Source organism: Micromys minutus (assembly GCF_963924665.1).
Source record: "Micromys minutus genome assembly, chromosome: 16".
Lineage (NCBI taxonomy): Eukaryota > Metazoa > Chordata > Mammalia > Rodentia > Muridae > Micromys > Micromys minutus.
In genome coordinates, this window is record NC_137985.1 from 42,556,282 (window position 1) to 42,628,370 (window position 72,089).

Consider the following 72,089-nt stretch of genomic DNA (forward strand, 5'->3'; position numbering starts at 1 on the left):
AGAGAGTAGAAAAGAAATTACAAATTGAAACCTTAAGGTTATACAGCCTTGCCTTTGCTGTGTGGCTTCACACCAGGGCTGAGAACCTAGTGACCATTCTCTAGAATCCATAGGAGGCAATGAAGTACCATCTTGATGCTTGGTTACAGCCAAGCAAACTGAGGCTTTGGAAAGGCTAGTTTACTCAAGCATATATCTTTAGGGGATTCAAACCTGGGAGTAACTTGTATATTTTTGTTTTCTGTCCCTTAAATTTTTTTTCTACCTCCAAAAGGAAACTAGAGTTCTGAAGTTTTAGAATGCTTTCAGGAATCAGAGACTGGATAGAGGCAATCCAACTCCAAGCGAATGTAATGATGAAAAACAATGTTTGGTTCATATTTTTTTTTTTTTGCATGAGAGCTGTGTTAAATTAGATTAGACATACAGAAGCATTATTTCATTTTCCTCTAGGCACTGTGACTACAGTGTGAGTCTCTGTAGCCACATGAATGAGCATGTTTGCTGAGAAACAGCATCAGAACCAATCAGGAGCTTGTGGGATCAAGGGCTTCTAAGTTAGAATCTCTACCTGAACAAGATCCCCAGTGGAGCCCTGTGCGCATGGAGACATGAGAGGACTCCATGTCTCAGGATGGGAACTACACATTTGTTTTTTGTTTTTTCAAAGAAGAAATAGCTGAAAGAACAGAGAACTCATTCACAGTTAAATACTTCTTCCCTACAGGAGTATAACTTGTCATTATTAATGACATGACTGACAACAAACACTAACTCCCACGAATATTTTTTGACTTATTTAATGTTCAGAGCAAACCTAGGTGGTAAATACTATTCTTTATTCTCATCTCTTACAATGGAGAGAATGGCATAGACATTAAATAAATTCTTCAAGGTTGACACTACAAGAAAAAAAAAAAAAAAACATTCTTTCGAACAGTAAAGTTTCCTTGGGCACACTTAAGTACTGCACCTGTGGAACACCACTCGATTTTAAGCCAATACTTAGCAACTTTCCAAATACTCCACAAGATAAGAGCTGGGCCACGGCTCAGAAAAGTATGTCAATATCTGTTTGGACACTAGAGAGGACATCAAGATAATGACTTCTTATTAAATACTTAGACTTGAGAGCTTTCTACTTATGTTCTATTTTTTCCCATATTTTAGTTTTTATATCTTTTCTAATTTGGTAGAAAGAATTTCACACAGAAATGTGAGCACAAACCTTAAGAGGGATAAAATGAGTCCTGACCACCTTTCCACCTGTAGAGAAGCCAACACAGAAGTTTGTCTGTAGTAGCAACACAATAAATATCCTTAGAATATAGAACAGCCTGGAAGCTTCAAGCCCTTTCCAGGAATGCTCCTTTCAATTTTTCTTCAGAATTTCCAGACTGATAGTTCAGGGGCTGGGGAGATGACTTGTTTGCCAAAGATTTGCTTTGTTAGCACAGGGCCGAAGTTTAATCCTTAGAACTCAGATTACAAACAAACAAACAAACACAACAACAAAAACTAGGCATATAGAGTGTTCTTGTAATATCAATAATGAGGCAGAGACAGGTAGATTATCAGCTTTTAGCAAGTTCTAGGCCAATGAGAGACCTTGTCTTAAAAATCAAATAAGCACAAAGGAGAACAGAACATGAGGAATGGCACCTGAATTAGTGCTCTGTCTGTCTGTCTCTGTCTCTCCCTCTTTTTCACACATACATACACAAACACATACACACAACCCCTCACCCCCCACATATAAATACCACACCATACATATATACACACACCACACATGCATATATGCACACATATACACACAGACTATACATGCACCACATGCCCGTGCTCATGTGTGTGCGTGCATGTGTATACACACACATATATACATAGTGATCAAAGGCTACATTTGAATCAGGACTGTACAGGTCCCTCACAAAGACCACGATAATACCAGATTTCTTGGACTCTTTGTATTTGCACCATATTTTACTACAGAGATTCCCACTTCAGCATCTGATGGTCAGATTGAATGATCTTTATTATAATGCAGTCCTGAGCAGAATAAAGAATAGGCCAGTTGTTTGTATTACTGCTGTAGGAGAATTGCATTCCAGAAAAGTGACCTTTCTTAGAGGGGAAAAAGCTAGACTGTGGAGTCCTGCAGGTTTATGTTGGCATTATGTTCATGTAATTTATTGACCTGGGCCTTTGATTCTCTCTGAATTTGGTTTCCCATCTGGAAACAGAATAACAACACCTGCCTTATTTCTTATGTGCCTTATTACTTTCTGCTGCTGTGATAAAGACCATGACCAAAAGGGACTTTGGGAGGAAAGGGTTTTCACTTTCACTGCAAAGTCTTCACTTTGCAGACTGCAGTCTATCAAGTCAGGTCAGGAAAGCAAGGCAGGAACCTGGAGACAGGAACTGAAGCAGAGACCCCAAAGGAACACTTCTCCCTAGTTTTCTGCTCATGGCTTGCTCAGTTTGCTTTCTTATACAACCCAGGACCACCTGCTCAGGGAAGGCAGTGTACTGGGCCCTCCCACATCTATCACTTGCCTATCTGATAAGGGCATTTTCCTCAGTTGAAGTCTCCTCTTCTCAGATGACCAGAGCTTGTGTCAAGTTGATGAAAAACTAACCAGCACAGATAGATATAGAGAACACATGAAATGAAGGATGGTTGTGGTCTAACAGGATCTGATACAGCAGACAAAGCCAACGGGGGCATGGGGCACATTGGCAGAGGTGAATGGCGGAAGTAATGAAGACTTTTCTTAGATCTCATGCCATTGACAATACTCTTATCCTTCCAAATAAAGAAAGCTTTGTGTCTCAATATCTTGGACAATTTGGGGAAATTTTGGATGTTCTGGGATGTGGGAAGGAGTTTGGATTTCTGGAATAATACCAGATGTTCTCTCCTCATGATCAATGCAACAACCAACCAAGTAACCAGACAAACCAAACCAAAACACTTCCCCCACCAAGAATTACATAGGTGTTCCCAGGGCAAAACCCATATTCTAAATTTGAGCTTTTACTTTATTGGTCTGTGTGCTTTTGGTTTCTAAATTATGTCCCAGAAAGATTAGGGCACTTGCCCAATGTCACAGAGTAAGTGGTCAGAGTCAAACTCAAGTTGACCTGGCACTAGAGTCTAGGTCTGGACTATATTGCTTTATGTGGAAGCAGAGTGAGGTTTTGGGAAGGTGAAGCCCTCCCACCTTCCCCCACTCTTTTACTTGGACCAAGAAGGGCCAAAATGAATCCTTCATGGTTTCAGAGAGAGAGAGAGAAGAGACTGTAGTGCAGACATTCATGGCTGCTACTTTACCAGGCTCACTTAGTCTTCCACACATGGCTTCCTCCAGTTAATCATTGAGCTCCCATTTCCTCAGCCAAGACCCTGGGGGCAGCAAAAATGGCTATCCATCAAGCAAGATGGTGGCCTTCCCTTGTTGTTCTATCTGGAAGGGCAGTGAAGATTTGGCGAGTAGCATCCAAATCCATAGACGCCTTGAGTCCTCTGTTTGCCTTCCTATGAACATAGGAACAGAAAGAACACTTTAGCCTTTGAGCTTGGCCGCCAGTGAATGCTTAAAATTCTTCCAAAAGAAGTTTAAAGGAACCGTCTTGAGATTCTATCTGTCTGTGCCTAGTTCTGCCTAGTAGATTCGGTGGCACAAGGGACAAGGTGCTCCTGGGAGTCTGGCTCCTCACACTGACATTGTAAACTGACTTGTGAACCAAAAGTGGCTTCTGAGAGCAAAATGAGAAGCTGATAGAGCTGGGAGCTCAGAGTTCCAATCTACCACAGCCATCTCCAGAGGGGACCCTTTCTTTGCCTCCCCATCCCCCATCTATTGCAGCTCCCCCCAAGTCCCAGGCTTCAGTGGAGTTCAGAGAAATGTCCTGGCTGCATTTTTAATTTTAGTCGAAGGCTGGTATGCAAAAGGATAGACCAAGACAGGTTTAGGAGGAAGCCATCCAGTGTGCTATCTCAGAGTGTGAGGAGCAGGCATCTAACGGAGAAGGAAGAAACTCATGTGGCTTACTTAGTGCAGGAGAATGCTGACAGTGAAGGTCCTGGGTGCCATGGTGAGTGAGCTCTCTCACTTGCTGTACGTGGGAACAGAAGGGGTGTTCTTGAGAAAGTAGGGTAGGAGGTCACACTGCCAAGTCTCACTGTGCTCCCGGTCTCTAGAAGTCTCTTTGGAATATAGAGCAAGCAGAAGAATGTCTATAGCATTCAGACCCCCCCAATCCCTTCAAGACAACGCTCTTTGATAACAACAACACAGGAAAAGTGTGCTTACTATTTGACACGGCCCACGGGTTATGTGACTCCTCTAGTCTGTCAGAGGGGTGGGGATGCAGCTCAGCTGGCACGGTGACTGCCCTGGGTGCACAGAGCTCTGGGTTCACTTGTCACAGCTTTCAGCACCTGGAAGATGGAGGCAAGAGGACACCAGAAGTTCAAAGTCATCTTTGGCTACAAAGAGAGACTGAAGTCAGCTTAAGACATATGACACACTGTGGTACCCCCAATAAAGTAAAACGAAAAATGAGGTTGAAATGACTGTTAAAAGTCTTGTTTGTTCCCAAGGATGACTTAAACTGGGCACATACTCCTTGAGTACACTTCATACCAAGGAATCAGCTTTTTATTGACCTATAACCCACAAAGGAGTAGAGGTGAGTTTGTGTACAGCAACTCAGGTGGTCATCTGCCTTCACTGGTGAAGAGTGGCCTCCCTCTTGGGAGTCATTCTGCCTATGTTGACTCAATTTCTTCATCTGTAAAATGAGGCTAGGCTTGACTGAACTCCAAGTCCTCTGCCCGGTGAATTAAAATCTTCAGATAACTTTAAAAGGAACCAACCAACCAACCACCACCACTACCGCCACAACTAACAACAAACAAACAACAACCACAACAATGGCATCTTATTCAGCCACAAAGAAAACTGAAAACTTCAGGAAAGTAAGTAGAACTGGCAAATATTTTATAATATTAATCCAGGCTCAGAAGGACAAACAATGTACATTCTCTCATGTGTAGGTCCTAAGTCTCTGTTAAATGTCAGTTCAATTTCCCGGTGGGACTAAACACAGAGAAAGCCCAGAAGGCTAGAAAGAGGTTCATATGATCAGGACTGGGTAAGGAAATAGAACAACATGTGTGTGTTTGGGGGGGGGGTTCCTGGAGGCTAAAGTGTACAACTGGGGACGTGGGGCAACTTGGGGACGTGGGGCAGGGGTCTGAGAGGGAGAAATCAGAGGCGCCATTACCAAAGAGGACATGTGACAATCTGCTACTTTGTAGTCTCATTTAAAAATTAGAATTTGAGTTGGGAATGAATAAAAATAGCAGTTCTGCCTGCACATAGACACTGGTGAGGGGGAAACAGTGTCTGCAGTGTATTACACAGCTCAGGACCAATGCCAGCTTCCTGAGTTGGCGCTTACAGTGACTTGAGGTGGTAATTGCCACCTGAGGAAGTTGGGCCTGGGTACACAAGGCATTTAAAATTCATAATTATAGACAAAGACTTAAAACAAATTCCTAGTCATCACAGGATCCTACTCCTGAGTTTACAATATATTATTTTGGGGCTCTGACTTAATTTTGAACTCTCTCTCTCTCTCTCTCTCTCTCTCTCTCTCTCTCTCTCTCTCTCTCTCTCTCTCTCTCTCAGTATTGTTCCTCGGGCACTTGCTTCAGACAGAACTCAACAAGCTGGCTAGTCTGGCTGGCCAACAAGCCCCGAACCTCCTCAGCTCGGATTACTAGGGCATACCAACAGACTCAGCTTAGATGTTAATGCTTTTAGAAATCTCCCCAGATCATCATGATGTGCTGCAGTAGTTGGGGTCCACTGAAGTAGATTATCTCTAAGTCCCTTCCTAGTCCTAAATATATCATCAATCAAATTGATCAAAACCCTTCTTGAATGTCTATGTTTGATAAACAAGGGTGGGATACTTTGGAGTTTATTTATTTTCCATAAAATCCTTGAGTAACCTCTTGCATGGTGACCACCTTCCTCTTATAAGAAGGCTTGGAGCTATTCTTAGGTGATACCCTTGACAATGACTTTAATCTTTGCCATTTCTCATTGGCCATGGGCCTCTTTTTATGAACTGTCTATCACAAGTCTCTGAAATTAGACAGTACTGATTCCACATGGGTTTCAATTGAGAGGGTGAGTGAGAGAGCGCTCTGTTCTCTAGTATTGATTTATTCTCTGTTTTATTTTCCTTCATCCCGCTGGTCCCGAAGGGAGAGAATCCTTGACTTGAAGGCTGTAGGCTGCAGGCTTAATCTTGGCTTGGTCATGGCTGGGAACGCAGAGAGGCTTCTAGGGGAGACTAGACAGCAGCTCTATAGGTGAAGGCTTCTCTATTGCTCCCCACAGTGGATCCCAATGAAAAGAGGTAGTCCATGGTGTTATTGTCATGGCAGAAAGTGGATGAGTAAAACCGTACCCCACTTCTCAGTGTGAACATGAGATTAAATACCTCATGCAGGGAGGAGTGTCTAGGAAGTAAAGCTTAGTGTCTAAGATCTCCAGGCCTTTAGATACCTCATTAAAATGGAGATCTGTCTTGAGCCAACATGGCCTATGGTCATTTCCTCTACCTGTGGAGGGGGTTGGGGTGTTGTCCTTATGTGACTGATGGCCACAGATCTATGGGGGGCTGTGGCTAGTGACAGAACCTGGTACCTGGGAACAGACAAAACTCGTACCATTCCTTCAGAGTCTCTGGGACTTCTAGCCTTCATGCAACCAGGAACCAGGCTGCCTTTTATGGTTGTGCTGTATGAGGAGCCAACTAAGATACAGCTATGACCTTTATGGTAGAAGGTGAAATTCTAAAACGATTGGTTTTCTATGTATGGAACATGTACTGAAGAGGCTTTGGAAGTTTGGACCATGTCCTCAGGTATCCTGTGTATAAGAACTCTTAGAAGTATTGTGACATGGGACAAACTTTTCATCTCCTTAATTCCAGTTTCATTGTTTATATAAATGAGACAATAGGAATCTGATGCTTGTGTGGCTGTGTGAGATCAATGAGATGATCCAGGAGGCAACGGGTCCACAGGAAGAAGACAGAATGAGTAAGTGATTAGCATCATGGTAATCGGCCATCCATTAAAAGGCCAGGCATTGACTGTGCGGTGTAGACAAAGGATCACTATATAAACTTGCAGGACATGCAGACACCTGGTCACAACCCACACTTACCCTGTCATGCTTTCTCACACGGAGGCATAGGTATGTTGTCATGTATCCAGTCACATGCTAATGATGGTCTCTTTCAGTGACTCTCAACCTTCCCAATGCTGTTCCTCATATGTTGGTGACCCACAACCATACAATCACTTCATCACTATTTCATAACAGTATTTTTTCTACCTTTATGAATTGTAATATGCATATCTGATGTAGAGGATATCTGATCTTTGACTTTTAAAAGGGGTCATGTCCCACAGGTTGAGAACCACCGGTCCAGGCTGTCCTGTGCTGCTGGCAATGGGCCATTCTAAGGCTTCCCTGTGAGCCAGGACAGATGTGTGGGCAGAGTCCATCCAACTTAGTAATGTGGTACTTGATCAATCGGTCTGGCTTCGAATCTAAAATTCTTAAATAGTATTTTAAAGTGAAGTAATTGTCTGCCTGTCTGTTGAAATCTATTAGAAGCCTACACACACACACACACACACACACATGAGCATGCATGCATGCCTCTTAGAGAGAGAGGGAGGGAGAGGGTGAGAGAGAGAGAGATCAAGAAATAATGGTGTCAGAAAAATCCCTTGTTAATACTGGAAGGGAACTGATTGAAGACATATCAAACTGATGGAGAAAAAGAGGAGAATAGAGGAGGAGAAGGAGGGGGTGGGGAGAGAAGAAGCAGGGATGGGAGAAGGAATGGAGTCTAGGGCAGGGATATATTAGCACCAATCACTGGACAATGTTTGCTCCTCTGCTCTCTCTTGGGGACAGTTGGAGCCACACTCCTTGGAGGGTATGTGTGGCTTTGGACCGCATGAAGAGGTATGTGTTGACTTCAGGCCAGCATCAATTTAATTTCAAGCCATTAAAAGTCTAATTTTATTGGCACCTCAGAAAGGCAGCAATTGTTCCATGGCACAGCTACCCTTTAAGGCAGGCTAGAACTTGTCCTGTTTGCCCAAGCTTTAGTTAAGTCCTCAGGGGGAGGAGAGATGGTGTCATTCTGAAAGCACTCCTGTCTTCTCATAAGGAGAGAGCCACCGAGGACCAGTGAGTCAGCTTCTCCCTTTAGGCGCTCATGCTACCCTGGGGCTTTAACAGGTTTTATGCTTTACACCCTGGTGTCCTTTGGACAGTTCGATTCTTCCAGAGCGGCCCAGATACAGCTGTCAACAGACCTTTGTGTGGGGTTAATGACTCCATAGTCTACTGAACAGGGTTTCACAAAAGGTGGCTCAAACTTCCTGCCACGTGAGAGCGAGGAGTGGAGTTTGGGGCTCCTTTAGACTCAGGTTTGGGGGTGCTTACTGTCTGGGAGAATCTAGGCCATTGAATTAAGTTTTCTGAGCCCTAGATTCCTCATGTATTCTCCAATGTTGTTACAAAGAGTCAACGGGACAGTGGCTGAGAAATCTGCACACAGTATACCACACAGGAAGGGCTCAGAGAACTGTAGCTGTTGGATCAACATGGCACCAGGAATTGAAAGAGGGGACATGGGAAATGCACCTCAGATTTCACCTCTATGTACTCAAGATGCCCCGAGAAAACAAGATTGAATGCTATTGCTTGACTGGTGCAGTTTGACTCCACAGAAGTTACTTCTCTTGACTTTGAAAGACAGCTGGGCTTCTTGCTAGACTGACTGGAGGACCGAAAGTCAGTTGTAACCAACACAGACGGCCCTGTAAACACCTCTGCATAAGCACGTGTAGGACATATTTCAGGATCTAAAGCAGAAGGTCAAGAAGAGGAGATAAACACACGACATCTAAACTCAGCACCGGGTCTGCTCTATGGCAGACATCAAGTTTAGTGTTTGCAGAGAAAGTTTATAGAACAGTACACAGGACGTGCAAAAGAGCTGTCTCAGGGTTGACACTGCTGTAGGTAACGTGTGTGCTTTTGGTCACATTAGCATTCCATTGACTGATGCTGGATGTGAGAGGTGAGTCACTGCATTTTTGTCTGATGCTGCTCCAAACTACACAGCCTTGGTTAGCCAAAGCAGGCTTTTCTGTTCTCTGCATCTCGGCAATACCTGCCCCTCCATTCTGCGTTGTCCTCGGGACTTTTCATCAGGTTAGAAGGATTCTTTAAGTGCACAAAGTTACAATGAAACCATTTGAGTATAGCTAGTTATTTTCTGGTTAGCTGATAATTTGGAAACCAAATGATACTACGATTGGAAATTGAAGAGAAAAAAAAAAACCCAACGTGTATTATATACAAAGTTATTTATTAGTTTACAAAAGAGTTTGTTCGTTATACTGAGAAGGAAGGCACTGGAAAAAATCCATACCAAAAAAAAAAAAAATTGACAGTGGGTACATAACGTAAGACTGTGGAAGCCCAGGTTTGAAGGCATCGATTCCTACACTAGCTATCGGGTGGTTGAAAATGGAGAAATGTAAACCGCACGTGGGGTAGTTTGTGAATGGGTTGGACGTTTTGAAGTGCCATCTAGGATGCAGTAGAGAAACAGACACATACACCCAGCGTGGTTTCTCCTAACTATAGCAGGCGTCACAGCTTGTTCCCCTCTTATAGAATTCCCCAGTGGTGGCCGCCGAAGGGGCAAAGTCCATACAGTCTATGCTGGGGTAGGAGAAGAACTCTGTGGTTCTGAGGGCATCCAAATGCTCTGCCTCACAGGATGTGTAGTAGCAGACAGAGGAGGGGGTGGCTGGGGAGGAGTGGTTGTACTGAGGGGGAGAAGGCCAATGCTGGCAGAAGTAGCCTTCTTCTGGGAGGCTGGAGTATAGAGAATCCAGAGAAGGAGGAGAGGTGTAGTTTTCTGGCGTGTAGGAAGGCAGCTGAGCTGGCGAGTAACTGCAGTCAAAGGAGCCAGAGAGACTGGAGGAATCCGAAGGCGATCCCGGAATCTAGGGAAATGAAAACCAGGGAACAAAAAAAAAAAAAAAAAAAAAAAATGGTAGCTTAGACAGGATTAAAGGAACTGAGCAGTGTGGAGTTACTCGTGTAAAGTGAGAAAATTAGGGCTAAGAATGAACCTCAAACCCTTAACCCAAGTCCTTGGATGTAATCTTATTGGCTGACTGTGATTTCATGGCACAGCATCCCAGATTTTTCTTTCTCCTTCCCAACAATCAATTGCTTTGCTTCACCGCCTTCCTTTGTTAAAACCTTACAGGATGCTTTGTTCTTAAGCCAGGAAATCTCAGGTCACCTGCACATCAGATCCTGCTACATGTCACAGTATATAAGCTGCAGGTGGCACCTTGGGTGTTTCTTTATACCCTTGACCATGAGGTGCCAGGTAAACAGAGGTAGAATCCAAGTCCTCATAGGCCCAACATCTAGAACACCTGAGGATGAGGAACCACCCCCTCCCATCACCAACGTAGCCCCGCCCCCAGCTGCCAGAGATCTACCACATCTTACACAATTTTACAGTGGCCAATCTTGGAAGCTGAGCAGAAACTGCGTGTTTTGTCCCCATGAAAATACACATGCACATTCTGTAGTTACTTTCTCTTCATCTCTAAATTCAGTTTTCCCTTATACAGACTTTCGACAAGTGAAAATAAAAAAGTATTCACATTTCTTTTTAAAAGAGGTGGGGGGGGGGAGCCTTACAAAGTTGAAAAAGTATAAATCGCTAAGATATAAAATTCTTACTCATTTTAAAGGGAACACATTTCTGAACATTTGAGATCCATCAAGAATAGGAAATCCAAGTTCTTTCAAAGATTAGGACTGTTTTGTCTTGTTTTGAGAGAAGGTCTCATGTAGCCTAGGATGTACCTCAACTCCATATCTAGCTGAGACTGACATTGAATTCCTAGGCCTCTTGTCCAAGCCTCCCAAGTGCTGGGATTAAAGCATATACCAAAGGGCTTCTGTTTTAGTAACCATCTCAGGCTTAAATATGTTCTTTGGCCAATGGCAGCCCAAATCAGACAGTAGAGACAGTTCAGCAGTTAAGCCAGGCCCCATCAGAATGTTGGTGTCACATACAGTTAGCCTCAACCCACTTCAAGGACTTAAAAATCTAAGTTGTTGAAACTATTGATTTCCAAGTAAATAGATGTCTTAACAGATGTTTAAAAAAAAAAAAAAAAAGTAGCACCTGGGACCTCTTTATTTCCAGACATCCATTTACATGGGAAATCATAATAGGTATGTGTATTCAAAGGTTTATGCCCTTCACGGTGCCCACACATTGAACTTTAAAATGCTTCCCTGACTATTTCCTGGTTGATAACGTTTGTATGCTTTCTCACGAGATGATGCAAACACTTCTCTACAAAGCATCTCTACCCCTCAGTTAGCAAGAATCAGGCTCCAGGAAGGATGTGGATGAATTACCAGGCTCTGGTTATGGCAGAAAGGGGCCACTTGACAGCTCTCTGGGAAATAGTGGGGAGCAATTTGTGCAGAGTTGAGCAAAGGCTCCTGGAATGTGTCTGTCTGAAGGTAGGACTCAAAGATCTGGTCGAGGCAGCTAGGACTTTCTTCACAAGAGACACAGGTGGAAAATTCTCGGGCTTGAAAATAACCGGGTGCAGAAGACGTTGGTTCAGGCTCAAAATACAGTCCTAGAAGAGAAATGGAAATTATTATTATTATTATTATTATTATTATTATTATTGCTTAAAAGTTGCAAAATAGGCTTGAATAGAGTTTTCTTGTATTTAGTGTATCTGGGGGAGGGGAATGGAGGTTGGGAAATTCTTTGTAAGTAAATACTTTTTGGAATCTGGTGGACCGTGTTTGCTGTCTTAGGTTAATACAGATCCCAGAGAAGAGAATCTGATCTGTAATGTGATAGAGAGCTCTCAGTATGGTTAGGGTGAAATCAAAGAATGAATGTGGCCCAGCCAGCATCTAAATGTCACATTGGAGGAAGAGCACAAGCCTCCACCTTTGGGTCTATAAAAACATTAACGACTAAACTCCATCTGCGGATTGACACTTCTCTGGTGACCTTTGGGGGGCTGTGGGAAACTTTCTGGTACTACACCCTGGTTGCTTTCCTAAACTTTCCACCTAGGGACCTCAACTGTTGAGAAGAGGGTCTCAGGAAGTGACCTAAACAGGAATGCACATGCTAAAACTGGAGGCTTAGAATACAGAGTCCGAATTAATAGCACTTTGCTCAGAAGTACGGAGAGCAAAAAGTGTCTTCTTTGTGGACACACTAAGATGAGAGTACAATGGGGAAAAAAATAGGACAGAGAACCAATAAGGATAATTTGAAAAACAAAAGCATCGTTTTCACCCGTTTCCAGTGCCTATGAATATTCCCCAGTGTGTGAAAAATCGACCATAAAGGTTCAAAGGGGGGGAGGTTCAGAGGGAGGCCATTAAAGGTCTCAAGTTCCTTTCAGGTTACCTTAAAGTGACATCTTTGGTGGCAATTGCCATTAGCACAGACTTCCTTCTATGTGACCTGCTGAGTGGCACAGGGAGAGCTGTTTATGTAGTAGAGTTATTCCTTTGGGGCTGGGGAAACTTACACTTGCTTGAACAGCTTTCTGGGAAGAGAGTAGAGAGTGGGAAGGAAGCCCCTGTCGACTATAAGAGCAGTGAGCAAGAGCAAAGGCATTATCCTGGATGGTCTGATTACAGCTCATACTGCACCAAGGGAAGACGACGAGATCCTAAAGCAAACCGTGGTTTTATGGTGAGGCTGAGTTGCTTGGAGACCAGCAACTGGGATAAACGTGAAGGACAGAGTCTTGGTACAAAAATAGGCAGTTCAGAATGAAGACAAAACTGTTTCTTTTCCTTTCTGGGCTTGCATCTGGCCTCACCTTCTGATTGGTTGGATTCCAGTTAAATGGTGGTGCCTCTCTTAACCCCTGAATCAGGCTCTGGAGGGCTTCTGAGATGGACTTTTGAAAGGGTTTGAGGACACCGTGAAGCTGGCTGTACTGACCTGCAGGTGCCGGCATGGTGGTGTCTGGAAGGTGGAGATCGCTGCTTCCTGACAGCTGTCAAGGTAAGAAGAGGAACTTGAAGCAGAGAGAAAGAGGGAAGGGCTGCACTTGCCCACTGAGGAAGCTGGGCAGGGGATCCCATGGGGGCAGCTGCTTCTGCTCTGAGGTAAGCCTTATTCTAAGAACACTGGACTTTAAACACAGCCAGCATTATATTTGAGACTTGATTAGTTTGTTTGTTTGCTTACTTGGGCATTGTTTCCTTTCCTAATATCAGATTCCTGGATAGAATGTTAAGGTATTAATTTTGATAAAGGTTAATGTAAGTCACTTTTTTGTTATAGAAATAGGACATTTCAAGAAAAGCCAGAAAGCAGCCTTTCTAGTAAGCAGTTTATTTTATAATGAATAAGAGTTAATATTTATTTAACCCAACTATGACCATAATCAATATATTTTCTTCAAGTTTGTATCTACTTCTTATTTTCTTGTCCTGGGAATTAATTTCTCCTAAAGAAATAAGTAATAATGAGACATTGTTACTCGATTTCTTAATGAGAAGCTAAAATATTCACATTTATGACCTTTAAAACATAAAAAAAAATTCTCAAAGTATTTAGTGATTCAGCACCTACAAACATTTGAGTTCATAGCCAGAAAAAATTTCGGTTCTTTGCAAATTTCAAAAGAAGATTCTACTTTCTATATAATTTGCTTTTAAAAATTACAGTATGGAAATACTGAAAATCCATGAGGCTGAGCCTTTCGAATCTTTAAAGTTAAGCAGCCTGCCATTTCCGGTTGAAAGGACAATTAGGCTAACTGATTTTTTTTTCTTTTAGATTTCAGGTGGTGGCTTTAAAGTTTAAAGGGACCATCGCTGTTGCTCTGGGCTAGGAAGGGGAGCTCACCACACCTCTCTGGGGTTGCAGGGGTAGATTCACTCCTGTCCTCTGAGCCACCGTGAGCACTGCACAGCCGGCCACTGCTCAAACAGGGGGCGTGCTAATTTTGAAAATGATCCATGCAGTAATGTCACGAACCAGGAAGCTGGAGGCCTTTACCAGTTCTTTATGCAAATATTTGGCTGTAGCTTGAGCTGAAGGACTTGGAAGGAGGGTTTTAAAAAAAAATCTGCTTCATTGTAGAGCTTGCTTTTAACCCCCTGCTTCCCCGGTCGGCCTATTTGCCTGCTTCCCTGTTATCCTGTTATCTCCTTGAGGTATGTTTACAATGTCCTGTTTGATATTATCTTTCTGGCCCATGGTTCACTTTTCACCTTGATCCCAGAATACAAAGAATGGTGCCTCTCTTATTTCAAACAGCACACACATCCACAATCTACAATATATAAAAACACATTAAGCCTATTAAAACAAAACAAAAGAAAAAGAGTGGTTAAAAAAGAAAGGTAAATTTTATCTTTGGATAAGCACTGACTCAAGTTTCCCTTTACCCCAAGGGCAAAGAAGTGATGTGTGTGTGTGTGTGTGTGTGTGTGTGTGTGTGTGTGTACTGATAAGGCTGAAATAAAAATTTTAAAAATTAACTGTACCTGTCTGACATGTATAATTTCTTCTGCTACAACTTGAGACCTGGATATCTAGCTCAGTCTATAACTACCATTCATGATTGGTTTCTTAAAGCTTCAAACAGTTATTATTCTGACTTTATAGCAAATTAAGTCAGATTTATTCTTGCTTTGCAGTATTTGCCACAATTAATTCTCTCTTGGATTACTGTTTCCCAGAAATGTCTTTTAACATTGGACCAAGTTGGATACAGTCTCTGTTAAACTAGAAAGGTCTGCCTGAAGCAGGCATATATTATTCTTTCTGGGATAGTATCTACTGCCCTTGTTGACTGGGAACACTGTCACAACAGTACCAGAATATCCAAATCCTTCTGTTTGCTCTCAGAAGGAGATTTTACATCTGGGTCTCCTAGTGAAATTCTATGCATATGATTCTTGTGAGCTGGAAGGGGCAGGGATGAGAACTTCCAGCAAGCAGCACTATGTTCTTGACAAAATTGGTTCTGAAGGCCTGCCTCATTCTCATAGGGAACTCAGAAAATGCCAAATCAGACTTCTCTCAGGAACAGAGCCTGGTCTGGTACCAAAGTGAAATCCTTCCTCTTGCCCTGGACTCGGCTATTTGCCAGGAGTGGTCATTGTAAGAACCCAACAGCCACAGGCTTGCTTTGCCTAAATGGGATGCTCTGGGCAGAGCTGAAGCTCCTGGTCCTAGTTTCATTATAGGTATATTTGGTACAGCTGTGAACCACTGAGGTTATTGAGCTCCTGTTAGTATAATTGGCTCTGCAGAAAGATAAATTTAAAGAGCCAATACTGAAAACTAAGATGATCTGGTTTCTACCTTTAGCCTGTTACTAACTTTAAGACTTTGGATCTTAGCTGTCATGGAGCAATACAGGTTTCTAATTTATTTGTCATCTGATCATCACAACCAAATGAAACAATGAATATACAGACACTTTGAAAGCAGTTCTCACCGTGGAGAATACCCCTAAGTACTTATTTAACCCGTATACAACTCCATTACAGTTCTACTGAAAGATTGGGGGGACCGGCAAAAGCTCTAGTAAGTCAGTGTATTGGTGGACATGTGCCACAGAGTTACCCAGAACTGAGCCCAGGCCCTCTGGCTCAGCAACCTATCTCACCATCCCTCCATAGTTTCTCCCTCCTGTTGCTTGAGGTGCCAAAATCCCACTCCCGAAGCCCTACATGGAACAGGAACAGGATCACGTGCTGATGAGACCACTGTTAACATGAACGACTGGAATCCTGTGGGATCCTCCCTCCACGCTCACACCTACCCACATGCAATGACAGAGTCACGTGCAGAAGGCTCTTTAGATTGAACTTCTCTTTCTTGGTGGAGAAGCATGCCTAGGTTTACATGGTTCTGAAGCTGCCCTGAGCACTAGGTAACATATGTGCGGTGTCAGGGTGCCTTATGACTATCCAGACAAGTTCTGTAATAGTTCTGTGTGTTCCAGAGACAGGGGCTTCTTCTTAAGGAGATTTCCGGATACTGGTGAATATATAACCTCAGAGCCTAAATTACAGGAAATTAGGTGGATTTCTGGGAGAGATTTTTTTTCAATGACTTTGTAGGGGCTGTATTTATACTCTTAACTCCGTAAAAACATACTTAACCTGTTGGCTGCCCCTCTCCCTTACAGAGGACCAAGAAATCTTCCTCACTCAGCTATGAGCAGTGAGAGTCGAGCCTCCCACAGTCCTGTGGCCTACGCCACGCCCCACATGTTTTTGTGGCTGCCTGTGGTGACCTGGGATGAAGTTTGGAACACATGTAAGAATCCCTGGGCAGGGTTGTGCTTGTGGGTGGCTTCTGCATCTTCCGAAGGAGGCCTGTGTTAGACTGGGAGGGACTGGGAATTAGAGTGGGAGGGACTGGGAAGGTGATGCTTACGGTTGCCCCTGCGGCTGCCTGGTGTGCCCTTCTTTGCTGCAGGAGTTCTTTCACGGTCATCTTCACACGGACGCCTTGGTACACCTTAGGTTTTTCTGGGGGGGGGGGGACAACAGGGTCAGTGGTCAATCCCAAAGCTTGGGTGTCAGGGCCCCTTTGGTAAGGCTAGGATACCCAAAGGGCAAGTTTCTACCTTTGCAGAACTAAAAAAAATGTTTGGAAAAATAAAAGGTAATTTAAAAAAATTTACACTTCTCAAACTAGAAAAGGTGAACAGAGCAGGCGAGTGCTTCAGGGTCCTAGCGGGACAGTTCCTGTGGGCATCTATGAAGCTATCCAACCTCAGCTGGGCCCCATCCTGGGACAGTACGAGTTGTTCTGCTCTGGAATGTGGAGGGAGGTCCAACAAGCCTGGCATTTTGGCCATGATAGTAAAATCTGGAATTCAGGCTTAGCTTGTAGATCTGGGGGTGGTCTTTGATTCACAACTGACCTCGCCGACCTCACCATGATGTTTACACAGTAAACGACCCCCTTAGCCCCCCACTGTATTCCTCTATCAGTCCAGGCATGGCTTCTTGGGAGGTACAACCTTTAATTGTGGTGCGTTTGGTCTGGAAGCCAGCCCTGAGGCAAACAGCAGGGGTCTGAGCAGGCTGTCCTAGCCCTGCTAGGGACTTACAGCACTGACTTCAGATAAGGGGCCAAGCTCCCGGAATATTTTCCTGCCTGGTCTTTTCCTTTTTCAAAACTGTCTTTTCTTCCTCACCCTTTTCCTCCCTCCACTCTACGGCTCGGTTGCTTTCTTCACCTCTTCCCACCCCCTCCCTTTCCGGTGCAGGCGTTTCTCGGAGAACTGGGCTGTAAGTTCTCCAGCCAGAGCTGCAGCTCTTGAGTAAAGGCATCCCGGGGCTCCCTAGGACCGCGCAGTCGCCTGGAGGCAGCCCTCCGGAAGGGGCCGCCCCTGAGCCCGCAGAGCTGGGCCGGGAGACCTGGGAGAGCCAAAGTGGCCGGCCGAGCTAGGCGGGGGTCGGCTGGGAGGGACCGGTGACAGCCTGGGGGTCCCCGGCAGAGCGCAGTGAGTAGGTCTGGCTGGTTGTTAGGCCAGGCTAGACCCGGCAGACGCACTTTCCCAAGCAGGGTTTGACCTAGGAGCCCAGTGTGACTCCCACCCCGACCTTGACCCTGGAGAGAGCGCCTATTAGTCTCACGGGGAGGGGCGGAGCACAGTGGCCCCTGGCCTAGGCGTTTGGCGACAGTGCCAGGCCACCAGCGCCTCGCCTGGTTAGTGCAGGGACCGCGGCTGGACAGCAGGGAGACCCCTACCCACGAGCCATATCCTGAGAGCTAGGGTTTCCCCAGGAAAGTTAGTGCTCCATTCTTCCCGGTCCTGGGCATCGGGTGCAGTGCCAGGACGCGTCCACTCTGCTCAGGTCTCCTTCCCTCCCATCCCCACTGACTGGGTCGGCTCTGGGATCTGCAGGCGGCGCGGACGGGCGCACCTCGGGGGTCCACGGGGAGCCAGCCCCAGCCCTGCTCCCTGCCGGGTGCGACCTGCTCCAGCCCTGGGCTCTCCGTGAGCCTCTAGCTCCCCCGCGCCGCCGCTTCTGAGCTCACAAGGTCGGCGCCTCCAAATTCCCAGGACGCCAAGGTGGAAAAAGGGAAAGGGCAGAAAGGCAGGGGCGTGGGGGCTGCGATTGTCCGGAGCGGCCTTATGGGTCTCTGGGCCTCTGCTCTGGGAAGCGGGCACCCAGAGGGAGCCGACACAGCGGGCTCGCGTCCTCTCTGGATCCGTGCCCGGCCCTGACTATTATTCCCTGACTTTGTACCTCTCTGTTATACGCAGGAAAAGCAGAGGAAATACACTCGGATCCAAGTGCCCCTGGCCCTCATGACCCTACCCCTGGAGAAGCATCTGAGTTACCCGACATCCTGGTCAGCAGGAGCTGGGCCGGAGACTGGATGCTGGAGCTTCGGAGACTCTGCACCTAGGGAGGCTCCTGTGCAGGGAGAAAGGCAGAGATGCGACATTTTAAAAGTTTCACAAAACACGAGGCAGCACCCAGGTCCCTGGATCAGGAGACACACAGAATTAATGTTTTATACCTTCGGGTATAGGTTTGAGTTTTTTCCCCCTCATGCCAAGTATTTAAAACCTCTAGAAACCCATGATTTGACAATCAATGATTGCGCGATACTTTCAATTTGAATATTCAAAGGCTTAACAAAATGGACTATCTTCTGCAGAAATCCTGCACACAGGCACCCCACAGAGAGTCCAGAGAAACAGGGAGTGAGATCCCTTTGGGTCCTGACCCTTGCTTTTCTCCCATTTTAAGCATTTTGTCCACCTGCCCACAGACAGAGCAGGTGTCCTCAAAGATGCTCTGTATTAGAGCCTCAAAGCCTGCTCAGCAGCCCCCACTGACCTAGGCTGCTCCCCGTGGACCACCTGAGCCAGGGTGAACAGCCACAGTGACTCTCACTTGCCCAGTCTCCATTTTAAGGGGGAAACCTGAGGTTTTTGGAGAGTGAACATGGCAGACAGAGGGTGTGGCATAGCCAAGGGCCACTTTAGGCCTGGCCAGGCTGCAGGCCAGAGGACAGAGGAGGCTGAAGCTCTGAGCTGTTTTATATTCCTCTGGCCCTGCCTGGCCACAGGGCTTCCCTGTCTGTATCTCCCTCCCCCCACTAGACCACAGACACTGGGGTTCCAACAAGCAGTTCCTGTACATCAGTGCTCATTTCGGAGCTGTGGACCATCACAACTGCCCTTGACCATCTGAGATTTTCTTAGGCTAGGATTCCGCTGCTGCATTGTTGGGCAACCCCAACTCCTGGTTTGGTTTGTTTGATTTAAGTTCCTCGAACCTCAGCCTTTTCACCTTGTAGTACTCCTACTTCTTTTAGAGGAAAGGGGTGGGGGTTTGTTTTGTTCTGTTTTTTGAAGGCTATGAAGAGAAAGGTAGGAGGAATTTAGAGTCAAGCTGTCTTTCTTGAACTCCTCTCAAATAACTTGGGCCTGTGCTGAAGCTCTGCCTCAGTTGCTCTCTGTCCTGTGATTTGAAAGACAAAGAGACTGGAGTGGTATGGAATGTCAGGCCAAGAAGTCACAGGGAGACAGAAGGGTCCCCTTTGCAAATAATTAGATTATTTCCAGGAGTGCAGATAAACTGATGGTATAGGCCTCTATTCTTTAGTCAGAGTTGTCTGAAGTAAAACAAAACAAAAAACAACAAAAAACAAAACCAAAAACAAAAAATCAAAACTGAAGAACTTCCAAAACAACAACAAAAACAAAAAACTAACTAAACCAAAGGAAACAAAAACTGAAAAAAGCAAGCTTTAGATTAAAAAACCTTTAGGAAAACAAAACAAAACAAAAAACAAAACAAAACAAAACAAAACCCTGAAAATGTAGAATAGTTAATCAGACATAGTTAATGTATTAGATACAGAGTATATAACAAACTGTTCAGCTAAAGGGTCTCTGGGGGTGACAAGAGCATGCTGGGTAGACCTGTCTGTCAGGCAGGTGGAGCCACATATCTGGAAAAGGGTCAGGGATGCGGACACTTGAGGCAGCATCCGCTGGTAGAAAGTAGCGTGAGATGTGCTTGTGTTTGGTCCAGCTGGTGTTTATCAGCCCACTAGAGCTTAGTTCTGCAAATCCAGGCCTGAGGACCAGACCAGAGAGAGGACCACGGGATTGGAGAGAAACCCTCTCCCCGACACCACATCCTTCCTTCCTCTAGTCAAAGCTGTCTCTTGCTTCTTCTTTCTTGCTTTTAAGATCTCATGGCGGTCCTTTGGCTGTTTTGTTTATTCCCCCTCACCCATTTTCCATTCCTTGTTTTTCTCCCTGTCGACACTTTCCTTCATTTCTTTGTCCCTGACTCTATGTGTGCCTCTTTCCCCCCTCTTCTGGAGTGCCTTCTCTTTTTTTTTTATACTAAATAATTTTCATCAGCTCTCCTTTCGCACAGGAATGAGCAGAGGTGGCCTGAGGTCCCAGTTTTCCCTTGACATTGGTGCTGGTGACTGGGTTCTCCAAAGAACCATGTCTCTGAGAGACATGGGCAAAGAGCAAAGAAATCGGCATCTTTCCCCCCAGAAGTTTTTGCCTGAGCCATGGCTAATGTCCTGGGGCATTTGTGTGCAAGTGCAGTTCCTGAGGCTCAGAGTCTGATGCTATTTCTGGCAAATGACTTCAGAAAACTATTGCCACGGGCCCATTTTGAGAATCTTCCTCGCACTATCTATACGGGAGGTCAGCTAGACATTCAGGATTTTCGGATTCTTGTTCTTGTAACTGAAAAGCCTCTGCACAGACATTTTATAGCCAAAGCCATGCTTCAGGAAGCAAGAGACAATGCTACCCGTCAGTAGGTCACTTTTTCATCCATCTCTCCTCTTTCTGGCTGTGTGTGTGTGTGTGTGTGTGTGTGTGTGTGTGTGATATGTCTAGAGCAACCAGCTATTTTTTCCTTGAGACACTAAATGCCTCAAGAACTGGGCACCCAGCTTGATTGCTTGCTCCCTCTCTTGCTCATCCATCCATCTGTTGATCCATCCACTTACCCTTCTATCCATTCCAGTGTTGAGATAGCATCCGGAGCATGCAGGGTAAGTGCCCACAACAGAACTACATCTCTAGCTCAGATCATTTAAACTACAGCTCTAGCTCTGTGGTTCCTGGGTACCAGACCTGTGTTGCACAATGAGTGACAGACTTTTTAAAGCATCAGCCCCCAAAGTCCTTGCTGTGTTATCAGTGTGTCCAAGGGGCTCAAGACTGATGACAGAATATTCTAGAAAATGGAGTCCTGAAGAGGCAGCTGGTGAGTGGTGAGGATAAGCTGGTCATTATGCTGACTGTGGTTTGCAGTTGTCCAACCGGAACCTTCTTTCTGGGGGCTTATTGCATCGAGGATGCCTCCCTGAAGACCCTACAATCCCTCTGAGGTTGTGAAAACAATTTTATGTCTGATGTGCTCCTTCGCTTATAACACCGTCTTAATGTTGGGTGTGGGAAAGGATGTTGAAATGCTGGGAGTGGCATCTTTTTTTTTTTTTTTTTTTTTTTTTTTTTTTTTTAAGATTTTTTTACTTATGAATGAGTACACTGTCACTGTCTTCAGACACACCAGAAGAGGGCACCAGATCCCATTACAGATGGTTGTGAGCCAGATGCGAATTGAATTTAGGACCTCTGGAAGAGCAGTCAGTTCTTTTAACCATGGAGCCATCTCTCCAGCTCTGGGAGTGGCATCTTGACCAGTGGCTTTCTAGCTTGTAGCTCCATTGTTTGCTCATAGAAAAATCTGTATGGAGGAGATGGGTCTCATTATTTGTAAGGCAGATTTTGTCTTTAAATGAGCCATAATCCAACAAGATGTTTGTTCCTTGAGCACCAGGTATATACCAGGCACAGTAATGTGTACCAGGAATACAAAGATAAGTAAGCCTCAATTTCTCCCATCAGTGACCCTGTTCTCCCATGTGCTCACTACTGCTATCCTATTGTAGGCTTATTTGCAAATTTATTCATTCATTCACTCACTCATTCATTCATTCACCATATATTCAACCGTCATATGTTAATTGCTCTGGCTGGTCCAGTACTTGCTTTCCACCCAACCCTTTAAAGCCCCTGTCCATAGTTCCCCCCCTCATTCTTCTTAACTGGCTTTTTACATCTCTGCTTTTCCATGCCACACACTCAGAAATCCTTCAGTTTGTCTCTGACCTTCATAAAGTCAGAAGCACCTGCGGTAAGTAGAATGGGTATTGTTAATGTGGAAAAGTTGAAAGTTTCTAATGGGAAAAAATGTCAATGATCATTTTTATGCAAATGACACTGTACAGCATTATGCTTTCTCTTCCAGGACAGGTTTTTAAAAACATAGACATGTTAAAAGACCTTCAGTATAAGGAAAAGGTGTAGTTATTACTTCTAAATTTGACTATAGCCCTACATTTTCTTTAGTAATGCAAAGTTCTTTTGTCACCTCAATGTTGGGACACTGTTGCCAAATGTTATGGGAAATATCAAGTTCCAAAATGTTGAATACATAGAAGAAACAGGTATTTATGGGTCCTTGGGAAGCACGTTTGGTTCATGTGAACATGACCAAGAAGACTAGGAGATGGACATTATGTAATAATGCATGCATACATAGTTTCTCCTCACAGTATATATTCAGAATGTAGGCTTTCCTTTTGTGGTGAAAATAAAAATAAGAATCTCTTGCTACTGGTCCCAAAGTCTCACTCTGTGGGAGCTGCTCCAGTATGGAGCTGGGCACCCGGTCCCACATGGTCCTCTACAGTCCGATAAAATCATGACTCAACAATCTATAACTTATCAAACAGGTTTATATGTTAAATTCTCAATCCACAATCCATCCAAACAATAAATTAATAAAGATATAAACATCCCACTTAAACAAGATAAAATCAATCTAGTTCACCTTGTTCTAAGCCATCCTCCTCTGCTACCTTCATCTTGCATCTTCCGGTTCTTCTCTCTCTCCTTACCAAAACTGTCCCTGCCCCACTCTCTACTGTCCAATCATGTATTGCCTTGATATCAACCTACACTTTCCTTTAAAAAAGGTTATGATGAGCCAACCTTTGATCATTTATTATTTATGCAAGAAAAGTACCATACCATACTGCTTGCAAAGTTACTGTTTTACTTAAAACATTTTAATTGTACCATATTTCTAACATAAAAGTGTATAGGGAGTGCTGTCATGAAAATCTGTGATTATTTCACCAAAGTTGAGAGATAAAATGGCTGAGCCCTCATACATCTGCATTATACTTTGTAAACATTGGAACTTCTGAGTCCTTTTACTTAAGATTAGGGGGAAAAGCCTATTGTTTTTTCTTACTGTAGAAAAGCTAATATTTCTATATTATTTATTAGGGCTATAGTTTTTCCATTTGGATTATGGAATTTTTCATCTTGTTTCTTCTTGTAATCTATTGACAATGCATTTTGAAAACCTCTATGTCTTATTTGGTCTCAAGTTATTGTTAAAAGATATTTATGTATCACATATCTAATAAAGCATGATCCCAGTGTTTGAAAGTAACTCTGGAAAATTTATTATTACTTAGTTTGACCCTAGGAGATTATAGTTCTTGATTTACTGTATTTGCTTTAATCACACCAGCGATATTAAGCCCCAAATAACTAATTTGTATGTCTTCTTAGAAATACATTAAAGTACCCATGGTTAGTAAAAGGTACACCAGTATTTTTTGTACTACTTCTGAAGTTCATCAATTTCTATTCTTAAAGATATTTTAAAATACTTAATCAGCCATCTTAAGAATGTGCCCACAAATTTTTAATATTCATCCATGGTCAACTTGTTTTAGAGGGCTGATATCCACAGTCAGGGGCTAAATAGCTGCTCATTTTTGTGGTAGTTTTAATTCAACCTAAGGAAGATTTTCTGAGCACCTACTGGCTCCAAGCCAGGTGAGCCATTCATGAGTCCCCCACCCCCTTGAATCTTTAATTAGATAATCACTATTTGTATAGTGCAGGTTCTCAACTTTATTAATTTGACCCTTTAATACAGTTCTTCATGTTGTTCCTTAGCCATAACATTATTTTTGTTGCTACTTTGTAACTGTATTTTTGCTACTGTTATAAACCATGATGTAAACATCTGGCATGCAAGGTGACTCCAGGGGGCCACAGGTTGAGAACCATTGATCTAGCCTGTAGGCGGTTGATCTTTCTAGAGTCGATGATCAGTGAATATGTTGTATAAGATAAACAGTGGCTTAGATAGAGAAGGCATTTTAGACAGAACCTAGCTGTTGACTCTAAAGTTAATTTTGGTGAGTCACTCTAATATCATTAGAATGCAGGGTGACTTAATCTTTGGGATCAGTTATTATTTTGGTAAATGGCTTTATTCCTGACTCTATTTTTCTGTTTGCATATTGGAAAGGTAGATCTTGGGATACTCTTTTGTGTCTATGCCTCTCCATGCAAACACCAGTCTTGCTGATGAGGTTAGTAATTCTGTCCTCTTTGTGGACTTATTCTTGGGGCACTTGGATAGCACCTTGCTATTGTTTTATTAACTCAGCTGTGGGAAGTCATAATGATCATTTAAAAGCACGTATTAAACAAACAAAGTAAAGATGTGGTTTCCTTCTCTCATTCTTTGGGGGTTTGGATTATACCATAAGAGAATTACAAACACTCGAGCACCAGGCTGGGTGCTTCCAGTGATCCACTAGGTGATTGTCTACAAGCTGGGCTTTACACGGGCAACTTTTACATTTCACTTAGCAATTTTAATTGCATGAGTTTATTTATTTGTGCATGGGGTGTGTGCATAAGGGGTGTATGCAGGTTATAATGCATGAGCAGAAATCACTTCTTCCCTCCCTACCATGGGGAAATTGGGGATGAGGACTCAGGATAGCAGGCTTCACCTGCTAAGCCTTACTGCCGGTCCTTAAATTTCACCTTTGACTTCTGGTATTTTCTTAAGTAGGTTGAACTTGGCTTCACCATTTTCACCCAATTGAAACCGTAAACATGCCCCGAGTCCTGGCAAGACCATAAAGAGATGGCATTTCTGAGCCGAGGTTCATAGTTTACTTTGGTTCCTCTGTGGGAGGGTATGAGTCAGAAGGTATCAGGGTGGGGGGTGGAGGCGGGGTGAGAGGGAAGGAGGGGGAGAGGAGAGAGAGGGGAATGCATTTTTTCCACATTTTAGTATTGTGCAACCAAAGGTGTGGTTGAGATGCACACGTTGAATAGGAAATCGTGTGGGGAAATGTGATTAATTTCCCTGACATAACTTTGTAGTTTGTTTCCATTTTTTATTATGACATTTCTAGAACACTAAAGAGGACCAAATTAGAATATATGAAAGTGACACACATTGTCAAGGTAAACACCGTCCTTAAAATCATCCACCACTTGGAATTTATTACCCTCATTCTAATCCCACCCCTACCTCCCGTAGGCCAGCCAGCCACCATGGGCAGTAGATGGAGAGTGAGCTGCAGGTGTCTTCCTTGTTATAGGTTAACCTTGTAGACACTGTGGACCATGTGATCCAGTTTAAGAAGAATGGAGGCACCTTGGTGTGCTCTGTTTATCTCTACATTCCAAGGCCTGGTAGACAGGCTGTGTTTGGTTGAGAACCAATGTCTCTTCAGAGTATTTCGAGATAGATGAACAAAACATTCAAGTAGATAAATGTGAATCCAAGATGCCAAATACTGGACATAATAGTCAGACAAATGTTAGAGTTATAATTTACAGAAGCTCTATTATACACTCACTACTTAGTAACTTTCCCCAGTGGGTACTGCATAACTATTGTTATTAAAACCTTTACACAACCAATCTAGAAAACTGACTCTCGGGCCCTCATGAAGATCCCCAATCTACAGAGGGCCCAGGTTTCTTCTTTCCAGTGTAGGAGCCAGATGCTCAGGTCTGAGGGTCTGGGTGACAGAGGGGTCCTTCAGAGCTCCTGGGAACCAGAACAGAGATCGTAAGTGACAGAAGATTCCAGAGAGAACAGCTCTCCTCTTTGGCAGTGGGTGATGCCCGCTTTCCCGGGAGCTCATACTAAGCAGAATGCAGTTTAAGCTGATTCCTCTGAGCCTGTTGTTTCTAACGTTCTGAGGAATCTCTGCTAGCCGCCAGCACTCAGACTGACCTAAGTGATCATCAGCAGATCAAGAAAACCCCCTACCCCCTTTCTCTGTCTGCTCAATCCTGTGATTGGTGACAAGAGAGAAAACCCCCAGGGGCACACATTAAATGAAATAATGTTGGAGGTGCCCAAAGATAGGTGTTGCATGATCTCATTCGTAGACATTGTATAGATGTATAGAGGGTCTACATATTGTATAGACCTTTTTAGAAATGATTACCATAAACTAAGGCGGGGAAGGGAAGGGAGCTGGGAGAGAAGCTGGTCATTGTGTGCAAACAGTTAGAATAAGTGAGTTTTGGCATATGGCTGCACATTAGAGTGACTATTATCAATAATAACATAGTTAATTTCAAAAGACCTAGAAGAGATGATCCTCCTTATTGTTATTATGAATCCTGAAGAAAGGATTTGAATATTTTACTACCAAAACAGGATACATGTTTTGAAGCCATGGGCGTGGTAATTGCCATTACTTGATCACTGTATAAAGCTTCTATAATGTATAACTGTTGTGTTTGTTTTCTGTCAGCCTGACACAGACTGCAGTCACCCGGAAGGCGGCACCTCAGCTGAGAAAATGACCTCATCAGATTGGTTTGTGAGCAAGTCCATGGGGGGCATTTTTTGGGTAAAGGACTGATGTGAGGATGCAGTCCACTGTGGGTGGTACTACCCCTGACAGGAGGTTCTGAGTTGCAAAGACAAAATCAAAAAGCTGAGGAGCCAGGAAGCAGTGCTCCTCCACCGGTCTTTGGTCTCTGGGTTTCTGCCCTGACTTTCCTTCATGATGGACCAAGCTGGAACTTTGTAAGGCCTTGCCTTCCCAGGCTGCTTTTGGTCACGATGTTTATTACAGCAACAGAAAGCAAATTAGAACATGTATATTGAAATATCACATTGTACCCCCACAGATGTGTATAACCATTTTTTTATACACACGTGCGTATATACCTGTGTGCATGCACGTATGTGCGTGTGTGGAGGTGCCTGTGTGAGTGTGCGTATGCATGTGTGTGTGTGTGTGTGTGTGTGTGCATATTTAGAGCTGCCTACAATTGGCTGTTGAGAGGAAGGAAGTCACCAGTGAGAGGTAGTTACACAGCAGCCACTGAAGCTCCTTCTGCCTTTGCTCCTACCTGGGTCCTCTCCAGGAAGGGAGCTCTGAGCACAAGGAAGAGGGAGGCTTTTAACTTCAGTGTTTCTATCCATTTTCCATAAGCTAGGGGTCATTTGCTGAAACAGAAAACCCTAGCAGAAGACTAGAGAAGGGGACATATCTACTATTTGCATCTAAGTAGGAATTACTACCCAGATTAGAATTTGTACAGCGTGTCTTTTTAGCCGAGGTAAAGAATAAGACAACAGGAGAGGACATTTCAGAGACTCTCTTGAAGAACTGGGCCAAAGTGGAACTTTAGAGACCTTGGTAGAAAACTGGAGTCCCGGCTGCTGGAGTCAGGAGGGACCAGAAGGGTCTGAAAGGTATGAGAAGGAAGTAAAGAAAGAGTTGTGGTAGGACATTGTAAGTGTCACCTATGGGCCTTGGTTTATGCGGCTACAATGTCAAGGTACGCAGGTCATTTATGATGGGCATGGCCTGAAGGTAACCACACTACCCAGGGGACATTACTCAGCTCAGCAAAGGAATCCATACTGCCCAGACTTACTAGAAGTAGAATCCTGTTTCTGATGTCATTTTTTTTTTTTTTTTTTTTTTTTTTTTGGTAATATGGTAAATCTCTTCCCAATAAGCCACAGAGGTCTTCCTTTGCATAACTGGAAAATATTGAATGTATTGTTGACGGCCCTTGCCTGGCAATATGTGCTTTCTCAGTGTCCCTTTGCCTCTTGGTGTCCTGTTTGCTGCCTACAACAACCTAGTCCTACCTTCTACATTTTCTTTGAAATATACAAATTGTTTTTCTCTGATCATCCAATGCCTGTGGTACTCAGACATTCTGGTAACTGTAACGTATCCCATTAATAATCAGATACTGCCTAGTTTAACTGAAGCTACCATTGATTAACCTTTTATGGGGGGAGGGGAAATTCTGAAATAACATTTGGACATCCTGGGTAAAACTTTACAAAGCCAATCTCCTGAACTCATTTGATTGACAATAAAGCACTTATATTGGGTGACATATTTTTTTTTAACTGGGTCTTTACAAGTCCTTGTCATAAGGGAAATGTGAATAACACTGCACACTTCAAAGTCACATGCAATATTAAATGAGTTTTGTTTCATGTGCTCCAAATTGCACATACCATTTGTGCTTTCCTTTGCTAAATACACAGTTTATAACTGATAAAAATTAGACAGGAAAATCATTTCGTTTTATGATCTGCATAAAGCTTTTAATGCAACATAAGAAAAACAGCAGTGCCCCCTTCCCAAAAAAAAAAAAAAGATGCTTTAAAGATAACAGAAAATTTAGAATGAACTGGGTTTCCAAAGTTCTAACGTGGCCTCCTTGTAGAGGTCGTCCCACTAGGATGCAATCCAACAAAATATTTGATTGACATTGTAGTTTTTTGTAGGGATAAGAACAGAGTTGAGTGTCACGGTCAGCACTGACAGGGTCGTGGCTGAAACTGAAGAAACGGTTCGGAATGAGCACACCTAGAAGAGTCTGTGGACACAGGATCCAACTTCTACAAGGATGCGGAAGTCCTCTGGCCCGAGTCTCAGTAAGCTCTCCGGCATTCATACGAGCCCCAGGCCATACTGCCCTCTTCTTTTGTCCAAGGTGAAGGATCATGAAGGGAAGAGACATCTGACCCTTCCTCTGGGGAGAGGGACCCCACCTTGGGTGGGACGTCATTTGACACCGTCACGAAAGAAGTGAAGGGGTAAGGAGGTGGGGTGGGGTACCCTGGTGTGTGGTGCAGATCTTCCAGTGCGTGCAGCGAGTAGGACTGAGCCCCAGCAAGGGACGTCCCCCACCCCACGTTCCTATGCTGGGTGCTGCTTCCTGACTCCAGTTGGGAGAGGTAACTGGTGCTGGGTGGCAAGGTCTGCAGGGCATCGGCAGGCATAGGGTCTGGCTGGCTGAGGCCATCTGGTACCGTCTGTTCCCAGGAATCTCTCTAAGGAAAAGGGCAAAGGCACAGGAATTATTCTTTAGTTGTTGCTCTGAGGATACAGAGCTGCCGCCACTGGACTGAGGCATCCAGAGAAACTTTGCAGGCTTTTGCTGCTGCTGCTGGAACCTGCCTTGCAGGCACCCCCCCACCCCCCGCCCCCCGCTGATATTTGACCCTAAGCCAGGAAAATCTGAGTTAATTTCTACTTGAGGATGTTAGTCTGAGCCCTCTAGAAGCAGGGGAAGGCGGCACTCTTTCAGGTTTGGTTGAGTAGTAACCATCCCCTGACATAGGCTCTCTCTCCCTCCCTGCTCAGCAGTACTGAGCTCACTCACAGTACCACCTACCACCCTCCCGACCCTCCCGACCCTGAGGTGCTCATCTGTGAAACGGGGCCCAGATTTCTTGAGTTGCTACAAGCCGAACAAACAAAAGCCCATGAAAGTCCTTGCCACAGAATAAGGTTAATTCCCTGTCCCACCCTTCTGGTCTAAGATTCCATTCATTCTATTGTGGCAGTAGGCTTTATGGGTTTCTAGAGAAAGGACTATTAGGGCTTTTAGATCTTTCTGAACCTGTTTCTTCAGAGGGATCAAGAGAGAACAAGGTAGTCGGGCGTGTTGTGAGGAGGCTAGAGCTAAGGGACTGGCAAGGAAGTGGAAGAGGAAGCTGGGCAAATCTTTTTCGGGAGCTTATCTAATCCTATCTAGATGTGACTTCAACCTTTGTTCCGTAGGGCTCAGTGGCCTGAAGAAGTCTTGCATTAACAGTGTGGGGGACATCTATCAAACAGAAGAGTAACAAAATGAATAGTGAATTCTATCTTACAGGCCCCTGCTTCACAACCCTAGACTTCTGAGGTCGTGGTTGATGTGATCTTTGAGCAGGACTTCCTCAGAAGTGCCCCCAGCCAAGCCAGCCTGACCCAGCACCTCCACGTGTGAGTAGAGCAGCCTCAGGAATTCCCAAGGGTGTCCATCTGGCTTCAGCTTGGTTACCATGCATGAGTGCTGGGCCCTGGGAGCTGAGATCTCCCCTTCCTCCCTGCACATGAAAGAGCCATACTCACAAAGACGAAATGAGCTGGGTCACCAGGGAACGGAGGTGGCAAGAGCGGTGGCAGAGTTGGGGTACTGAACAGGGAACTCGGCGTGGGGGTGAGCGCTGGTGGTCGGTAGTCTCCATAGGGCTCGGTCAGGTAGGACTCCAGCAGGCCTGTGTGACTCTGCCCAGCTGAAGACTCACAGGCAAAGGGCTTGGTCACGCTGGAGGTGTAGAGGTCATTTGAGAACTGTTTGCTGCTATGGAAGTCAGAATCAGACAGGAAAGATCTCCTGACACCATAGTAACCTGACATCACTGGTGATCCTGTAAGCCAAATGAAAGAGAAATGGGCAAAAGTTTCAACGAGGAAGCTCAGAGCATTGTGGTTCTACATTTGGTGTCCTATGAAAAGATGGTGCCCACGCGTGTCTGACACCATCCTTAACAAAGACGCCTACGTGTCTTGAATGGCATTCGATATTCCTGTACCATTGTTTCAAATCCACTCTGGCTTTAGACAATGAATTCATGTTAGATGTACAATAACCTCACCTAGATAATGACTTATCATGTATCTTTCAGTTACTTCTAGGAAGAGGCACAGAGAGACAAGTTAGAGAAACCCTTGGTATGGAAGTCCAGTCAGCATTAACTGAATTTGATATAGCCAAGAACCAATTGCTAAAAGAGTCTCAAATGAGAGTCTTTATCAGGTCAGTCTGTGAGTTTGGGTGTAAGAGATTACCTCAACTATTAAGTGATGTTGGGGGTGCCCACTGCGGGAGGCACTATTCCCTAGGCAGGTAGCCCTGCGCTGTATAAGAAATCTAGTTAAGTGTAAGCCTGTGAGCGAGTCAGCATTTAACATTCATCTATGCTTTCTGCTTCAAGTTTCTACCCCGACTTCTCTCAATGACGGGGAAGCTGAAACAAGCCCTTTCCTCCTTAAAGAGACTTTTGGTCATGGTATTTGTTGCAGCTACAGAATCAAACTGAAATATCTGGAATCTACACCTTTTGATGGAACTATAGACATCTTTTTACAGCTTCTAAACTATATCCAATAATATGCAGGACTGCGTCCATAATATGCAGCTGAGAGGCTGATTATGGGATTTTTTACATCCAATAATATCTCTCTGGGTAAGATGATACACACCTTACTTCAAGCCAGGGACAGGTGTGTTGTCTTTTGATTTTTGTGCACACCGCTGGTCAGCACTGTGTTTCACACCTAGCTTGCATTGGGAGATGGTTTGCCCTGAGCCAATATGATTTCAGAGAAACCAGATTTTTTTTTGAGGAAAAAAAAAAAAAACAACCAAAAAAACCCCTCTGACATTTCTGGCTTTGATGGTTCTAGTGTTATTTGCTGCCCCCTTGTGGTCACACTTGACAGTCTCGGGCCTCGCAGTCGTCTTTGGCAGGTAATGGATGGTTGTCTAGAATTCGTTTAGGGCACAGACTATCTGTATAATTTATCATTTTATAACTTTATGTCTCATCTTAGACCTTTACGGCTTGTGTTTGCATATCTTAAATTGCCGTCTCGGACCCTCACAACTCACTTAATCTTTCATATCCTCAGACCTTTATACACCTTAAATTTCTTAAAGGGCTGAGGTGTGGGGAAGATGCCTACCTCCCTCTCTTCCCTTCCTCCAACAGTGAGTCCCACTGGCTTTGCCCTTACCCACCCCACCCAGAAGAGAAACCACGTTCCTCGGAACTCTTGCTCTGGGTGACTTGTTCACAGTGAGCTCAAGCCTCTTCCACCTAACGTAGTATTTTTATATTTTGCTTTTTATTCTGTGACCTGCTATTGCTATCTTCCCAGTAGGTGTAAGAGCTCTGGGGAGGTAGATCAGGTCTCACGCACCGCCTGGTCTGTAAACCCGGGAGTGGAATGCTGCATTCAACATGCCATGCAAATGTATTCATTTGGGGAGGCACCCAAGTTCCTCACCAAAGCCTTCAGCACGCATTGGCTCACTTTCCGTTTAAATTCACCGATTTCCAATTAGCCTGTAAGCCTGTGAGCAAGTCAGCAAGTCAAATTGGTCTGTGTGTTCTGCTTCAAGTCCTTGCTCTGACTCCCCTCGAGGATGGGTTCTGTGGTGACGGTTTTGATTTTAAACACACTTTCCTGGGAGAGAAATCTGGGCAGTTATGTCATGAAGTTATGTCCCACAGATTGGTGAGGGCGGGGAGTAGGTAGAGGATGCTTCCAGGGTGGTGCGTTTATATTTCTAATTTCAAAACAAAAGCCAAGCGTGAAGAAAAGTCTTCTCCTTTCCCGAGTGCATCTATTTCTCCTTAAAAAGAGGAGGAAAATTCTAGAAGGTAGGAGGATCTGCAGAAACTCCTTTTAGTAGAAACGAGCAGATGCAACCAAGTTTGAATGGAAGTAAACAGGAGGGGAAAAGGCAGCAGAGACATTTACATCAGTTCCCTGGGATGCTACCGAACATCTTCTTCCATGCAACCTGGAAAGTATTAAATCACTTTGTGGAGTTTGAGATCTGGAAGTGACACTGTGTGACCGGGTTGGGAATGTGTGTACAAGGATGCTTATTGCTAGTAAGAGAATTCCTTTCCCATCCTCACAGGACTGTGGATGAGACAGACTCAAGCAACACAAACACAATACACAGAACCCAGTGTGTGACATGCAAGAGGAACTTGGAAAATGTAGCCCCAACCCTTCGTGTTCCCTCCTCCTTTTATCTACCGTGGGTACATCATCTATTACAGTGGTCTCGACCTCCCGATGCTGAGACCCTTTAATACAGTTCCTCATGTTGTGGGGACCCCCAACATAAAAATTATTATTGTTGCTACTTCATAACTGTATTTTTTGCTACTGGTAGGAACGCTAAGTATCTGATATGCAGAATGTCTAATATCGTGACCCACAGGTTGAGAACTGCAGCTGGTATGCAGTCACGAGGTAAGAGCTGCAGATGTTCCATCGCTATGGTTACTATTGCTTTTGCTTAGAAGCTTCTTTCAGGCCAGACATCAAAAGGCCCACCTTGCAAGACCTAGTCAACCAAATTCTCATGGTGATTCAGTGAGATCTATCTTCACTGATAGGTTTTTTTTTTTTCCCCCTCGAAGAAGCAAGAAATGAGAACATGATGTGGTAACAACACTTTGGGAGCTTTTGGCTGGAGGCAGGACTTGGCACAGCGTTGCGCAGCCCCGGGCTCAGCGGTTCCCAGCACTGGAAAACAAAGCACACATGCTCAGTTGCTACTTAATGGGGAGTAAATTGCTTGTTGAGTTAAAGGTCTCACCTGGCATCTGGATGAACGGAGGTTGGGAGGAGCTGACACTGACCTGGAAGACAAACAGAATGCAGGTGTTTTCGAATTTAGTTACAAGCTTGAATTTAATTTTAAAATCAGGAATATAGTTTTTCAAACTATCTTTCCTCCCCCCTTCCCCTTTCCTTCTGTTTTTCCCTTTCTTTCTTTGGGTGTGAATGTGTATATTTGTGTGTGTATGTGTGTTTGTATATATGTATGATGTGTGTATGTATGTGTGTGTGCATATGTGTGTATGTGTGTGTGTGTGTGCATGCACTCATCGTGGGAGGGTTCACATGTGGAGGTCAGAGGACAGCTTGCAGGAGTCAGGTGAGTTCTTCCACTTTCCAAGTGTTGAACTCAGTTCATCAGGCTTGAGGTGAGTACCTTTACCTACTCAGCCCTACACTGAAGTCCTATCTTAGTTCCTAGTAACTGTGACTATTTAGAAATAGGATCTTTCAATGTGTAATTCCTTCTATTAAGATGTGGTCATACTGAATTAGGTTGTGTCCCCAATCGCAGATGACTGGTGTCCCTGTAAGGAGACAAGAACTGGAGAGATGGCTTAGTGGTTAAGGGCACTGGCTGCTCTTACTGAGCAGGTTCAATTCCCAGCTCTCACAGGGTGGTTCCCAACCATCTGTAACTCCAGTCCCTAGGGATCTGATACCCTCTACTGGCCTCTGTGGGTACTGCGTGCAGTAAAAAACCTATACATAAACAAAATACAAAACTTTTTTTTTTTTTTTTAAAGAAGAGAATACTTAATGATACCAACATGGTGGGGGTCATAGAGAGACAAGAAAAACATGAATAATTCAACCTCATGATTAGGGGGGGGTCAAGAAACCTTGGTGACCACCAGAAGAAAGGAGGAAGGGAAAGGGATTCTGTTTCTGTAGCTCTGAGGGACCAGGGCCTGCTCACATCTCCAGGACCAGTATTTCTACTGGGTTAGGCTATCTCCTTTGTGTCTGTGCCTATAGCCGCTGTGGGAGACTAATGACACAGAAAGGTAAGGAGTGTATGACTGGGAAAGATGACTGATGTGGGTGTCGGTACACACAGGAACACACCCAGGAGAAGGTGATGTTGTACTGACATCAGTTTGAAGGGTATCTAGATGCTCGGAGTCTTAGAATATTTCAAATGGGTGCAGGCAAGTCAGCTGTGCAAGCACCAGGGTGTAGTCTGGCTTTTCCAGAAGCCATGTAAAATCCTGGGTGGGCCGCATGAGTCTGTAGCCCTCACGTTAGAGGTGAGTGTTATACACAAGTGTATCCCTGAAGCTCACTGGCCAACCATTCTGGCTGAATTCATGAGCTTCAGGGTTAGCAGGAGAGTAATTAAGGGTAGACATTCAACGGTGACCTGAGACCTCTACACGCACACCTACACATGGGCATACATCACACATGTTCACAACAGCACACACAGAGTCACACATAAGATACGAGAATGAATATTATGAAAGCAAATGTTGGCTCCGAAATGGCCCGCAATAAAGATCATGGTGAAAAGACCTTCCAAGGAGGTCAAGCATTCTTAAGACCTCAGGCCGAGCTCTTCGCTTAAGCCCTCAAGGCCCTGCAGACTCTGACTGGGGAGGTTTCACAGAATTTCATACAATCATCCTGCATGTTTCCAATGGCATGTATCCAATGGAGACACAGTGCTCTATCTGCCTCTTCTCTCTCTCTCTCTCTCTCTCTCTCTCTCTGTCTCTCTCTGTCCTGGAGATCTCTGACTCTTTAAACTCAACTGGAAGGGGTCTGCTCTCTTTTCTAATCATCTCTTTTTCACAATCAGAATAGGTTTAACTCTTATTCCACATAGAGTTTTTTGAATATTTGAAGATAACCCATTGTTTTCCAAATGTCTTGTGTGTGTGTGTGTGTGTGTGTGTGTGTGTGTGTGTGTGTGTAAAGACCAGAGGAGATTTGTCTTGTCTACCTTGATTTCTGAGACAAGGCATTATCAGGACCCTTGGGGATCAGTGACTAAGTGAGGCCACAGCAAGTCCTGGGCATATTCTTGCTTCTGTCTTCCTGCCTTTGGGATTCCAAGGGTGTGCCATCATGCCCGGCTTTGTCTGTAGGTGTCGGGTGCTAAACTCAGGTCCTCATGTTTGTGTGGTAAGCATTCTACTGACTGAGCCTCCCTAGTCACTATCTGCTACAATAAGTATTGAAGTCTGGGGGCTTAGCCCTTCATTCCACACTACCGGCAACCAGGAATCTGAGGTCATGGCTGCGTTCTTGTTTGGGTCTCTTTCTGGTTTGCAGTCTTCTCATTGTGACTTCAAGTGACACACAGAGATCGTATGTCTAATATATTAATGACCTCCAAGTCCCCAACCCCAAGTACAACCATGCTGGAGGTTAGGCTTCATCTTGGAAATCCTGAGGACTCAGTTATTCCATCCATAGCTCTGACTTCGAATTCTGTCTTCCAGGTAAGGTATCACGGTGCAACTACTCAGTGGCAGCACTGTATTTAAGAATGAATATTGTAGAGCCGGCATGTCTATGTTTGGATCCCAAGTCTTCCTCCTCATTGTGAACTTTGGTTAGAACATAGCCATAGAGTGCTTAAAATAGCACCGACATAAATAGCCAGTGTGTGCTACATGGTTCATGTTACATCCGTTCCCTCTTACCACTGAGGCATACATACACCATGTTATTCCTACTTAACAAATGTTGATGCAGTTTAGCTTGTAAATCAGGTATGGTAAGAGGTAGTTAATAATATAAAACAAAATTAATGTAATATTCTGTAGTAAAATTGCCCATATCACTTCTTTGGAGTAGTTATTAGTGGAACAAGGCTGACTCAGTCTTAAGCACCGAGATCCTGTGAGCGTTGACCTGGTCACTGAGAAGTCTGTCTCCTTTTGCTGTGTTTGGTGGGGACTGAACACAGGGCCTGTGTGTTACAGACAAGTTCTGTACCACTGAAGTTTGATCCCTATTCCAAGAAGGCTTCCAGTGACTGGGGCACAGATAGCATTTATGGTGCCGATCCATCAGACAAAGGTAAAAATCCATCTCATCTCGAGGTGGGACCTGGTGGAACAGCAGAGATTTGAATTGCTCCTCAGAATGGCTACAATGTAAAACTCAAGTTATTCATTGATGGGATTCTCTATTGAATCCTTTAAAACTGCCAATGTCAGTGAGCAACCCAAACTGTGAATCCATGGGTTGAAAGGATACAATTTTGTTTTTGAGACAAGGTTTCACTATGTGGTCCGAGCCAGTCTTGAACTCAGTCCTGTGCTGTCCCATTCCTCGTGCTCGGAGTAGAGGTAAGTACTGATACCCCTGGGTAAGTTAAGTCGCAGACAGGAATTCTTAGATACGCAGTGGCCAGAGAATTACAGATCAGGATCCCTAATATTTGACCAAATCATAGATGAGCTGGATTTAGCATAAGTTCCCATGCAGCCAGGGCTCCTGATGTTCAGCATACTCTTTTTGTTTCTCATTGCCTCTCAGGGTTTCTTCTAGAAGGATCACTTCTCTTGCAGACCTCTGCTACCTTCTGACTTCTGTCTCAACCTCCTTGTCAGTGAGATTGAATTGTGGTGGTGTTGGTAGCTGTTCACGTTGCTTCTCTGGTTGAGTCTGGTGTTGCCTTCCCTTCCCCATTTCTCCTCCCTTTTTCTGCTCTGGCAAAGCCAGGCCAGAATGAAGTTATGAATCAAAGCTTAGTTGGATGCCTGGATCTTAATGACATTTGTAAGCCCCAGAGCATCATAGGGTTCTCTCCTCAGCTCCAGCCCACATGCCTCTGCATCACACTGGGTTGCAGGTAAGCTGCTCCTCACTGTGGCTGAAGAAGATTCTTCTGGCTTCTACATACAGTTCTGCTCTTAAAATTTCTCCACCCTTCCCTTCCTCCACTACCAATCCTGAAAATACCATTCTTTTCCTCCTTCTGAATAGCCCCAATTATTACCATGGAAATACCAGGACTGTTCCTGCCCAAACCCAATTTTAATATGAGAGGCTCTACCAGTTAAGACTCTAGTTAATCTATTTTTATGATTCGACAAAAAGAAGCCTTGTGCATTCTTTCCTTCTATATAGTTTCATCTTGTCTGCACTGTGGGAATTATATACTATTTCCATTCTTTATGGTCATCCATAAAATTTTACCATGCAGACTTATCAGGACCTTAAACAACATCTAAACCTACTGAAAGACAAGGACCCAAGGACCTTAATTCTCACTACCATTTTTTCTGCAACCAGTTTTAGTCTTTAACGCAAGCAACTACAATTTAGAAACCACTATTATGTTAAGCTAATCTCTACCATATTTACTCTCATGCTTAGCTTTTTTTCTGATTAGTATTTATCTGGACTTTCTGTATTAGTTTTATTTTTCAAAAGCAACTTTCTATAACATTCCTTAAATGTGTGTATTTTTTAAAAGTAATTTACTTCAGATTTTTATTTATCTAAAAAAATAATTTCTTTTGACCTTGTTCTTGGAAGATAACATTTCTGATTTTACAATCAGAACTTGCTAGTACTTAATTTCTTGGCACATTTTTGGCTTCCATTATTCCGGTTAAGAAGTCTGCTATTGCTCTTGGAGTGATTCTGTGTGACAAGCTCAATTTTTTTTCTTTTTTTATTGTTTAAAAAATTTGTTTTTTTCTGCCTTCCAGGATCGTCAAACACAGCTTACACTGTCAAGAAGTAAAGGACATTCCTCTTCATCAGCTTGGTACAGGACGCTCATTGTGTCTTAGCTTTTCTGGGGTTTCATGTCTTTCAGCAGGCTATGACCACTTTGAACCACTGCCTCCTTAAACTTTGTTCTCGTCCATCGTTGGAGACTATTGAGACACATCTTGGATCTTTTGCTTTTATCTGTAGATTACAGAATCTCCTCATTCCCCCCACATCCACAATTCTGTGTTTCTTCATATTTTTTAGAGATTGGTATAGATTTCTTCAGATCTCATTAATTTACTAACTATTCAATTATAATTTGTTGCTTAACTCACATAGAAATCTTAAAATACTTATTTATATATTTATATATGTATTTATTTATTTATGTACATGAGTGTGCACATATGTGTATGTGTGGGTGGGAGCCCCAGTTTGAAGTTTGGTGTCTTTTTCAGTTACTCTCCACCTTAGTTTTGGAAACAAGGTCTCTAGTTGACCTGGAGATCACTAGCTTGTCTAAACTGTAGGGCCAGCAACTCAGAAACTTCTGTCTTCTCTCACTCCTTGCTCTAAACTTATATATGTGAGCTATGGTGGTTTTTTTAATTTAATTTTATTTATTTTTTTGAATGCTGAGTATCTGTTAGGCTTCCATGTCAAGTGCTTTACTACTAAGCCATCCCCCAAGCACCACATGAACCTTTTTCTTTTAAATAAGAATTTTATATTTTTGTTTTTATAAATCCTATTTTAAAGTTTGCTCTGTGATTTTTGTTTTTTAAACATCCTGAAGATAAGTATCATTTTTTTTCTCACTGTATTCACTGTGAGGCCGAGGCCCTGGAGAAGAACATGTAAGTTTTTTCCTAGGGTGTGCTGTGGTGGCAGGGGTGAGCCTCAGTGAGGACCTCTGATTTCAGAGCCCAGTTCTTCACCACCTTCCAAGAATTTTATTAATTTGAAAATAGAAATAGAAACACACCACTATTTTAGAAAAAAATGACTTAAAGAAAAGCTAGGGACATTCAGAGAAATAATATAATCACCTACAAGTCCACAGAAGTGTTATATGAAATTGGATACTTCTGAGATGTGTGTGTGTGTGTGTGTGTGTGTGCCCAGATTTAGTCAGCTATCACTTACACGTACTGAAATTCGTAGATCTTCAGTATGCAATTGTATGTACTTTAACAAATTTCAACGAATCCTTGTAATACAGTGCCAAAATCATGTTATAGACCACTATAAATTAAATTAAATTAGTGTATGTCCCCTCTATGGCCAGGAACTATTCAGATGGGTCAATATTAAATCCGAAGCTAACACACACCTCTTCCATTCACCTCCCCGAACAAAGAAGAGAGCCGTGTATGACTGGGGAGGACTTCACTAGGCAGATTTAGGGATCAGACCTTACTTTTCTCCATCTCATTCTCTGAATTCATAGGTTAGGAGAGAATGACCTGGGAAACCCCCTTCTCCATGGGAAGGGGCCACACCCTCATTAATCTTTGCTCAATACATTCTATTCACACTGTAACCTTTTATCCTATCAATAACTCCGGATTTAATATTTCAGAGTCCCTAGCTTTTGACCATGCGAGATGGTATATAATTTTTATTTTGCATACTGCAAACAACAGGATCCTGCAATACCAGGTAGCCAAATTCAGAGGTTTATATTTGAATGAAATTTGCCGATCTGCAACTTCCTGTAGCTAGCAGGGCAGCCTCACAGCTGCCCCAAAAGCCCCTCCATGAAAATCAGTTAATTTGAACGAATAGGTCACTGGGGTAGTAAAGTGATAAGATTAGGAGTTTCCTTTGAATACATTTATTGCCATTTTTATGACCCTATAATATTTTAGGTGCCAACATAGTTGAAGGAATACATTGGGATATATGAAGAAAGATCTCTCTCAGTGGCATAATGTCTCCTTTGAGCTGTTAAATCCATTAAAAATAATTACAAAGTTTCTAAAGCATCTCATTAAACTTACAGATCTTGATAGCGATGCTTCAATAGTAATAACCGTAGTAGTTTGTGAGTAGGAGGCATCTCCAAGGGATTTGCAACACTGTACACATTTGTAACACATTTAGTTTCTTAGGATTATCATATCCATGCCTGGGAGGCAGGCCAATCTAGTGATACCATATTGAACTTTCTAACATCATATTTTTATCTGAACTTAGATCCATTGTAGGGTACACAGTTTCCCACTAACTTTGCAATAAATGAAGAGGTATGCTGATGTCAACCCACATTGCCTTTAAGTGGATACCCCTGTTAGGTGGGCATACTTTCTTCCAGTAGGAAATAAAAACAGGCACCGAGAATTGGGTGCCCTAATGTGATAAATATGTTGCAGAATCAGGTGAAATCGACGTATGTTACAATTTATATGGTGCCTACACTACCTCAAACATTTTCTAATAAATATGACTTCCTTCACTTACAGACTGCATATCTAAGCTATCCAACTAATGACACTTAGACTAGAAATTATGATTACGAGCATCTACAAGGTGCCACTTACTTCATACACTGCCACCTTAGAAAGCGGATATTGTCTCAGGGTTACTCATGGAGATACCAAGCACAGGGGCAGCTATGTGCCCACAATTAACCTGCTAGTGAACAAGAGAATCAAGCATAGACTACAGCCTCCCCAGCACCACTCTTTGGGGAGTTCTCAAGGACATTGTTATCAAGCAAGTTCTGTGTCCTGGCTCCTCAACGGAATCATGGAGTTCACTGGCTGCCCTTGCTGTGAAAAACCATCACAGGGCTTTGCAGGAGAAGCTAATCAACTGCTCAGATTAGGACCAGCTTGCAAAGATGAGCCACCTGTGAGAGGAAAACACGGCTACTGTTTATTGGCAGCTCCCCTCCACCCCAGGAAGTGGCGTCACCGATCTACTCCTGAATTTAGGGTAGCGGGATTGTGGTTTGAGTTGACTGATAAAATATGGCGGAGGGGGTCTGTGAGCTTCAGCTCTTAGGCCTCAAGGGGATTTGAAAGGTGGTTTCATTCACCACCATTTACTTCCTCGTAAGAAAGGGAGTCTAGCCTCCAGACAAGAGACTGCATGAAGTCGAAGTGGGGTGATCCTGTCAAGAGCCAGCAGCACGGGGTACCAGACAGGCAAGAGAGGGTGCTTCTGGGCATTGACTTCACCTGAGCCCCCAGCTAAATGCAACTGTCATCCCCAGGAGCCAGCAAATGAAGCTTCAGGTGACACTGAAAACTGTAAGAAATGACAAATGTTTTATACTACAAAGGCCAAGTGGTTTCTTAGGCAGCAGTAAGTAGCAGGTACATAGTTAGGAAAAAGTAGCTCGTGAGATACAATGGCTTGTTTCCACTTTCTACAGAGAGGAGACTGGCAGTCAGTTAATGTGCTCAGATTTTGAATGTGAAGGCTGAGAAGGGGCAAGGGAGCTCCCTGTGCAAGGAATCTTATGAATGGAACCCAGTGGGGGAGAGGCTTGGCTTTTCTGCAAGGAGCTGAAGGCAACATGTTCATTAGCGGCAGGTACTTCTGTTGCTTCCATACAAAGATATTGTATGCCGGCTGTGCTCTACGACCATAGTAGTTCCTGTGACACAAAGAAATCATGGGTTTTGTAGTCAGCATATAGATCTATAGGACAACAGCTGTACAAATGTGGGTGTAATTAGAGCAGTATTTAGAATAAGAGTTGAGGCCAATGGAAACAGCGCTTCTAGTAGCTACTTCCTGTTAGGCATTATGAATGTGTCACTCACTTTTAGTGACAACTTTTATAGGTTATGTTTGTGTTCTCTTCAAACTGTGTGCTAAGGGTTCTCACTGAATGCTTACCATTAATCTTTCAGATGATGTTCTAAGGTATCCTCTGGTCTACAGATTGACCTGTTCAAGGTCACATGACACAGCCTGGGTTCTGATCTAGATCTGTTTAACTTCAACTTGGTGTAGCTAGAGAAAGGAGGGCACAGATGAGAGTTGGGGTGACAGGCCATCTCTCATCAGATAGATGGCACCCGAATCTAGTCTGAAAAGATGAAAGGAAATCACCAAGCAGGTTGGAGAAGGATGTGTCACTGTGGAGAAAAACAAGGCTTGGGTTGTTTACGACAGCATGTCTGAGGTATAGGAATACAATCAGAAAGTGTGAAGACATGGGAGCTCGGTTACAAAGGGTCGTTGAGCTGTACTAAGGGCTTGGACTTTGTCCACCAGTGGGCAGTGAATCTTCAGAGTCTCAGTGGTGTATCCATGGTGAACAATGGTATTCTAAGGACACAGACTCTGATGGTGAAGCCATGGATCTAGGGTTGTTGGTAAAGCAAGCATGTAGCTGTTGGAGTTCAGTGAAAACCTAATGCTGAGGACCTTGCAGGCAGCACTCCTGTCTACATCTTTTTGTCGTCCTTTAAGAAGCTGTATGAGGATGCCTTTAGGTGCTGAGAGCTGTCCTGGCCACCTGTCCTAGCCACCATACAGTTCCTGGGCTTTTTCTCTTTTGTTCACCATTGACTAGTTTCACACTGACGCTCGGGTACCGAAGGAATCTGCCTGTGCCACACTACAAAATCGGAAGGCCCGTAAATTCTTCCATGATTTAATTTAACGTTGTGTTGTGCTGGTCTGGTCCTATGGTCAGTAATAACGTTTAATTGAGGAAGGAATGGTGAAACATCCTTATGGGCACTTAACCTTATATTTATAAAGCCTCACTCTGTGTGGGGTGTCTTCACCCTTGGTAACCTAGGCAACTGCAGTGACTACATCACTGATGTAGAAGAAATGATTCTTAAAGCTTTCAAAAGCACAGGGGAAGAGTAAAGAGCAAAAGCCACGCTAAACCTTCTTGAGGGAGAGGAACTTCCGATGGAAACACAGATTTACTTTGTAATCCCCTGTGTAGTTTATATGTGATACATTTGAAGTCAGCTAACCTGTTGCACCAGCTTAGGTTCTAGCCAGGGGTTGAACATCTGGAAGAATATATGTGAAACTGAATGCAGTGGTACAGGGTGTGGAGACTTCCACAGATTTCTACTGTAAAATCTTCACACTCCCTACTTGTATATTCTCTTTGGCAGTTGCACAATGGGTTGCTTTTGTAATTAAGGCAGCTAATTAATAAATATTAAAATGGATGTCATCTTTATATCTTTATGGCTAATTTCATGTTTGAAAAAAAAAAATATGATCCCGAATGTCTTCAGTTTCTGAGCCATGAGCTATTTTATGTCCCTTGGATAGCTCACACGATTCCAGAATTCCAACTTTTCGACGGCTTCTTAAGATTTTTATTTTAGCAGCTCTTCTGCTTGGCACAGAATTATGTCCAGGCTGTCTCTGCAAGAAAGTGATTGCTGTTGCCTAAGTTACAAAATGAAACATATTTTTATACCCCTGGCTCTTGGTGTGCCTTTAGAATGCTGCTTGTATTCATGCAGCTAAGTTAGAGCAAGGAGAGGCACCGGGAAGCATTTTGGCCAGCAGAGGGATTGCAGAACGGCAGCCCTACCAGATGGACCAGCCGTGGTTGTTTTGCTGTAAAACCTGATTATTTTTGCAAGCCTGCATGAAAGAATTCTCCACCAGGAATGATTTTTAAATTTCATGACATTTAAAAAGAAAATTCCAAAGAACCAATAGAACAGCTGAGAACATAGGTCCCCGGTGAAAGGTTTGCTTTTTATTATTATTTAAAATTTTTCTGCAATTGTGCAGGAGCAGGTGGCTGGGTGGGGACCATGGAAGAACTCTGAAAGTGTGGTTCCGTTCTCCAAACAGGGCAGGACAGTGGGCTAATTAAAGTCAGACAATAGGCGGTCTGGAAAGCCTTAGAAAATACAGCATCCATTCAAATGAAGAGCAGCCATAGAATGTGTATCCCTAAATTCAAACAAGGGCAGTTTGGGTTTACAAGGCATTGAGTGCTCAGAACAAATTGTTTTTTCTTCCTTTCTTTCTTTCTTTCTTTCTTTCTTTCTTTTTTTTTTTTTGTTATTATTTCTAGGCTCATGAAAGGGCTTCCTTAGTGATGCTAACGAGCAACATTGCAAGCACCACACCTTGAGAACAAGGGAAAGGTGGGAAGATACTTTTCTATTATATGTGAGTTCCCTCTATTAAGAACTTAGAAAACTAATGGGAATAAGACATTGGGTTTTCTGTGGGAAATTTAGGAAAAAAATAGTAAGGTAAAATGAAGTAAATGTATTAAAAATTCAAGTTTTCTCAATGGCTTTAGTAACCAAACATGAGGCGTTTCTGAAAATATAAGACAAAAATCATAGAGGAAAAGAATATAAGAAAACACAAAACTCCCAAGCAGTAGCAAGTTGTTAAACATGCATTAGCCATGTGATGACAGTTCATTGTGTCTTAGTCAAACAAGATAATCCTACTGGAGCCAAAGCCATTATAGGATTGGTTCCAATTATGAGTGAACAGTAAGTTTAATGGTTAATTTTAGGAAATTCAAGCAACTCATGGGCATCTACTTTGACAGCACACCACTGACTTTTTTGCATTCATGTCTTCAGAGCTTGGGGCTCTTTGTCTGAAACTTTACAACCCCTGATTTCAAATGGCATTTATACATTACTCTGTTCTTAGATCATAGCTGTGAATTTATGGGATCAACTCCACACCTCTGAAATGTGGATAATCAGCTTCTGAACTTCCCTTTGTATTGCTTCTACCACTGTACCACTGAAGGCAGTGTAATCATTAAAGTGTGACCAGAGTTAGAGCAATGTCTAAACTGCAAAGCTTAGCACCTGCATGTGTGTGTGTGTGTGTATGTGTGTGTGTTTTGATTAAAATTAGAGTTCCATATTAGGAAAGGGTTCTATTTGTCTTTTGCCTTAGGGTTTCCAGGGAATCAGAGCATTGGTCATCTTCATCTTCCAGTTTCTTCCCATATTTCCATAAGAAGGTATCGTGTTAGGATGCTGGCTTCCTCTTTCTCTAGTTCTATAATTGTTAATGCTGGCTTTCAGGCACGGACAAAAGTGGCTGGCACACTCTTCAGCATCCAATGTGATTACCCACAGATCTACAACAGATCTACACAAGTCTCCCAACAGCTTAGACTGGAGGAGGAAGGAACTCATGGGGTCCCATTTCTTCCCTGAGGACATTTTACTGACTGCATACAATTAGTAGTTGGTAGGTGAGAAGACAAGACATTTTCTTTATAGTCTAACCATTGAAAAGGCACCCGAGTGCCTATAAGCCTGTAAGACACACTAGTGAGACTCATTGAATCATTCAAAAAGGAAAAGATGTGAAAGAAGAAGGGGGACTAATTTGGGAAGAGGAGGGAAATAAGTGGGAGGGGAAGGGAGACAAAAGAAGAGAATAGTGTGGATCTGATCAAAATATATACATGTATAAAATGTCATCATGAAACTTATGTATAATTAATATATGCTAATCAAACATCAAAATATGCAATGCTCTTTCAAGTGTGTAACCAAGAGAGAATTCTGGTTACCACGGGAGTAAGATAACATCAAGGGATGGGTCTCTAGAGACAGTTGGGTCTCAAGTGAGAGTTGACCCTGGGAATGAAGTTTATGTTTTTTTTTTGTCTACTTGAGAAAGTAGGAGTCCTATTAACCCCTTAGATCAGACTAATAGCCACAAGAAGCTGCAAGGGGTAAGCACGTAGAAGAGAAAATTAGAAAAATGGGTTGGGGGAGCCCTAGGAATTTTTTAAGAGAAAGGAAGTTTATGGATTTTTTTTTTTTTTAAAGAGAATGGAAGGGAAGATTCTTCAGTGTCCCTATGTGACAAGAAAGAATTCTGGATCGGGAGGTCTTATACATTGGGTGGGATTGTGGAGAGATCAGTGAGATCTGGTGGTCTAGAGGAGGTAGGGATGATGAGCAGGGACTATTTGTTTTAGAAAAAAATTGTTAAAAGAAACGAGAACTTTTGGGGGTCTAGTTTCTTCTAAGATATATTGGAATCATAGGAAATGAGACTCTGGGTCTTGGTGGGGCATTCCCTGGATAGTCTACATTCCTGTTGCAATGATAGGTATGGAGATCACATGTGGATGGTGGGGGGGCACAAGACATAATCGGAACCTAGCTGACTCCAACCCTTGTCCCACCTTAGTATGAACACACACACACACACACACACACACACACACACACATTTAAGAAGATGGTATAGTCAATATAGTCGAGGATATAGCTCAATTGGTTGAATTCCTGTCTAGCATATACAAACAAACAAACAAAACCCCAAAACCCTCTCCTGGGTTTGATGCTAAAACTGCAAAATCCTGGCATGGGGCTACACACCTCTAATCACAGAACTCTGAAGGTGAGGGCAGGAATAGCAAAATTTCAGACATCTCCAGCTACAAGGTGAACTTGAGACTAGCCTGAGCTATATGAGACCCGGTCTTTATATAGATATATATGCAGTACATAAGATGAAAGGAAACTCCGGAGTCCCATAAATCTGGGTCCAAACGTAAGGTCGGTAGCTTTCTACCTGATTTTTCCTTCCCCCACCAGACTTCCTTGGGAGGCTGCTGAGCTCGTGTTGATAACTGAAGTCACACCCTCCTCCATGGAGTCCTTTGCACTCATCCTGCCCATGCATGCCTCTGGCTGAACCCAGACAATGTTCACCGAGATGCTCAGGACAAAGCCATTTTGCTATTTTAATTTTCTTCTTCAAAGACAGTTCCTTCCCCCACAACAGAACTGTGTGATCTCCAGGGCAAGGGATTTCTCATATGGCCTGGAATTCTCATCTACACAGAGCCTGATATACAGTAGGTTCTTAATAGAAACTGCATTTATTGGGTACCTATGGTATGCTGAGCCCTTGGAGAATATTAAACGTGACCTTTATGGTGACGTTGGTGGGGTTTAAGAAAAGATTAGGCAACATTAGCAAAGCGTTTGTAGGTGGCACAGTTGGCCTGTGGGTTGAGGTATTGCCAGTGAGCAGCCCAAGATCCTCGCCATGCTTTTTCCCGTAGAAGATGAACTTCAGGTGTTTCCTGGGTGACTGTGATCTTCAACATGAGCTCAAGGATGCTGTAAAGTCAGAACAAGCTACTTTTCAGAGACTCAGCTCTAGATTTATTTCTTTACTCATTTGTGGTGTGGTTTATGCACGCACACACGTGTGTGTATGGTGTGCTTATCTGTGCATGCATGTGTGGAGGCCAGAGATTGATTTCAGGCCTCTCTCCCTCTCTGTCTATTCCTGTCTCTCTCAGTCTCTCTGTGTTTGTGTGTGTGTGTGGTACATGTGTGTTTGTATGTTTGTGGGTGCGTGGGCACTCCTGTGTTTTAGAGAATACGCCTGCATGTGGAGGCCTAAGGCTGATGATGAGAACCATATTTTCTATTTCTACCTTACCCACTGAGGCGGGGTATCTCAATCAAACTCTAAACCCAGGGCTCACAGCTAGTCCTGATAGTCCTAGCTTGCTCTAGAGGCCTTTGCAATAGAAATACGTTGCATTTCTTGACACAGAAGAGTAACTGTGTAAAATGATACGGTGTGTGGGTGTGTGTGTGTGTGCATGTGTATTTATCTGTGTATCTATTTTAAAATGTTTCACTATGGTAACCAGTTTACAATCTACATGTTTTCTAGCATGTGTTGTAAATCTCAAATATATAAAATATAATTTACTTAAAAATGAGTACTGGGCTTGGGGAGATGGCTTAATTAGTAAAGTGCCTGTCTGAAACCAGAAGGCCTTGATTCTAATCCTGTAGCCCTCTGGCAAAAATCTGGGCGTGGTGGCAGGGATTTGAAACCCCACAGTTGGGTTAGTAAAGACTGGTAGTTCCCCTCGGTACCCTGGGACGTGCACAATTGGTGAGTTCTTACCTAGTAAGAAACAGTTGCACAGAGCTCTTACACCCCCTTGGAGGTTGCCCTGTAGCCTCTGCACACATGCGTACACACATATGCATGTATACCCCCCATACGTGAACCACCACAAATATTTCTCAGATACCTGCACACACACACACACACACACACACACACACACACAGAGAGAGAGAGAAACTGACAGATGCAAATAAAAGTGGATGCTGAGATGAGCGAAGTTTTAGGAAGTGGTTCGACTCTAATTGCCGACGAAGACATCAAGGCCGAGAATGTGGCTAGCCACAGCGAGGGCCTGGAAGAGACCAGGCAACATCAGTGCTTCTTTGGGGGCAGAAGAGAAGTCTCAGGGCAGTCAAAAAAAAAAAAAAAAAAAAACTTTTGAGATAACATAGTATATTGTCCCCACCCCCTACGTATGTTTCCTCCTCCTGTTTCGCAGGAAATACAGATGCAAATCACAGATCTGGATGTCACAAGTTTATATGTAGTGGGAAGGGGAGTGCACACTTGATTGGCCGAGCTAAGCCACACCTGGGCAGGGAACTAAACAAACCTCCCATTGTGGGACCGATGGCAAAGGTAGTCCCCCAGACCTAGCCAGCCAGTGGACATCTGTCCCGTAGTTAGTGTTTCTCATTCCTCTCTCATCAAAGATCAAACATATTCAATGACTCCAGGCCATAAAGATCGCTCGATGGTGCCCGTTTACCTGCTGTTCAGAGTTTCTTCCATGTTTGACCCCCTGCCAGGATTCCTTCCTCTGCTCACAACGTTTTTCCCCGGAAAAATAATTAGGACAAATCATTAACCAACATACGGCCATATCCCGAATGTCCTCAATGGAGATGTAAGCAGTGGATTGAAGTGGGAAGACTTAGGGCTGGGTAGAGAGCAGAGGTGTAATAGCTAATATTTGAGAAGCAAACACTCGGAGCTGGCATGGAAGGAGCTCACCATATGAAAGTAACTTTTGTTTTACATTCATTTTATGCATACTTCAGGGCAGCATAATCCAAATATTTCCTCTGTGGAACAGTTCTTGGCATTTCCTTCAGTTAAAGGCTTTCAAAACTGGAGCCAGATATTTCTGTTTATTTTTCCTTGTGTTTATGTAAAATATTAACCCAGACCTTCACATCTGCTTGGCTATTGTTACTGACTACAGTATTTCCGTGGGCGTGCCCAGAGAGCTATCACCGTACCCACCAATCCTTCGAGAGATTAACCACCGGAGCCTGGTTCCACCCCTAGCTTAGTCTCCCACATAGTACAAGGTACTCCCCTACCCTCCCACACAATTGAAATTCCAAACAGCTTTTCTTTCTCCCCTCTTGCCAGCTGCTGTTCATTCAGTGACTCTAGATGAATCTTTATGGTTGCGTAAGAAAAACTTGATTAGCGAGCTAAATAGTCTGTGAATTGTTGACTGAATTTCAAAACAAACAGAAAAATAGTGGCAATTAAGCTTATTGCATTTTCTTTGTTATTCTCTAGATAACAGGCTTTATTGAATTTTGCGATGTGATTCTTAAAATGTTAAATGATTAGCTTTTATGAGTTCAGTTGAAATAGTGTAGTTGCAAAAAAAATTATCAGTCAGAAATCTAAGTATATAGCTTTGGTACCAGGTGTTGGCAAGTGGTATCTGTTTGTCTATCTGTCTGTCAATCAGTCTATCTATCTATCTGTCTGCCTGCCTGTCTATCTATCTATCTATCTATCTATCTATCTATCTATCTATCTATCTATCTATCTATCTATCTATCTATCTATTTCTTTACCCTGGCAGAAATCCAGGGAAACAGTGAAGAATTACAGAAAACAAAACCAAACCTGAGAAAAACATATAAAGAAAACTCACAACTTAATAATATATAGAGATGCACCATTTGCCAAGCTGCAGTATATGGGGAGGTAAAATAATGAACGTGCTTTGGTCAAAATCTTGCTTGATACAAGATTTTTATTTTTATGATACTTAACATAACTTTACTGCAAACTGAAGAACATGAGAGTCGTTCTTGAGGAAATCCTTTCACAAAAATAGAAAAGCTGAGCTTGTGTCACCCCGGAGAGTGGTCAGAAGGAACCAGCAGTCATTATGAGCATTCAACAACTGCTTCTGGAAGTCTATCAGCCGAGGGGACCTTATTTTTCATGATTCATGCACAAGTTTCCTAGGACAATCATAACCGTTAAACAGTCTCTAAAACCATCAGAATATACTCTCCCAAGCTGGCTGAGGGGCTGTCCCTGCTATTGGGACTCAACTAGAAATCTAGCCTCTGCTTCTTCCAGCCTGTTCCTGCTATGGGCTCAATGGGGGATCTAGCCTGTGCTTCTTGCAGGCTGTCCTGCTGTGGCTTCAGTGGGGATCTAGCCTCTGCTTCTTTCAGCCTTTGCAGCTGCTGGGGCTTCCTAGATGATTGCCTCATTGCCCCAGCCTTGCTAAAGGGCTCACTTTACCTTTTCCTCTTGTATCTTCTCTGTCGTTCTCTTTCCAAGCTGTCCTTACATCTGACTGCATTAAATGCCTACCCAGGCAAATTCCTCTTATGTTCTTTAATCACATATTGGTCAACAGGTCCCAGAGGATTGATATGGGATCTTTGGGAGCTCAGTATTTAGTTGGGGACACTAGTTATTGGCCCTTAGCCATATTGTCATTTGGAAATTTTTTTTTTAATCTCATGAGTGATTTCCTTATTACAAGTTCATCTGAGAGTGGAGACTCACCATGCTCTTAAGGACCGGTAGGAAGAAAAGCAGGTGGTCTTGGTGCTGTTTTTGAAATGGAATCAGTGAGGGTCTGCAGGCAGCAGGATGCTCCGTGGTTTCTGCTCATTGAGTTACATTTACAGCAGGGATATAAAACAGGCCTTAAGAGTGAGTGCTGACTGAGGGTAATATCTTTCTAGACAGATTTCTCAGTGTTCTTAAGTAGTCAATGGATAGTGAAATCAATTCACAGAGATGCTTACAGTCCAAATAAGCTCACATCGGATGTTACACATTTAATTGCTGAAGATTAAACTTCACCAAAGTGAGGAAGAAGATTCTAGAACTGAGATGATAAAATGGAAACATGGAGTTAAGGTCCCATGTACCACCCAGGATGGCCCCGTCAATACCACACACATGGAGGTGACATATTTTTCAGTTGCTAGTGTTTCTATCTAATACTTATTCTCTCTCATACACTCCCCCCTCTCCCTCCCTCTTTCCTTCCCCTCTTTCTCCCTCGCCTTCCCCCTCTTCCCTTTTTTTTTTCATGTATCAAAGGTTATTGTGCTTTAGTCCACTCTGAGATTTCCTTTTAAATATGGAATTAAGATCATAAAATTCATGACTTGCAAATTGTAGAGTGAAAAGTACTTAAAAATAAAAGTTACATGTCTGTGCCTATGTGAGGGTATGTCAGGTGTGTAAAGATGTATGCATAGACCAAGAGAGAGTCTATGCCCTGGAGCTGGAGGTACAGGCAGCCATGAGCCACCTGACTTGGGTGCTGGGAACCTAACTCAGGTCCTTCAAGGTATTTCTATAGCAAACTACTCTGTCTCATTTTTCTACACATCTTTATCCTGTTTTTTACACATTTATCTGTCAAATGGGAAGCTGCAAATGAAAATCTCAGATAACATGCCCATAAAATGAGATGTTACACAAAAATACACCACACTCAGTCCTCACATAAATATTATAACTATTTTCATATTGCATATGTATACAGTCTGGTTGTAAGCATTCAGTTCAGTGTTTGGCTATGTGAATGTATACTTTTGATGTGTAAGTATCTTGCTTCTTACCAGATTATTTGGTATTTAGGAGGTATTTTGGTGTTCCTTACTGTAAATCGCAATGTGCAAGAGAATTGCTATTCAAGGAAAATGTGTTGAAACAATTGACTCCAACTCCACAAACAGGGACACACCTGAGAATCTGTGTTCTAAGATAAATTTGAAGTCATGTGCTTCCAATGAGTACAGCTTCCACATCTCATTGGAGACGTTTCTTTGTACAGTGGATGGTGGTTACCATGGAAATTGAAAAGTGGCCAAAGTGCAGAGAGTAAGTACGCATGGAGTGTTCAGACACAAATGGGACATGTATAAGGTGCCTCTCTCCCAAGGGCTCTAGGAACCTTGCAATGGATGGGGTGAGAGACTCTGAGGGCCACAGGTTAAGTAGGGGCCGCAACAGAACTGTATCCTTTGGGCATGGTGGGATTGCTATACTCGTAATACACAGTGGCTGTATTTGCCCCCACAGATCTGGAGAAATACATCCCAGCATGGAAGGAAGAGGGGTTCACAAGCCCTACATCTAACAGGAGAGCTGTGGACAGTATATGGCTTCTTGGGGAGGGAGACTCAGTTTTCTTTAAGAGTGTGGCCCTGATGGGTTGAACGTGCTCTTGTCATCACTGTCCTGCAACTGAGGTGACACAATTAGACTCAGTGGATTATAGAAAGAAAAAAGAGGATGTGTAGTTGGGAGATGGACTGTAGATTTGGGAAGAGCTAGGGGGACGAAATTAGGGGCAAATATGATCAAAATATATTGTGAGAAGGTCTCAAAGATTTCGTAAAATATTGATGTTCAGCTACTGTAACTGGCTAGTTGTATTTGTATTATTTTATTTTATAATATAGTGCTATAATATAATATATTATCTTTTAAAAAGACAAATTAAAAACTAGAGAAAAAAATCGATGACTTGACATTTATAGGTCTTGGATATGAGGCTCCTTTATTTTTAAAAACATACATGAATTCTCCGTTTGGATGTACTTTGTGTACGTATCTATAATACCAAGAAGTGTGAGCTCTGTCCGCACACTGTACAGACACAAGGTCCGTTCCCTGCCTTACTGAGCTTACTTGTGCCTCTTTTCTACCTAACTGGATGTTTCCCTCGGTCTTTTTAAAATTCAGGCTTTAAAATTCAGTTGTTCTCTTGTCTGGAGCTGCGGATGAGCATCCCTGCCATTTGTACATTGCAGATGTTCATTTTGAGTAGATTCAGAAGCCTCCCCACCCTCACACTCTTCCAGTTCCCTCTCAGTCTGGTAATGATATTTATCACCTCCCCCCCCACCCAATGCTTCTGAGCAGGCACTCAGAGAAATACTGAATCAGGATCAGGCAAGGAGCCCAGCTGTTCAGATTTCTCTGTGTAAGCTGAGCTCTGATTGTCAGCGTAGAAGTTGTTTGAAGAGGGGCAGAGGCATGTGCATTACAGAACACCAACGGCTTATGCTCTAAGATCAAGAATCAACAAATGGAACCTCATGAAATTGCAAAGCTTCTGTAAGGCAAAGGATACTCTCCATAGGACAAAACGGCAACCAACCAACCAAAATGGCAATTGGAAAAAATCTTGACCAATCCTACATCTGATAGAGGGCTAATATCTAATATGTACAAAGAACTCGAGAAGTTAGACTCCAGAGAACCAAATAATCCTATTAAAAATGGGGTACAGAGCTAAACAAAAAATTCTCAACTGAGGAATATCAAATGGCCGAGAAGCGCCTAGAGAAATGCTCAACATTTTTAGTCATCAGGGAAATACAAATCAAAACAGCCCTGAGATTCCACCTCACATCAGTCAATATGGCTAAGATCAAAAATTCAGGTGGCAGCAGATGTTGGCAAGGATGTGTAGAAATAGAAACACTTCTTCATTGCTGGTGGGATTGTAAGCTGGTACAATCACTCTGGAAATCAGTCAGGTGGTTCCTCAGAAAATTGGACATAGTACTACCTGAGGAACCAGCTATATCACTCCATGGCATACATCCAAAAGATGCTCCAACATATAACAAGGACATATGCTCTACTATGTTCATAGCAGCCTTATTTATAATAGCCAGATGCTAGAAAGAACCCAGATGTCCTTCAACAGAGGAATGGATACAGAAAGTGTGGTACATTTACACAATGGAGTATTAGTTATTAAAAACAATGACTTTATAAAATTCCTAGGCAAATGTATGGAACTAGAGACTATAATCCTGAGTGAGGTAAGCCAATAATAAAAGAACACACATGGTATGCACTCACTGATAATTGAATATTAGCCTAAAAGCTCGGAATACCCAGGATACAATTCACAGACCATATGAAGCTCAAGAAGGAAGACCAAAATGTGACTGCTTTAGTACTTTTTAGAAGGGGGAACAAAATATTCACAGGAGGAAATTCAGGGACAAAGAATGGAGCAGGGACTGAAGGAAAGGCCATCCAGAGACTGCCCCACCTGGGGATCTGTCCCATATGCAGCCACCAAACCCAGTCACTATTGCTGATGCCAAGAAGTGCTTGCTGATAGGAACCTGATATGGATGTCTCCTGAGAGGCTGTACCAGAGCCTTACTGATACAGATGAGGATACCTGAAGCTACCAATCAGATTGAGCACAGGGACCCCAATGGAGGAGTTAGAGAAAGGACTGAAGGAACTGAAGGGACTTGTAACCCACAGGAAGAACAACAACCAGACCTCCAGAGCTCCCAGAGACTAAACTACTAACCAAAGAGTATACACGGAGAGACCCATGGCTCCAGCCACGTATGTAGCAGAGGATGGCCTTGTCAAACATTAAGGGAGGAGAGGCCCTTGTTCCTGAGAAGGCTCTCAATGCCCCTGTGTAGGGGAATGCCAGGCTGTTGAGGTGGGAGTGGGTGGGTGGCTGGGAGTGAGAACATTTCCATAGAAGCAGGGAGGTTGGGGAGGGGGAATGGGAGAGGGAGGAAGGGGATAACATTTGAAATGTAAATACATAAAATGTCCAATTGAACAAAAAGGTGGTCTTGGATATAGAAGTTGATTCTGAAGCTGATCACTTATGTTGTAGGAATTTGCCATTGGAGCTGTGTTAAAGGTGGTAGCAAACATGTCAGCAGATATTCCAGAGTAAGTACTTCCTGTGTGCCCAGCACTACATGCTGGATGTGGCTGCTCTATTTATTCCTGGTCACCTAGTGTCCAATGTTTAGGCTACTATATTAATAGAATGCATGACATTAAGTTTTCATATTAGCTCTAGTCACTTTTTGAGGCACAATCACAACTTATTAGGCAGAGAGCAGGAGCTACAAGTACAGATGTGACAGACAGACATTGATGAAGCTCCAAGCCTATTGGGATTTATCATGAATCACGTCTATCGGCTAGAGAATATCACGTATACAAAAGAGCAGCAATTTCTCCTCGAGCTCTAAGCCTTTCTCTATGGCAACTGGGGGGATGCAAAAAAGTCCAGACACATCCCGTTTCTACTGTCATTAACTGAAGTAGTCAGCAATTAAATCATAGAGCTCTGGAGACATTGCTGGTAGCTACTGAACATACCTTAAGGGATGAACAGTCAGACATTTTTTATATTATGAGGAACCACGAAGGTCATTTTGGGAACCTCATTTCTTGTTGGAACCAGAGACTTTCCGGGAGGGGGGGAGGTTACATACCTAGATGGTCCCTAGCAGGCCAAAGTTCCTCTCTATGTGTGTTCTTCCCATCACACCAGGTGTATCCCAGTAAGGAGGAGGCCTAGCATTTGTTGACTGGTATTTGCATGACATGAGGGAGTAAATGTGTTCTATTTCTAGGGCCATATGACCAATAGCAGATGAATAGAGAGATACGTACTATTCCAAAAGTGAAACACGCAGACAGAAAACATTGTTAAAATGGAGTGATTAGGACAATGGGGAGAGTGAGTGTAGAGAATTCAAGTAAAAACCTTGATGCTAGTAGACAAGTCCTCAGAGACTATCATGTGGGTATCCTGAACAGGGAAAGATTGCCTATCCAGGGAGGAAATTAAAAAAAAAACAAAACAAACAAACAAACAAAAAAACCCAAACCAAAACCCAAAGTATTTCTGATATATATCCTAGATAAAGGAAAGTCTCTTAAGAAAAATCAGGTGAGGTAGTGATGTGTAGGTAAAGGAAGAGAGAAGGGAGCTTGCTTGAGCAGAGGCTTCAACCTCCAGGACTTCAGATGGAATTAATCAGGACTTACATTGAGTCTGGAGTTACTTGTCTGCCTGGACCGCTTTTCTGCCAGGAGATCTTTGACTGTGTGCTTCACTCTCACGCCCTGGTACACTCGTTTGCTGTAATCTCCTGGGACTTAAGCAAATAGAAAAGTCACAATTAGGCATAGATGGAGTCACCAGGCCAAAGGCTAAAGAGCACAGAAAAGTCACAAGCAAGTATAGATAGGGTTACCAGGCCAAAGGCTAAAGAGCACAGAAAGTCACAAGCAGGTATAGATAGGGTCACCAGGCCAAAGGCTGAAGAACACAGTCCAGTTCCTGTTTTCTCATTAGAACGAGAGAGATTTTCGATTTGAAATGGATCCAAAGGAGTCCTAGTTCCTGCCACTTGTTGAGAATTCATCCAAACTTTATAGAGGTGGAAGAGACTCTCCTCTCGACCTCTTACACAATAGCTCTTCAAAGTGACCTCTCTGGTTTTCACCTCTGCTTTGTCAAGAGTCACTCCAATAAGATTTACAATTTTCACTTTGGTCATAAGATCAAAGATTTGATGAATTCAGAGTGACACCTCTTACTGTATAGGAAGAAGTTAAGCATGGATGACCCAGGTTACTGTGAGACTGTATTCCTACGCTATCATATCAATATGGAATATATGGCAGAAGGTCAAGTGGGTTGTTTGAAGAAAGTCATCTGTATTCTGTCTACTATACTAAATGTGTCTTGTTTTCGAAGATCTGGTGATTGGATATGAAGAATCACTGCTAAGACCCAGGAAAAATGTAGGCTGGGTTGATGAATCAATTAGTAAACTGCTTGCTGTGTGACCTGAGTTTGGATTGCCAACAATATTTAAGAAGCCAGGCACAGAGGCATGCATATGTGGTTCCAGCAATGGGGAACAGAGACAGGAAGATCCTCTGGGATTGTTGCTCTGGTTGAGTCAATGAGCTCCAAGATGAGGGAGAGACCCTGCTTTAAAAAATAGTGTGGAGAATAATGGAGGAAGCTATCCCACAATGACCTCTGACCTCCACCCACACACTATACACTCCCTAACTCAAACACACACTCAAATAAAACAAGACCAATGATAAAGAAGAGTTATTGGTTTAGTTAACAGTTTTGAGTATGTGCAGTTGTTGAAGATACTATAGTGCTAGTAAATTGGCATGGGTTATTTAACGATTTAACGAGATCCATTTTGTAAACAAACAAACTGAGTTTAGTTATTTGCCAAGATCTCAACTAATAGCAATTTAGACTCAGGCCAGTTTGTAGCCGAACAACTAGGTGAAAGTTTTACCAAGAAGAAATAGCAGATAAAGAATTTGTAAAGAAACATCTTCCCAAGGTTCTGAGGTTTTGTAGAGAAACATCTTCCCAAGGTTCTGAGGTTGGTTACCATTGTCTTAAGCAATTGTGAGCTTTGTGGAGAATCTTTTGCTTGGATCACCACCCTGATGGTGTTCAAGCACTGAATTAGTGGTTGAACTAGACACAGTTTAAAATATTTTTAAGCCTGAAATTGCTGTGGTAGGATGAATGGCTGTGATCCACTTTTACTGAAGTGCTTCTGACTTACAAGCAAATACAGCTGGGATGGATTGAGTGTCTCTGCATGTGACAGAACATACCTATGTATCCATGTCTGAGGCACATGGCCAAACTCTAATCTGCTTGAATTTGTAAGCAGTCTAGGATGTATCTGACACACAAATCAATTTGTTTTACACAAAGAGTGGAATGAGAGGGAGAGGGAGGGGGGATGGAGGGAGGGAGGGGGAGAACAAACAACACATGGTTAATAGGTCAATACAAGGTCAATGGGTAGAGGGGGTTAAGCATCAGAAGTTGCATAGTCACATACTAATCACTGGTGTGGAAAAATGAAAATCCTTCAGCTACATTTTCTTCATGTGTGAAATAATTAGATTTTTTTTCTTAGCTGACTTCAGGGATTTATAAGAAAAAATAACCAATACATCTGAAAATACTTTGAAGCTACTTAGTTTCATAAAAGCATGGTTTCATGAGAGTGAGTCAGCTAACTCAAATAAAACCACATTCAATATGGTTTCAACAATGTAAGATTATTTCAGTGGTTCTTTTTGGTCTAATTTTGGTAATATTTGGCCTATGTATTTTTTAATTAAGGAGGATTAAAATACTTCTTTAAAATCACTGTTTAATATAAAGCATGAGATTTGATCTAGAGTAGGTTGTGTCTTATTTATTTATTTTTTTGAAAAGCCTTAGGCTATATTTGTTAGTTATTTATCCAAGATTTTCTGTGTGTCAATAGACATTAAAAGAGGATACTATCTAGTGGAGAGTAAAATACCTTAAAATAATCATAGAAAAATGTTCCAGGTATAACAATAGAAGTCTGTCCAGAGTACTTAGAGAAGCACAGGCTGTACCACTTCTTTGTGGGTCCAGGGAGAGTGGGAGCTGGGAAAAGCAGGACATGATCTGAGTGTAGGCTTAAAGAAGGAGGTCAGGGAAGAGTGATTGCAACATGGAACATTCCAGGTGTGGAGAGCAGGGTAGGCAAAGGTCTGAATGAGGCATGAGAGAGGAAGTGGCCAGGAGGGAAAATGAATAGCATTCAACCATGATGTTTTTGGTGCACGGAAGGAGCTAGGGTTTCATCCTGTCAGCAGCGAGCCATTGAAGGCTCTTCAGCAAGGGCTGGTATGCTCCAATTTGCATTTTAGATAGACTCTTCAGGCAACAGCATAGAGGGTGGATTTGACAATCACAAAGCCACAGGGAGATCAGTTTGGAGAACTCTAGAGTAATTGAGACTAGAGATCATAGAGCAGGTAGGAGCACCAGGAGCAGACGTGAAAATTATTTAGGTGTAAGAGGGTTTGGAGGGGAAGATTGAAAGGAAAATTTCCATGTTTCCACCATTGCTCTGGGACATAAGTTTTAGAGCCATCATGATATTGATGACAAACCAGGAAAGAGGAACCCCTAGAGGGAATGTTTGACAGGATCACATGATGAGACACATAGGTAATCATGACCTGCATCTGGCATACTGGAATAAACAGGTCAGGATGCTCTAAAGGGTTGAGACAATTATATTGAAAACCCTCTGATACTGGTGTGTGTGTGTGTGTGTGTGTGTGTGTAATTATTGGCATAGATTCATAACACATACTAATAGCTTTCATAAAGGCCATCTTCCCCTCACACACTTCCATTCTTTTCACCCCTCACCTTGCTATTCCCTTCCCTCCAGTCTTGTTGCTATTTCCACATCATATATAAGAATGAATTCCTGTACCTACAAAAAAATCTAGAATCCATAAATGAGAGAAATACTCAACAGTATCTTTCTGAGCCCAACTTGCTTCCCTTAATACAATGATCTCCATTTGTATGCATTTTTTGCAGCAAACAACATAATTTAATTCTTGTCTGAATAAAACTCGAGTGTGTATTACTATATCCTGAGGCACAGGCCTGGACTAGGAGATTAATGATAGAAGCCAGGTTGCATTCACAGTTGGAGAGGTTTCAGGGACAGAAGAGAAAACTTTGTGAAGAAGACAGGGAAGATCAGTGGGAGAAGAACCAGTGGACAAAGGCATCAAGACCTTAGGGGCAGACATTTCAAGAAGGAAAGATGTAGCATCTACTGTCTGATTTATGAGGATAGAAGAATACCCTTTGTTTTCAGCTTAGTGCTTGCTGTAAGCCTTAGCAAAAGAGATCCTAGAAATGTAGGGTACTTAGAAGTCAAGAAAAGATGTACAGAGAGGGAAGGAGGTGAAGGGGTTAGGGGTAAGTGTTATCAAAGTTTGAAGGTAAGAAGTGGTAGATGTTAGATGATAATCAAGAAAGTTCAGCATTTAGGGGAGGCTGCTGCTTGGGTTTCCCTATCTCTGTATGTGTTTAGGGGCAGCAAAGAAGGAAGGATATTTGAATATGAAGAAAACAGTCAGGTCTTTTGAAAGAGGTAGAGAATGCTAGAAGTCAGTCTTAAAGAAATAAATTAGGATTGAAGCACATGTTAGTCTTCAACCTCTGAGAAGAGAATAAAGAAAGGTCACGAGGGACAGGATGATGGAGACAGTTACACTATACAAGAAGAGTAACCCCCAAAGGGGAGGGTAATAGGTATCCTGATGTTTGGCACAAAGAAGTCAGGGCCAGGTAGAGAAATCGAGTTGAGAATATATGTCTTGTGATGTGATTCTCATCATGCACTTCCTGGAGCGTCAGCATCAGCAACTAGGAGCCTGTCAGGGATGCGGATTTCCAGTCCGTACCCTACAGTACCAAGTCAGAAATGCTAGGAATATGCCCCAGCTCTCTAGGTGATTCTGATTTCCTCAGAAGTGGCAAAATCTTGACTATACGCACCAGGGAGAGCTGTATGATGTTCCTGTGTGTGGCGGGATGTGTACATGTTGGAGAGGCAGCTCTAAACTTGGCAGTCATACTGGGCAGTAAGAAGGTACCCTGGATTATGGAAGGCACATACTCAAACATGCTTGAGAAGGAAGAGAGGTTCAGGCTGGATTTCCATGTATTTGTAGACTGTCTTGACATTTCTTTTCTCTGAAGGACTTTTAAATTGGTTGTTTGTATTTGAATTAGCAATCTATGTTTTACTTGCATGCCAAAAAAACCTATATCAAACATGCCTTTTGTAAACAGTCTTAAAAATAATTATATGATGATTTCCAGACGAATGGCGTTCACAGACAGAAAATAGCCAGATCAGAACTTTTGAAGTTTTGTCAGTCAGGTGTATGTACCTATTGGCTTCGACTTAGTCAAAGTGTGGAGTTGTATGCCACAGGAAATATTAAAAAAAAATTCAAACACACAGCAGAATCCCTTTTTAGTGAGCTCAGTGAGACATTTTCACATGAGAGGAAGCAGAAGAAGAGTGCACTTTGGATCTCTAAGCAAAGGTTTACGGGAGGGCATGAGGCTGAGTGTGTACGTAGAAGAATGTTCATAGGTTAGGAGGAGAAAGACCTCACAGCTAGTAGACATGTGTAGGCAAAAGTAAAGAGACAGGAAGGAGCCAGGATTGAGTGGAAGGGTAAAGCATTGGTGTTGTTTTACTTTGTAATTAATTAAATGGTTTGTAGTATAGTGAATGTGTGTGTGGGTGGATGTGCATAATCCAGAGGGAATGTCTGGTCTTTTGCTCTGTCGTTCCCTTATTCTTTTGAGATAGGGTCTTTCACTGAAGCTGGCAGCTGGCCAGACCCAACCATCCTCTTGTCTCTGCCCCTTAGAGTGTTGGAGTTAACATTCATGCAGGGCTGTTTCCTGCTGTTGATGTGGGTGCTGGGGATTCAAACTCAGATTCCCATCTTGCACAGCAAGGACTCTTAGACGGATTTCAAACAGTGGCCCCGGGGCTCTAATCCGAGCTTTGGACTTCAGTAATCTTCTCTGTATGAATCTCCAGCAGGTATCTCAACCTGCTCAAGTCTAAATAGAAACTGTCTTCTTCCTTCTATTTACCAGAAACCTTTCCCGTCTTAGTTGATGGCAATGCCATCCTCACAGTTCTTCACTCACAAAGCTCCACAGACCCCCTTAACTCTCCTATTTCTGGAGACCCCCACAAACTCTAGTTTAGATATACATGTGGATACTACCCATGGAATCTCTTGGTGTTTTCTTCATTTCCAGCGGAAATGCTGTCCTCTCATGGTGATTATTCTAGCAGCTTGCTAATGCAGTGGTTCTCAACCTGTGGGTTGCGACCCCCTTGGGGGTTTGGAGGACCCTTTTACAGGGGTAACTTAAGGCAATTGAAAAATACAGATGTTTACCTTATGATCCACAACAGTAACAAAATTATAGCTATGAAGTAGCAATGGTCAGGGGTCGCCACAACATCAGGTTGAGAACATTTGCTCTAATGGGTTTCCTGCTTCCATCTTTCATCCCTGCTCTTGTTTAGCCTCATAGCCATCAGCGTGGTGGCACAGGGTGGGTGGGGGTGGTGCTTTAAAAAAATCCAGTTGACTAGTGTGTTCAGAGCCCTACAGCACATCCTCATCTCTCTAGTCTCAGATGACCCTGTTTCCAGGCTCCTCTGATCTCATTTCCTATGACTCTTCCTCTCTGAGAGGCTCTGACATGGATCAAGAGTGCTTTCAACTGAGGATATTGCTACCTCTGAGCTGGGAAGTTAGTTCTTTTGTCCTTTATCCTTTACCCAGTGTCTGACTGCCCCATCTTCCTCGGAGCACTGGTGCAAGGCTATCTCAATGAAAACATTTTAAATGTTGCACCATCCCCTTAAGACATTCCAGATTCTTCTTCTGTACTTTTATTTGTGTTTAGGATTCACCGTTTTACAAAGTCCTACTATTTAGAAGCTTTCTGCTCCTTTCAGAAAAAGAAGCCCACAAGGGTAAAGTCTTACTAGTACACCCTGATGCCTGAGACTTGCACATCCTGAGCCTCTAGGTAAATATCTGTTAAACGATTATTTTCATTGTTGCTGTGAATAATAATAAAAGTGCTGAAATAAATCAAACAAATCTCTATAGAAATTATATTACTGGTCTGGTGAGAAGGATCAGTGAATAAAGATGCTTACCACCAACCCTGGCAACCCAAGTTCAACCTCCAGGTTCCATTTTTTTCTCCAGGGTAAGAGAGAAATGACTTCTACAAGTTGTCCTCTGACCTTCATATGAATGTGGTGCTGTTTAACCTCCCCTCCACCCCCATACATGCACATGGTTAGATGTAATTACAAATTAAAAATACATCAAAATATTTAATGTTATGCATTGTTTAGTGATAATAACATGCTGTGAAATGAGTTGTTAGGCAATTTTGTCATCATAGTGTATACTTCAGCAAATTAAGGTAGCTCTGATGTTACTAGGTGACATGAGGCTATTGGACAACTGTCCTTTATGGATTTGATAAAGAAGGTGAAAGAAGTCACTAAAATATTCAGTGGAGAATTGTGACCATTGTCATAGTTTTCAAAGGTTTGAAAAAAAATCTTTGAAGGATCAATCTGAGAACAGGTTTAGAATGAAAACACAGAGGGACAGGAGGTATCATGAGGTGGCAGGAATGACAAGGGGCAGATTTAAGAGGACCTTAAAGGTGACATGCACATGTGCATGTGCGCATGCACACACACACACATGTACACATGCATATGTATAGATTTGGATAGGGAAAGGACATTTTGAATGTGTTGACTCTGAGGTTGTGGGGATATAATCAAATAAAAGTGAAGGTGCCTGTAGATAAAACAAGAATTTAGATCTGGGCTGACACTGTGTTTCTTTAACACTATTATAATTAGAGTCATGAAAATAATGCTCTCTGCAGAAGGATTTGCAATAAGAGGAAAGAGGATATTTGGTCACTGGAGCTTAGAGCAAGAAAGGTCCAAAGAAGGACCACTGCGGGAAAGGTCCAGAAGCACAGAACAGTAGTGTTGGATCAGGATAGAAGCACCAGGGAGGTGAAAGAAAAAGGTAGCCTAGAGAAGAAAGTATAATCAGCAATTTTAAGTGCCTGGTACCTAGTAGGTACTCAATAAATGGTTATTGTAGATCTATCTATCTATCTATCTATCTATCTATCTATCTATCTATCTATCTTTCTATATATCTGTCTGTCTGTCTATATCTACAATAACAAGTTGTTGAGATATCTAGATCTCTGTCTATGGATATAGATGATATAGATAGATATAGATATAGTGATATAGATCGATACAGCTATAGATGTAGCACTTTAGAGAAGTTTGGAAGAGATGGACTTGAGAAAAGCCAGTAGGATTTCCAAGGTTCTTAGAATTTGGGCAAGAGTCATTTCACAGACGGGAAGGCCCCAGTTTTGAGTGTCATGGGAGTAAGCATGGAGAGGAAGCAAAAATATCCAGGTAAGCGAGCTTTGTAGCCCCAGCGTGGAAAGGTGGACATCTACTTTGACAACAGTATTGATGAGTGTATTAAGGTTTCAGCACACCAGTGGAGCTTAGCATATGTTTAAAAAAATCCCACTTGGAATAGCTGTCTTCCTTTGGAAGAGTCTATATTCCTTGTTTTGGACAGAGTGATGTTCAGGGTTCACAAATGTTCCTGGTGTTTCCACCCTTTTGTGTGCCGTGTCTATATAAAGAAGCTACACCTGCATTAGCACGGGAGCCAGAGAGTTTTTATTCAAATGCTCTAGATACAAACTTGCATTCAGATCAGTTGTTGGGAAAACAAAGATGAATGTTTCCAGAGAGAGCGAGACAGAGAAACAGAGAGAGAGAGAGAGAGAGAGAGAGAGAGGGAGGGAGGGAGGGAGGGAGGGAGGGAGGGAGGGAGGGAGAGGGAGGGAGGGAGGGAGGGAGGGAGAGGGAGGGAGGGAGGGAGAGAGAGAGAGGCACAAGCAAATTCATCAGTGGGAATTAATTTATCCTTTAGAGTTGCAGGGTTGTAACTACATATATACACCCAAATGTTTCTGTTACACTGTCTCCTGGTCCCCTTTTCTTTGGAGAATTTGACTTAATGGTACCATTATTTTCACTGCTTTTTAAAAAAAAATTACTATTTTTATCAAACCAAACTCATATACCCTAAGATTAATTTAATACATATAATATTGGTGACCCTCCCAAAGCATTTTTAGTTATTCTAAGTATCCATATGATATCTGAAACATGTCCTTACTTTTAGCATTTTAATGACTTATTTTTAATGACTTATATATTTAATGATATATTTTCTTGCTCTTGAATTCTTCAGGGAGGGTCAGGAGGTGCTGGTGACATGAGGTAGGGAAATGAAATGAGTTGGTGAAAGGAACAACAAAGCCGACCCCCATGAAACTTCAGCAAAGGAATTCCATTCTGAGTTCTTTAACCCACCAGCAGCACAATGAAGTCAGTAGGTACAGCCCTCTGACTTAGAGTTCCTCACAACACTGTATGGTTCTTCAGTCACTGGGAGCAGTCCGAATAAGAATAGCAAATGGGTGTGTTGTTGATGGATAGCCTGCATGCTTGCTCCATATTCTGACGGTTAGAGAGGCACTGAGGTCCCAGACAGCACAGCAATCCTCTAGTGTGCTTGGTCATGGATTGGGTTAACTGTCCCTTCTCCTTCTTGAACCTTTTCCTCATCCTGCCCCCTGGCCCTGCCTGCCTCGCTGAACCACCGGTTCTGTTTGCTGCACATCTGTTAGAAGCTTACAGTGTGTGGCTCTGCTTCTGATCTGGGAAGAGGAAGCAATGGCTTTATTGCCAGGGAACCACCAGAGGTGAAAAGTCTCCAAAGTCATCAAGTCTGGAGAAGTTTGCATTATTTATCAGAAAACAATACTAATGGCTTATGACATCATTGGCTAAAAATAAAGGCAGGACATTTCAAACAAGAACAGTCACATTACTGGATGTGTTAGGATTGTGTAGAAGTCATTTCATCGCACTGTGGGGACCCACAACTTCTCTCATCCCCTGCCTCTTGCCTGTTAGGCCTTCCAGGGAGAACCCTGAGCTCTCCTGCTAGCTAAGGCCATGTTGTTGCGGGCAGGTGCCCCGAGAGCTCCATCCCACTTCTTAGGTTCTGGGATCAGATTTGAAAGAGATATATCACTTAAAATGTGTCAAGTTATTGTTCAAAGTACTTTATAAATAATTTTCAAAGTATTTCTGCTGTCATTCATTAACACTTAAATATGCTAATGTCAAGACATCTCAAATGTGCTCTTCATCAGGCAGACTGTATTCTACCTCAACACCAACACATGGCAGTTCAGGATGAACAGACTAGGAGAGACCTATATGTACTCTGAATTCATGAAACGACTCTCAAGCCTCTTTCTTATCACACATTAGCAGAATGTCCATTGTCATTAGCCCAAAGAGTTTAAAGTCAGATGCCAAAAGATATTTCAAGCTCTGTACACATGTGGATGTTTTTGTACTTTCTTTATAATTGACGGCTTCCAAGAAAGCACTGCATTTAACACAAAGTTCCACGATTCCTGTAAAGGATGTGTTAACAGCCAGGCCATCATTTCATGAGAATCATCTGAGGACATTTCTTGCTCAGAACGAATAACCACTTAAAGCCAATGCAGCAAAATCAAGTCTACAAGCAGCACATTGTGACTGGAGTTATCAGAACATCACCAACAGTTGGTTTCTGCCTTTGGTCGCACACCCGTGTGTGCTCTAGTCAGACAGCGCTATTGCGTTTTTATGTTTGATGACATTAAGACTAAAGTCAGAATTAGGATTTCTGAAGATTGTCCTTAATTGTGATAATTGACTCACCGCTGTCCATCTTGGGTGGTGCCACAGTGCCAGGCCTCTGACAAATGTCCTTAGCGAGGTCTTATTCTCTTGGATACCTCAGCCTGGTCCTGATGGGAAGCCTTCTGCACACTGAGCAATGCTTCTGAAGTCACTTGCTTCAGATTTGATTAAATGCAAATCCTTTGGTGTATGTTTCTCTCCAATTTGCATCCCCAATGCAGATTATATATGAAGGTACTTTTCCCCCTCTCTAAGGATTTTTATTCAGTAACAACGAGTTTCCATTAGGAAACAAGTCTCTTAAATGTTTGCTATGGAAACAAGGTGGCTATTACTTGCGTCATGAATAGCAGTGGTGTTTTACCACCTCTTAACTTAGGGTTTGGTTTGAAAAGGTAGCGTGTTGTAGGAAAAATTCCACATTTTCCCAGTTGCTGCTGTATCTGCATTGCTTAGATTTTTAAAAGCTGGAGACTTTTTAAATGTTGTTAAAATTTTAGGAAGTTATATTCATCTGCAAACAGAAATAAAATCTCAATACCATTTAAATACATGTAGATTATTTTTAAAATTATAAACAAATGTGCATGCTACGGAGAATCAGACATCCAATATGTGTAAAGCTGCCTTCAAAACAACCACAAAGCAGCCCCGAAGCTAATGGAGTTCAAAGTAGTACATGAAGAACCATCTCTGATCAAACTTCTCTGCTGAAAATCTTGTTGGGGCATTTGTGCTAATGAGTTCCTTTGGAGAAACATGCAAAGAAAAGAGAATTTAGGTATTTCAGCATTTCCTCACACATCTTTAACTACCCATGATTGCTGCTTAATCTAGGTTTGATTTTTGTCTGATGTTCTAAACAAGGCTAGAACCAGGCGTCTTCTGAAATTCTCCCCTAGTCCTTCTAGATTTGCCTGAGTGATGGGTCACAGATTCACACAGGTGTCGTCTGGTGACTCTCAAGGACCTGAGCGAGAGCAAAGGAATCTAGGACAACAGTTTGTACTAGAGCAGTGGTTCTCAACCTTCCTAGAGTTGTGATCCCCCCCAATACAGTTCCTCATGTGGTGGCCCCCAACCACAAAATTATTCTCGTTGCTACTTTATCACTGTAATTTCACCATGGTTCTGAGTCATAGTGTAAATACCTGCCATGTAGAATATCTGTGATGTGACCTCTGTGAAAAGGTCCTTTGACCCCAAAGGGGCTGTGAACCACAGGCTGAGGACCACTGCAGTAGATGCCCGGGAAGAGAACTAAGAGGTCCTGAGAGCATTAGACTTTAGATCTGTTCCACTGCAGGGGCAGCTGCAGATGAAGGAACGTCTGGAACTTTCTGAGGTGCAAATTTGTATGCTCGAAGTCAGCGTTCGTTTTTTTCTCATGGAATGTACCGTTGGTGGTTTCCGAATGTCTAGGAGAGAACCCAAAAGGGCAGAACTTGTCTTGATGTCTGCACAGACTCTTGTGACTTATATTCTTCCCCCAGCAGGGGAAGTCTAGCGACCACGCAGACTCATCTTGTGTCCTCTCCCAGTCAGTAATAATCTTAACAGTTATGAGGTCCTACTGCTGAAAGAATGCAGACCAACCTTCTTAGCTGTCAAGATTATCTGTGATCTGAATCCATCTGACCTTTCTACCTGTCTATCGCTGCTTTACTCTAAACATCAGTTTCTCATATGGATTTTGGACCAATTTTCCCAGAATCACTTGTCTTCCCGTGGAAGTCTTGAAAAGTCACGCCAGACTTCCCCAGTCAGAACATTAGGTGGTCATGCCAGGTAATTTACACTGCAAAGAGCCCTTCCCAATATGTTCTTAAATCCAAAGGGCTGGTGGCTATTACATTATGTATCATTCAATTCACTTAAATGGTGGTTTTATTTACATATTTTTGAGAGGTCTATTGTATCCTAGGCTGGCCACGAACTTGCTATGTAGATGAAAAATGTTGCACGCTCCACGTCTCACTGGCAAGAATGACGTGCCACAACAGGATTCTTTTGCGAACAACCTTTATTGTACAGTACTCTTGATCAGGGGACCACGTGAAAGAAAAATGCACTGCTTATAAATGTCCAGGAGACTCGTGTTGCTACCTGATTGGTGCGCCCTCCATTATTAGCATGCCCTGAGAGTGGGCTGCGACGTTTGTGGTACATGCGCACTGCGTCCCTCGGGCTGGACAACAGCTCTGTTTGCTGAGTCATCAGCGGGAAGCCAGCGCCATCTTTGGGTGCGGCACAAACGGCTCTCAACAGAAGACCTTACTTCTTCCTCCCCAGGGATGGGATTACAGGAGTGTGCTACATTTGGGTTTCCACATTGCAGGATCCTACCCAGGGCTTTGTACACAGTTGGCAGCCATTCTATTCTACTAACTGACAACTCTTCAGCCCTGCTCAGTGTTGCTCAAGGGAGCTGCAACTTTTTGTATCCTCTATCTTTGTTTCTAGTGGTCTTGAACCAAAGCAGCCAAAACATTTGTCCCTCTCCTTGTGCCAAGAGAATTCTGCAGAGATTTTAATATTCAGCCAGAAATATATTTTTTATTCCCTCATAGCTTAAGTGCCCATACATGTATGTGTGTGTGTATGTGTGTGTGTGTATGTGTGTGTGTATGTGTGTGTGTATGTGTGTGTGTATGTGTGTGTGTATGTGTGTGTGTGTATGTGTGTGTATGTGTGTGTGTGTGTGTGTGTGTGTATACCAAGACGATTTTACTGATATGAGAGTTGTAAAAAGCTGTTTCTTCTTGTGTGTGGTTTGTAAAACACCCTCTTCCTTCCCTCCTTCTCCGTTTCCCCCTTTCCCATTTCCTTTTCATAGCCCCATAACACAAATAACTAAAAATTGATTAAAAATCAAATGTCCAATGATTCCAGGTGCTGTTGGTTGTGCTCGCCTGTTTGTGTGGCTCTACTTAGTCCTGAACGCCGGACATGCACGCATGACACGGAGGGTTTCATGCCATGTAGTGCCCAGGAGGACTTCCTGAACACTTCAGTTCTGATCCCAGATTATTCTATGTTATTAAATAAGGTGGTCTTGTTATACATCCAAAGTTCTGTTCTCACACATAGCTTGACCAGCATTCAGGTAGCTTCCCCTCCCCTCAGGCTGTCCTTTTTGATCTATGCCCAGAGCTGTCTTCATATGTTTCTGGATGTGTGGCATTGATGTGTATATGTGTGTATATGACAGGTACATGTGGATACTCATGGAGATCAGAAGCAGGTGTCAAATCCCTGTGGAGTTTCTGAGCCACGTGGTAAGGGTGCGGGGAACTGAACATGGCTGGTCTAGAAGAAGCTATGCTTTCTTAACCCTTGAGTCATCTCTCTAGCCCTGACATGATACTTTTAATGCCAATTTTCATCCCAATGTACTCTTTTTAAAAAATGCTTTGACAACTTACACGATACTTAGACAACTTCCACACTGCTTACAAAGACATAACCAGGGTGACCCTGTCTGTCCAGGTTTCCTGGGACAGCCCCCATTTATATTTATCATGATGTGCCATCTGGTGTCCTTCTTTTAACCTCAAAAGAGTCTCAGTTTGGAGAGTCATGTGGTCAGCCACCTGAGGTAGCCACACAGTGATGGAAGCAGGGACAGCAACATCTTAACTGCTAGTTAGAAACCAGCATGGCCTCTATCTCGGAAATGTAGAGGTATGAACTCATATGTAGCTAAGAGTTCATGAAATAAGAAAATCTTCATAAAATTTATTAGTCCAAATGCTGATGCCCCCAATTCATTTTTTTTTTTCTAATAAGAAAAACACAGTAATTTCCACAGGTCACTCAGTGTTTGTTGGGCTTGCCTATAAAATGGCCCTTGGGTTTGAAAGCCAGGGTGACATTGCTGGGTTTGTTTTGGGAAGTGTTGGAAAGTTTAAGGGTTTGGGTCTCGCTCATGGATATAAGTCACTGCAGGGTAGATCCATGGGGGTCTCTTGGCCCTATTCCCTTTGGTCTCTCATCATCTCCTTCCTGACCACCACAACACATGCTCTGCTTTATCACTGTCACCTCTAAGACCATGGGCTGTGACAAACTCTTCCTTCCCTAAGTGTTCCTGTCAGATACTTGGTCATGGTGATGTAATAGTGATTATACTGAGTGTGTGCAAGAAAACAGCCAGATGCACGTCATTATGGGCTGACTGATTAGTGGGGCACGTGGTACTTAACGAGGGATCAGAATGCTGTGTGGGCAGCGTCTCCGGTCTACAGGCATTTAAACTTTAGGGAAGTGTTTGTCATTTAAAAAGGTGTGGTTTTGCTAAACATCAAACTCTCTCCTCTCCTAAACGTTCAGTGTCCTGGTTTCATAAGCATTTATTTTAGCTGCTGTTCCAAGTTCCAGTCCATTGTTGCGGGGAAGTCAAGGCAGTGGGGACATGAAGCAGCTAGTCACATCACATCCACAGTCAAGAGCAGAGATAGGTGTGTGTTCCCTCAGTCCCCAGCCAGCTTTCTCTACTCTTAGGCACTCCAGGGCCCCCAGTCAGGTAAGGGTGCTGTCTGCTTTTAGGCTGGGTCTTCCCACACTAGGGAAAACATTCAAGGTAATTGTTCACAGATGACTGGCCAAGTTGATCTAGGCTACCCTTCACTGAGACACTCTCCCCAGGTGATTGATTCTGAGTTGTGCCAAATTCACAACCAACGAACACGTTCAGGAAGCAACACCTTTCTTTCCATCCTTTCTCCATTTTCTCGTCTCTCTCCTCTTACGTCTCCCTCTTTTGGCCTGCCTTCCTTTTCTCCCCCCTCCCCTTCTTCTAGAACCGCCTCTTCAATTTTCTAGTCATGGGTATGGCTGTCACCTTGACTACATCTGGAGTTAGCTGAAACATAAATGGTGTCCCTTATCATGTCCCACCCTGCCTTTTCTTTCCTGGCTTGTGGAGCCCTTCATTTCTCATCATCAACGTTTCTATTCAGTCCATCTTAGTCCTCCTACAGCTCTGGTGTTCATCCCCCAGAAGGAACCCCAAATGACTCCCAAGGCCCCTAAATAAAGACCAGGTCTCAACCTGGCTCCCAGGTCCTCCCTGTCAACACAGCAATGCCAGACTTTTGCCTGGTGGCCTGCATTGTTCCTACTGCCATCTCAAAGCTCCACAGCTGCAACACAGAACTTTCCATTGCTGACAGCCTCCTCTTGTCCCTCCCAAGAGTCTGTCCTTTTGATTAAGTCTCAATTATCGCGTTCCCTCCCATGCTCCTCCATTGAGAGTCATCCCCCTTGTTTCATCTCTATAGGTCTTTCTACTGTACCTAATTTTCTTGGTGGAACGGTATCCATTCACTCTTGGACTTCCCACTAGGTCACGTGTCTTAGGGATGAGTGTGCATGTAGCCAGTGGAATGCAGGAGCTGTTCAGATGTTTAATGTGAGACAATGAAAGTGGAAAAAATTCTC

The 72,089-nt window shown here is 43.1% G+C and overlaps 2 protein-coding genes across 3 annotated transcripts; both read right to left on the minus strand.

Moving 5' to 3' along the window:
- Positions 1 to 9,760: 9,760 nt before the first annotated feature.
- POU2AF3 (POU class 2 homeobox associating factor 3) lies at positions 9,761 to 16,707 on the minus strand (the record flags this gene model as incomplete). The annotated part of the gene is made up of 4 exons (XM_080930054.1): positions 16,618 to 16,707; positions 13,156 to 13,210; positions 11,583 to 11,812; positions 9,761 to 10,135 (listed from the first exon to the last, which is right to left on the minus strand). Exons 1-4 carry the CDS (start codon positions 16,675 to 16,677, stop codon positions 9,761 to 9,763), a joined length of 720 nt encoding a protein of 239 aa, XP_080786180.1. The 5' UTR covers positions 16,678 to 16,707.
- Positions 16,708 to 29,018: 12,311 nt separating this feature from the next.
- On the minus strand, positions 29,019 to 56,496 carry POU2AF2 (POU class 2 homeobox associating factor 2; the record flags this gene model as incomplete). Of its 2 annotated transcripts, none has more annotated exons than XM_080930053.1 (4): positions 56,392 to 56,496; positions 33,761 to 33,803; positions 30,487 to 30,776; positions 29,019 to 29,420 (listed from the first exon to the last, which is right to left on the minus strand). In XM_080930053.1, the coding sequence occupies exons 2-4, from the start codon at positions 33,765 to 33,767 to the stop codon at positions 29,019 to 29,021; spliced, it is 699 nt and encodes a 232-aa protein (XP_080786179.1). In that variant the 5' UTR covers positions 33,768 to 33,803; positions 56,392 to 56,496. The 2 variants fall into 2 exon arrangements, with proteins under 2 accessions (XP_080786179.1, XP_080786178.1); XM_080930052.1 differs by having other exon boundaries at positions 30,487 to 30,785.
- Positions 56,497 to 72,089: the final 15,593 nt, after the last annotated feature.